General features: G+C 37.2%; 6 protein-coding genes across 13 annotated transcripts; 5 read left to right on the top strand and 1 right to left on the bottom strand.

The window, feature by feature from the left end:
* Positions 1-13,549: 13,549 nt before the first annotated feature.
* Positions 13,550-17,207, top strand: LOC145160371 (protein DA1-related 1-like). 6 transcript variants are annotated; one of them, XM_079079527.1, is made up of 12 exons: positions 13,550-13,616; positions 13,971-14,134; positions 14,345-14,515; positions 14,636-14,894; positions 14,980-15,121; positions 15,201-15,321; positions 15,518-15,601; positions 15,703-16,035; positions 16,134-16,196; positions 16,286-16,401; positions 16,487-16,545; positions 16,640-17,207. In XM_079079527.1, the coding sequence occupies exons 3-12, from the start codon at positions 14,384-14,386 to the stop codon at positions 16,975-16,977; spliced, it is 1,647 nt and encodes a 548-aa protein (XP_078935653.1). In that variant the 5' UTR covers positions 13,550-13,616; positions 13,971-14,134; positions 14,345-14,383; the 3' UTR covers positions 16,978-17,207. The 6 variants fall into 6 exon arrangements, with proteins under 6 accessions (XP_078935653.1, XP_078935652.1, XP_078935655.1 ...); XM_079079526.1 differs by lacking the exon at positions 13,550-13,616 and adding an exon at positions 13,632-13,781; XM_079079529.1 differs by lacking the exon at positions 13,550-13,616 and adding an exon at positions 13,632-13,781 and having other exon boundaries at positions 14,345-14,512.
* A 3,091-nt stretch (positions 17,208-20,298) lies between these two features.
* LOC145160374 (serine/threonine receptor-like kinase NFP) lies at positions 20,299-22,259 on the top strand. The gene has a single exon (XM_079079534.1). The coding sequence runs from the start codon at positions 20,349-20,351 to the stop codon at positions 22,215-22,217; it is 1,869 nt and encodes a 622-aa protein (XP_078935660.1). The 5' UTR covers positions 20,299-20,348; the 3' UTR covers positions 22,218-22,259.
* A 2-nt stretch (positions 22,260-22,261) lies between these two features.
* LYK4 (protein kinase family protein / peptidoglycan-binding LysM domain-containing protein) lies at positions 22,262-24,674 on the bottom strand. The gene has a single exon (XM_079079532.1). The coding sequence runs from the start codon at positions 24,394-24,396 to the stop codon at positions 22,447-22,449; it is 1,950 nt and encodes a 649-aa protein (XP_078935658.1). The 5' UTR covers positions 24,397-24,674; the 3' UTR covers positions 22,262-22,446.
* Positions 24,675-44,016: 19,342 nt separating this feature from the next.
* Positions 44,017-45,954, top strand: LOC145160375 (NAD(P)-binding Rossmann-fold superfamily protein). Of its 2 annotated transcripts, none has more exons than XM_079079535.1 (8): positions 44,017-44,272; positions 44,361-44,453; positions 44,646-44,724; positions 44,805-44,883; positions 44,975-45,014; positions 45,107-45,241; positions 45,337-45,474; positions 45,548-45,954. In XM_079079535.1, the coding sequence occupies exons 1-8, from the start codon at positions 44,043-44,045 to the stop codon at positions 45,798-45,800; spliced, it is 1,047 nt and encodes a 348-aa protein (XP_078935661.1). In that variant the 5' UTR covers positions 44,017-44,042; the 3' UTR covers positions 45,801-45,954. The 2 variants fall into 2 exon arrangements, with proteins under 2 accessions (XP_078935661.1, XP_078935662.1); XM_079079536.1 differs by having other exon boundaries at positions 45,551-45,954.
* Positions 45,955-46,834: 880 nt separating this feature from the next.
* Positions 46,835-49,198, top strand: LOC145156848 (uncharacterized). 2 transcript variants are annotated; one of them, XM_079076071.1, is made up of 3 exons: positions 46,835-47,216; positions 48,117-48,424; positions 48,511-49,198. In XM_079076071.1, the coding sequence occupies exon 3, from the start codon at positions 48,541-48,543 to the stop codon at positions 49,177-49,179; it is 639 nt and encodes a 212-aa protein (XP_078932197.1). In that variant the 5' UTR covers positions 46,835-47,216; positions 48,117-48,424; positions 48,511-48,540; the 3' UTR covers positions 49,180-49,198. The 2 variants fall into 2 exon arrangements, with proteins under 2 accessions (XP_078932197.1, XP_078932198.1); XM_079076072.1 differs by lacking the exon at positions 46,835-47,216 and having other exon boundaries at positions 48,060-48,424.
* Positions 49,199-55,959: 6,761 nt separating this feature from the next.
* Positions 55,960-58,667, top strand: LOC145156849 (vacuolar lysine transporter YPQ1-like). Its single transcript, XM_079076075.1, has 12 exons — positions 55,960-56,413; positions 56,521-56,563; positions 56,659-56,685; positions 56,826-56,933; positions 57,010-57,098; positions 57,188-57,392; positions 57,512-57,610; positions 57,725-57,820; positions 57,912-57,932; positions 58,007-58,065; positions 58,161-58,251; positions 58,341-58,667. The coding sequence occupies exons 1-12, from the start codon at positions 56,142-56,144 to the stop codon at positions 58,404-58,406; spliced, it is 1,176 nt and encodes a 391-aa protein (XP_078932201.1). The 5' UTR covers positions 55,960-56,141; the 3' UTR covers positions 58,407-58,667.
* The last annotated feature ends 12,951 nt before the right edge of the window (positions 58,668-71,618 follow it).

The raw sequence follows: 71,618 nt of genomic DNA on the forward strand, positions 1-71,618 counted from the left end.
TATACACAACTATCACGTTCTCCCTACAAGAGACTCTGGTTATAACTACCAGGAATTTTAACCCGTACTGTAGGAGTACTGATAAGAATGTCTCACAATTTAAGTTAACAAGTTTACGTGTGGTGTGCGTGAGCGTAAAACCTTTTTCTGTGGGAATAAAACCTTCCGAAATGTGTTTGTTGTGTTGATGGAAACATAAACCATACCTATTATAGTTTATCAAAACAAGGGTAGTAGTAGTAATGTATGTAAACTATACTTAACATAGTTTATCCAAATGTTTGTATGTAATGGATGTACTTTGATTATAATAATTTGTTATTTCTATGCTTTATCTAGCAAAATCCATTTGTTAACTGTTGTATGTCCTTATACTAAGACAAAATGTCATATAATGCAATAACATATAATCACATAAAGATATACACCTTGCTCAACATGTTACAAGGTGTAATGAAATTGATAGCATTTTTCTGTTGTTAACAATTTCTATTACTGTTCTTAGAAAATTTGTAGAAAAATCATCAAAGGTCCAAATCAGAATCAGTAAATTCTGAGAGTTTGGGAAATGAGTCTAGTTTGTTGATAAATTTTGTTATGATTTTTAATGACCTCAAACTTGTGTGAAAAAGTCCATAATCACAGACTGGTCCGGATTGATGTTTGAAATGATAGGCAGTTTTGTAAAAATCGCCATAAATTGTAGAAAAATCTTATGGAGATGTGCAAGTAGCCATTTTAAAGCTAAGAACTTGAACTACTTGCAACTTGTACAGTTTTGAAAACAAAAATGTTTAAGTTGACCAAAACAGTCCGTGAATGGAGTCCAACTTTTCTGATGAAAGCTGTTAGAAGAATTTAGTTGTGTTCTTGGTGTTTTAACTTGTATTCCCCCCCTTAAAACATAAGAAAACGTGAAAATATAGGGGTATGAACTCACCTTAAGTGATTTCAGTAGATGAGTGTTGGAGATGAGAAGTGTTCAACTCAAGAACACTTGAAGATGCCTAGAAGATTTTCGAGAATCTAACACCAAAGTGATGGAATTTGTGTAAGAAATCTATGATTGGAGTAGACTGAAGTGTAATTATCACAAAAAGGATGAATTATACTTACCAAGAGTGTAAGAAAGCTTGATGATCAGCCTTGAAATCCCGAAATTGAGGGAGAAAGTTAGAGAGAAAAGTTGAGTTTGATCTTTGGTGAAATGAGAGCAAGTGAGTGAGAATGAGGAGAGAGGATGAGTGTCCAGCTCTAAGAACGTGGGAATAACTTGTGAGAGAGGGAAAAAGTACAAGGAAGTGACAAGGTATGGTGGGGGTGTGGCTGGTCATAGAGTGGGTGTGGGTGGTTGCTTGTGTCATAAACTAAGGAAAAGTCAACACTCCACCTCTTGTACTTCACCCACTAAATCTTGGATAAGATTTATCCCCAAAAACGTGATTAATTAATAAATATGGGGCCTTATATGTTAAAATAAAGTTTTGGGTGAAAATCCCGCGTTAAAATAATTAAAATCGGGCTTAGAACGCAAAACTAGTCGAAAACCGGGAAGAAAATGGCAACCTGCGAGACCTCTCGGTGCTAGGCCGAGGTTCGGTCCCAAGGCTGTTGGGCCCGAATGCGAGATAAGGCGAAAGGAGTAAGAAGCGAAATGGACCGAAAGGCTTACAAGCGAAGGCGAAGGTAAAGTTCGGTCCGAGAGGCTTCGGGTTCGGGTCAGGCGAGGTTCGGGTCCGAGAGGCAGGTTCGGTTCTCAGCAGGCTTCGGTCCGAGAAGGTTCGGTTCCTAAGAGGAGTTTCGGCTCCCTAAGTCCGTTTTTCGCGTAGACTTCCGTTTTTGGGCTGTTTTCGCCAAATTCGAGGGTCGGGATGCCCCGAGTGATTATAAAAAGTTGAGAGAGATTTTGAGAGAGATTTGGGAGAGATTTGAGAGAGATTCTAAATAGAGAGAGATAGAGTGAAAACGATTGAGAGAGGTTTCGTGTGTGACATTTGTGAGTGTCCGGCTTCGCAACGCAAGGTCCGTAAACCCCGTTAAGCCTTGTTTAAGGGTCCTACACACTCCCGATGGGTATGCAACATTGTTTTATCGCTTTGGTTCATTGTTTAGCACTATCAAGGCTAAGGAAAATTAAACACACGAATTTTCCAAATGATGTTTTCTCATTAAAGTAGCGCATTGAATAGCAATTACATAACGTGAACCCTAATATACAAGGGTTAGCTGAGTTGACCGGTTTGACTTGTTGACTTTGTTTGACTTTGGCTTGACCAGGATTTGACGGTTGTCACATACATATTAGGTATACCTTCAACTTAAAGAACTCAGATTGAAGCTTTTTGTTCTACCTAAACAACCCAGTTATGATCACACCTTCATTGTTGCACTGCATTTCATCAACCCAAGCTATAAAACATGAACGAGCATCCTGATTCCAACTATTTGCTTGAATTAGTACATGTTAAAAAAACTAAGGTTCACATCAGAAATTAAACAAATGGTAAATTATCTTTTTGGCACATGCATAAAAGGGCCATCATGGGTTATTGGTAGTACGTGTAAAAGACTATATTACCCCCACTGTGCAAGGCACGTGGGGTCACTAACATCCCCACTTTTTCCTTCTTCTCATTACTATTGCACTTTCAACAGATTTTTTTATGAAAATTAACAAGTAAATACGATTATAAGCAATGAACAAAGCACATCACCCAAGCTTACAAAATGCCTATCATTTAGACAAGTCTTTTATTCATCACTGGATTTCACTTACAAAATGTCTGTCATTTAGACAGGTCTTTTACATATTTCGCCAAAAAAAAACAAATATAAAATTAAAAACACAAAAATCTACATGCTAATAAGCTTCTTAACCACGAACCACCATTGTCTCAAATCCACTCATCATCGAGGCTTAAGAACGAAATGGAGCACAACCACCAACAACAAGAGCATCCCCACCATCATGTCACCCATCGCAATACCAACGACTTTAAACTTCTGATCATGGTCATCCAGCTTATGTTGGAGATTGATGTGGTCGAGCATGCACACGACATAGTCATGTCCGAACTGCTCCTTCAACCGTTGCATTTCAGATTGGTTTACTGAAATCTTCTGACCACAATCACAAAAGATTGAGGGAAGCACATTGTAGTTGATGTCTTCACCAGAATTTAAAGAGTTGGGTGAAGGTGGTGGAGCCGACATTGTTGCTTTTTAAGTCGAATATGATAAACAAGTTTGAGGGTTGTGACATCCCCTAATTTCTCGGCCAGAAAAGACCGATTTAATTTATGCTTTTAAAATAAAATAAGAGAAATCATTTTAAAAGATGTTGCGGAATTGGTCCCCAAAACAAAACATGATAAAAGTTTATCAATACCTTTCTTTAAGAAATATACAATTTCCTTTTATATCAAAACCTCGGGATGTCATGTTCTGATACAGATCAAAAGCATAAACAAGACATTATAAGCCTTACAACAGTTATTTACAACTACTGGCCTATAATCCAAAAATCTCTCATCATCCTCCGACTATGTTCGGGGTCCACTACCTGTAATAACAAAAAGCTGAGTGGGTCAGGCTTGGGAGCCTGGTGAGCATATAGGGTTTTCAACCCACAATAATAATAAACTTATTAAGTTCACCAATCAACAATAACCCTGATTACCCATTCCCGTTATCCTCACTTTACGTCCCTAAACACCTATCACAAGGGACCTAGCCTAAGGAATATCATCGGGATGGACACTACTGCTAAGGGGACTCCTCAGCCATACATGTCCTAAAGACAACCATGAGGGGGATGGAGTAAGCCAATGAACATTTAGTTCACCAACACCTACAAGTTGCGAACCTGCTAGTGTTCCACTGGACTGTCTAGAAAGGTCTGTGGTCGTCATCTATACTCCGCTAGACGACTACAACAATAACAACAACAACAACATCGAGGCCTCTCACCATTTTAACACACATCGACTATTTCGTCTACCCATGTTCTACCCAACATATTTGTAGATAAAATACATATACAGTTTAAAACTTGTATAAAACCTCTATTCAACAGTCACCTCAAATAAACACTTAATATAATTACACATAACACGTATTTTATAGAAAATACTTCATATCTAGGTGTAAGATGAAAGTGACTACACAGTCACTTGATTTAATGATAATCGGGCAGCACTTCGTTTCCTAAAACGATCGTTTCTAATAAAACGGGGAGTTTTATTGAGAAACCGGGCTCTGCGAGGGTTGGACTTCAAAACCGAAAAGATAAATTTATCGGGCTTCTCGGGCACTTCGGGACGTGTTTCGGGTGTTTGGTATGATACCGGGGCTTTGGGGGAAGTTGGAATGAAAAAAATATTGAAAGAGGGGTGAAAATTGACAAATTTCCAAATTATCCCCGGGAGGTCTCGCACCCTTCTATTTATAGGGGCGAGGCTTCTGATCGGACGGCTGAGAGGCTACCAGGTGGCAGCATATCCGAAGAGGAGTCACATGGCTCGCACGTGCGAGGGGTGAGCTGCTGACCTCTGATTTGACCGAGGTCTAGGGTCCGAGGGTTGGAGTCATGGCGCACCTGCGAAGCTCGGACACGTCAGGAGGGCACGCGTCGCTCCGCGGTTGGACCAGCGCTTCGGATGCGAGGAGTCACCTGGACACGCGTCGGACGGAGGCGAGGCGGCTTCGGACGGCTCTCCGGATTCGAACACGCGTCTGCCAGCTGCTCGGATGACTCAACAATTTCGGACACGTGGCACGTTATGAGCGAGGGTGACGTGGCCGAAGTCCACCATGCGAAATTTCTCGGATTTGACATTTTTTCTCGATTTTTGTGCAAAAACTTCTAAAATCCATAACTTTCGCATCCGAGCTCCGTTTTTGACGTTCTTTATATGCACGCGTAGGTAAAATTACGCTCTACAACTTTCATTTAGACTTCGTCGGCTAATTTTGACTTTAATTTTTATATTATTATTTTTAACAGACCAGGACAGGAAATCCGTTAAAAATTCATAACTTCTTCATCCGACGTCCGTTTTCGTCTGTCTTTTTACCGTTGTACTACTATTAACGAGACCTTCGATTCTCGTTTAGGTTGTGTCGGCTAAAAATCACTCGATCTAAAATTCGACTTTTTAGCTGTCTACTGCTAAGCTGAAACTTAGAAAAATCATAACTTCCTCATACGAAGTCAGATTTGGGCGTTCTTTTTATACATACTCTCGGTTTAACGAACACTACGACTTTCGTTTAGATCACTAAGGCTAAAAAGTAGTTTATCAAAAACTCACTTTTTACGTCATTCGGCACCGTGCCGGTTTTGTCGTGAAACTTCGACAGGTCATTACTTCTTCGTTATAACTCGGATTTCGGTATTCTTTATATATCCGTAATCCTTGTCAAGACCACTACAACTTTCTTAATAGATATCGACTTTATCTAATATTTATTTTCGACGCTCATTATTATTCTTAATTAATTAAATCCTAGTAATTAAGCATAAAACACATAATTTTCACATAATTCCTTTTCATTTCTTCAAAATGAGTTACAAAGGTTAACCTAGACTATCACATCAATATTAATGCCTAGCCTAGAAACACAGGCGTTACAATTCTCTCCCCCTTAGGATGATTCCGTCCCTGGAATCACACATCAGCAAACAACTGCGGGTAGCGACTCATCATGTCACTCTTCGTTTCCCAAGTGAGATTTGGCCCATTTGTATGTTTCCAACACACAAACACTAAATCGACCATGTTGCGCCGCAACTTCTTAGTCTTACGGTCAATGATTGTCTCAGGTTCTTCAATTAACCTCTTGTTTTCATCCAACCTTAATTCAGAAATGGGAATTATGTCGGGCACATCTCTCGTGAACTTCCTCAAATAACACACATGAAAGGTATTATGAATACCCTCCAGTTCTTCCGGTAATTCTAGCTTGTAAGCTTGATTCCCAATCCTCTGAAGAACTTTAAATGGTCCAATAAACCTTGGACTCAATTTTCCCCTTTTACCAAATCTTATAAGTCCCTTCCACGACGAGACTTTAAGTAAAACCGAATCTCCAACTTCGAATGATATCGGTTGTCTTTTCTTGTCAGCATAACTCGTTTGTCGATCTTGAGCTGCTAACATCCTTTCCCTAATCACTTTCAACTTTTCAGCAGTCTGATGGACTATTTCAGGTCCCATAAACTGCTTTTCCCCAGCTTCCAGCCAACATGACGGCGTTCGACACTTTTCTCCATACAAAGCGTGATAAGGTGCCATCTTGATGCTTGAGTGGAAACTATTATTATAGGAAAATTCTACTAGAGGTAAGTGTTCATCCCAGTTACCTTGGAATTCTAGGGTACATGCTCTAAGCATATCCTCCAACGTTTGAATTGTTCATTCGCTTTGACCATCAGTTTGCGGATGGTAAGCTGTACTCAAACACAACTTGGTACCCAATTCCTCTTGTAGACTCCTCCAAAACCTTGAGGTAAAACGGCTATCACGATCAGATACAATCGTTAATGGAACACCGTGAAGCCTCATAATTTCCTTCACGTAAGAATTCGCAAGTTTATCCATAGACCATTTCTCGTTGGCGGCTATGAAATGCGCACTCTTAGTGAAGCGATCGACGACCACCCAAATCATGTCGTGACCGTTCCTTGTTCTGGGCAGTTTAGTCACAAAATCCATGGTGATGTTTTCCCATTTTCCCATGGGTACAGGCAAAGGTTCTAAACTCCCATACGGTTTCTGATGTTGTGCCTTAACCCTAGCACATGTTACACACTCGGCCACATACTTAGAAACATCGAGCTTCATCGTCGGCCACCAGTAATAGGGTTTTAGATCCCTATACATTTTTGTACTGCCGGGATAAATCGAGTACATGGTCTTGTGAGCTTCTTCCATCAGAATATCTCTTACTCCTCCCGTCTTAGGTACCCAAATCCTATCTTTGAATACCTTCAGTCCTTGACCGTTTGTATCAAACACCAACGTTTTACCCAAACGTTCCTCCTTTCGGTCATTTTTCTCTAAAGCTTCCTCTTGAGCTTTCTTTATACTTTCCACAATTGTCGAGACAACTTCAATTCTCAACGCTCTTGGCCTTTTCTTTTCAAGATTTACCTTCCGACTGAGAGCATCAGCTACAACATTTGCTTTACCAGGGTGGTAAAGTATCTCACAGTCGTAGTCCTTGAGTAACTCCAACCAGCGTCGTTGCCTCATGTTCAATTCCTTCTGATTAAAGAGATATTGAAGACTCTTATGATCAGTGAAAAGTTTACATTTAGTACCATAAAGATAGTGCCTCCATATCTTTAAGGCGAATACTACCGCTACCAACTCCAGATCATGAGTGGGGTAGTTCTTTTCATGCTCTTTCAATTGCCTCGATGCATACGCTATCACTTTATCCCTTTGGGTCAGAACACAACCTAACCCAACTCTAGAGGCATCACTATAAACTGCGAAGTCATCAACTCCTTCAGGTAACGAAAGAATCGGTGCCTCACACAATCTCTTCTTTAACTTCTCAAAGGCTTCCTTATGCTTCTCATTCCAAGTATAAGTAGCTCCTTTGTGGGTCAAAGCTGTTAATGGAGTAGCAATCAAAGAAAAGCCTTGGATAAATCAGCGATAATATCCGGCTAATCCTAAAAAGCTTCGAATCTCCGTAGGACTTTTTGGTTGTTCCCACTTCATCACAGCTTCAATATTTGCTGGGTCAACCATTATTCCTTCTTGGTTAACCACATGACCTAAAAATTGGACTTCTTGAATCCAAAATTCATATTTGGAGAACTTTATACAACTTATCCTTTTTCAAAACTTCTAGCACTTCACGCAGATGCTTGTCATGCTCCTGCTTTCTTTTCGAATAAATCAAGATATCATCTATGAATACTATCACGGATTTATCAAGGTATGGTTTACAAACCCTGTTCATCAAATCCATGAAAGCTGCTGGAGCATTGGTTAGTCCGAACGACATAACCAAAAATTCATAGTGTCCATATCTTGTTCTGAACGCAGTCTTTTCGATATCTTGCTCTCTCACCTTTAGTTGATGGTATCCTGACCTAAGATCGATCTTCGAAAAATAGCTCGAACCTTGCAACTGATCGAACAGGTCTTCGATCCTCGGCAACGGGTACTTGTTCTTTATTGTTGCTTTATTCAGCTCTCTGTAATCGATGCACATTCTCATGCTCCCGTCTTTCTTCTTTACAAATAACACCGAGGCTCCCCAGGGTGATGAACCAGGTCGAATAAAACCTTTGTCCAATAACTCCTGAAGTTGTGTCATAAGTTCTTTCATCTCTGTTGGTGCTAGTCGATACGGTGCTTTTGCTATTGGCGTCGTTCCTGGTAACAAGTCGATACGGAATTCTACTTGTCGATCAGGGGGCAATCCGGGAAGATCTTCGGGAAAGACTTCCGGATAGTCACACACCACCGGAATATTCTGCACCTCCTTCTTTTCCTTCTTAGCATCGATCACGAACGCTAGGTATGATGTACATCCCTTGGCCAAACACTTTCTGGCTTTCATTAGGGAAATGATTCCAGAGTTTACTCTGCGTTTGTCTCCATACACCATAAACGACTCTTTCCCTGGCGGGTTTACTTTTACTATCTTCTTCCTACACAATATTTCGGCATCATTGGCGCTAAGCCAATCCATTCCTAAAACTATGTCGAAACCATTTAACTCTATAGGCATTAATTCCTCGTGGAACTTATTCCCATTAAAGTCAATGAAGATGTTTTTCATACGATGGCTAACAGGTACAAACTTGCCACTGGCAATCTCGACTATTATAGCATTAACTAGTCTATCTACATGCAAAGCTAGTTTTCTACCAAATTCATGCGAAATAAAGGAGTAATTGGCTCCAGAATCAAACAAAATTTGGGCAGGCAATTCGTTTACGAGAAAGGTACCTGAAGCGACATCGGCTTCTTCTTTCGCAGCTTCAAGTGTCATCTGAAAGGCTCTAGCCTTCGGCTTTAGTGGAAGATTGGGTTTTGCTGCGTCCTTCTTCTTCGGGTAATCCCTCAAAATATGCCCTTCTTCATGGCACCCAAAACAGACGTTCTTATTGAAGGTGCATTCATTGGCATAATACCCTGGCTTTCCACATTTGTAACAAGTGATTTCCACGTTGCATTTCCCAACATGTTTCTTCTTACACTTGTCACACCACTTGGCTTCGGCTCCTCCTCCAAATTTTCTCGAACCAGTCTTCGAGAATTTGTTCTTTTTATTGGAACCTGAAGTTCCTTCAAACTTTCTCTTTTCGCCAACTTCAACCTTGCTGGCGGCTCTCCCCTTAATCATATCTTCAACAGACTTGGCAGCCCAGACAGCTGCCTCCAATGTAAGTGCCTGACGTACTGGCACCGCATACTCCCATGGAAGTCCCTTTGCGTACCTATCAATTTTTGCCAGCTCATCTGGGACAATACGCAAAGCAAACTCCATTTTGTCTGTGAAGTTATTTGTGTATTCATCAACGGTCATACTCCCTTTCTTCAACGTTAGAAATTGGTTTTCTAGCTCAAGCACGTTTTGGGCCGAGCAGTACTTGCGCTTGAAGTGCACCAAGAAAGATGCCCAAGTCAGTTGCAGTGGCTCATTAGGACTTAGGGTTTTCCCCAGAGTGTTCCACCAACGAGCAGCACTACCCCTGAACCGACGCACTGCAAATGTGGTTTGTAACTTGCCTTGGCAACCACAAGTCATGAAAGCCAATTCCATTTCCGAGATCCAATCCATTACTCCGACGGGATCTTCTTTTCCATTTAAGGTCGATGGCTTGCAAGTCATAAAGTCCTTATACTTGCACCCATTTCTCTCCACTCTATCCTCGTGGTTATTTCTCCCAACCAAAAGCGGTTCACTATGACCAACAGATCTACTGTTGTTTCCTTCTTCAGATCGATCGTCATTTAATTCACGTTGTTCAACAGGAACTGAAGGTTCATCCTTGTTGTTCAGCAACATTTGCCTCAATTCCTCCCTTTGTTTAGCCATCATGGTCTGAATCATAGCTCGTACTCCAGCCATGGTGATGGGTTCTGGTGCAGCTCCTACTATAGGCACCTGTTCCACCACTTGGGGTTGAGGTTGTTGGTTTCTGTTTGCATTTCCCGCTCCACTTCGAGTTCTTGCCATTATAATCTATATGCCGAATAAGGCGAATTTAGGTCTTTATCCTTGATAGATATTTCAATTCCCTTATCACTCCGAAACGTTTACATGTTAGTTCTAATCTCGTAATCGTACGCTTAGAATCCTACACACATAAGGTTTCCAGATCCGGTCGGCAACAGACCATAGATCCGAACAAATAATGGCATATATGGCAAACATATAGCATTTAGCACATAAAAGCATTTTAGGCACCTTTCCTAAAATAAACTAGTGCTTGTGTCTAAAATATGGTAGACACTCATCTCACAATAATCACTTAGCATTCTAAGTTTAAGTTTAGAAATCCTACAAATTCCTAGTTCGCTTAAACTAATGCTCTGATACCAACTGTGACATCCCCTAATTTCTCGGCCAGAAAAGACCGATTTAATTTATGTTTTTAAAATAAAATCAGAGAAATCCTTTTAAAAGATGTTGTGGAATTGGTCCACAAAACAAAACATGATAAAAGTTTATCAATACCTTTCTTTAAGAAATATACAATTTCCTTTTATATCAAAACCTCGGGATGTCATGTTCTGATACAGATCAAAAGCATAAACAAGACATTATAAGCCTTACAACAGTTATTTACAACTACTGGCCTATAATCCAAAAATCTCTCATCATCCTCCGACTATGTTCGGGGTCCACTACCTGTAATAACAAAAAGCTGAGTGGGTCAGGCTTGGGAGCCTGGTGAGCATATAGGGTTTTCAACCCACAATAATAATAAACTTATTAAGTTCACCAATCAACAATAACCCTGATTACCCATTCCCGTTATCCTCACTTTACGTCCCTAAACACCTATCACAAGGGACCTAGCCTAAGGAATATCATCGGGATGGACACTACTGCTAAGGGGACTCCTCAGCCATACATGTCCTAAAGACAACCATGAGGGGGATGGAGTAAGCCAATGAACATTTAGTTCACCAACACCTACAAGTTGCGAACCTGCTAGTGTTCCACTGGACTGTCTAGAAAGGTCTGTGGTCGTCATCTATACTCCGCTAGACGACTACAACAATAACAACAACATCAACATCGAGGCCTCTCACCATTTTAACACACATCGACTATTTCGTCTACCCATGTTCTACCCAACATATTTGTAGATAAAATACATATACAGTTTAAAACTTGTATAAAACCTCTATTCAACAGTCACCTCAAATAAACACTTAATATAATTACACATAACACGTATTTTATAGAAAATACTTCATATCTAGGTGTAAGATGAAAGTGACTACACAGTCACTTGATTTAATGATAATCGGGCAGCACTTCGTTTCCTAAAACGATCGTTTCTAATAAAACGGGGAGTTTTATTGAGAAACCGGGCTCTGCGAGGGTTGGACTTCAAAACCGAAAAGATAAATTTATCGGGCTTCTCGGGCACTTCGGGACGTGTTTCGGGTGTTTGGTATGATACCGGGGCTTTGGGGGAAGTTGGAATGAAAAAAATATTGAAAGAGGGGTGAAAATTGACAAATTTCCAAATTATCCCCGGGAGGTCTCGCACCCTTCTATTTATAGGGGCGAGGCTTCTGATCGGACGGCTGAGAGGCTACCAGGTGGCAGCATATCCGAAGAGGAGTCACATGGCTCGCACGTGCGAGGGGTGAGCTGCTGACCTCTGATTGGACCGAGGTCTAGGGTCCGAGGGTTGGAGTCATGGCGCACCTGCGAAGCTCGGACACGTCAGGAGGGCACGCGTCGCTCCGCGGTTGGACCAGCGCTTCGGATGCGAGGAGTCACCTGGACACGCGTCGGACGGAGGCGAGGCGGCTTCAGACGGCTCTCCGGATTCGAACACGCGTCTGCCAGCTGCTCGGATGACTCAACAATTTTGGACACGTGGCACATTATGAGCGAGGGTGACGTGGCCGAAGTCCACCATGCGAAATTTCTCGGATTTGACATTTTTTCTCGATTTTTGTGCAAAAAGTTCTAAAATCCATAACTTTCGCATACGAGCTCCGTTTTTGACGTTCTTTATATGCACGCATAGGTAAAATTACGCTCTACAACTTTCGTTTAGACTTCGTCGGCTAATTTTGACTTTAATTTTTATATTATTATTTTTAACAGACCAGGACAGGAAATCCGTTAAAAATTCATAACTTCTTCATCTGACGTCCGTTTTCGTCTGTCTTTTTACCGTTGTACTACTATTAACGAGACCTTCGATTCTCGTTTAGGTTGTGTCGGCTAAAAATCACTCGATCTAAAATTCGACTTTTTAGCTGTCTACTGCTAAGCTGAATCTTAGAAAAATCATAACTTCCTCATACGAAGTCAGATTTGGGCGTTCTTTTTATACATACTCTCGGTTTAACGAACACTACGACTTTCGTTTAGATCACTAAGGCTAAAAAGTAGTTTATCAAAAACTCACTTTTTACGTCATTCGGCACCGTGCCGGTTTTGTCGTGAAACTTCGACAGGTCATTACTTCTTCGTTATAACTCGGATTTCGGTATTCTTTATATATCCGTAATCCTTGTCAAGACCACTACAACTTTCTTAATAGATATCGACTTTATCTAATATTTATTTTCGACGCTCATTATTATTCTTAATTAATTAAATCCTAGTAATTAAGCATAAAACACATAATTTTCACATAATTCCTTTTCATTTCTTCAAAATGAGTTACAAAGGTTAACCTAGACTATCACATCAATATTAATGTCTAGCCTAGAAACACGGGTGTTACAATGGTTGTTTTACTTCAAACCCCACATGGGTGTGTCCCTTTTTAATTCGAGACGTGTGTCTGGGACTCAATCGAATCGACAGTGTAAGGTTGGTGGGGTGTTGGTGGAAATTAAAGACAGTAATTACTCATTGCATGTGTCATCGAGTCAACTCAATCTTGACTCAACAGGTTAACTCACATGCTTACTTTGCAAGTGACGAGGCAGGTTAACCTGCTAAAATGGATAACATGACTTTTCCAATCGGTAAAACACAAGTATATGCCCTTAAAATGAAACAGATAGTCACGAGAGACCATTTAAACCATATATGTAACTTTGTTGAGTTACAGTAATAATAACCCAAAATGCAAACCACAAAGATTTTTTTGAAAATTCTATGAAAGATAAAATGATATTTTAGTAGTTCACAACTGGATTCAATACAAATTTTGTTGTAACATGTTCAAAACTAATTATAAAAATGTGATTATTTAGTTTTATAAAACTTAATGATGATTTATCGTTCTTTTTTTATTAAATTGTCAAATATCAAAAAATTGATTAACTAAACTTGTAGAGTGCAATGAGTCAAACAAATAGTCCTAATAATTGTAAAAACTCAATCCGAAACACCCCTTTGATTTTGTTGCGCCTCTCTTTCATCGACGAATGGAGGAGGTAAGCAGTTGTTTTCACAGTTTTGACATGTAGCGTACTTTATTGTGGAAAAATTGGAGCAAAAGGCCCCAATTCCCAAATCAAAATGATAACCAAATGCTAAATTTCAACCAACATCCTTTGGGTTGCCTATCTGCTTTCTACTCGCACCTCACCCAACATATGGTTTGAATTTGATGATCCTTTTACTTTTAATGTTACAAAAAATCCAACTTTGTACTGTTCTCCAAGATTTCTTGTACTTGGTCTAGGTTTTAAGTTGCTTTAATAACTCTCTTGTTCTTTATCTGAATTTTCTCCTTTTTCGTAAGAATCTTGTTTAAAGTCGGATTCTCTTCATACTGTTGTCGGCAGGTGGTGAGTAACTGAGTATCATGAAAATGTGGGAACATAATTCATCTTCACCATGGACTTCGATTCTCTTTTGATGATTATGCCCACTAGTGAACTGGGTTCCTTTGATTCTCCGTGGATTCATCAGCTTCATTGGTTTCTGCGGATTCTTTGAATTGCGTAAGGTCAGACTTCCACTCCCAGAAACATTATCTATTAGTCTATTACACTCTGACGTCAAAATTAACAAAGTCTATCTGGAAGATTCCTTATTTATTTCACTTTTTAGATACTTTAGTGGTTGAACCCTTTCAGTATTTGATTGGGTTGTTGGAAGTTGAGATCAATTATAAAATTACCAATCCTAAAGATCGCCCTTTTTTCTCAACATATAGGTTCGCAATTGTTCTAACAAAAAGCGTTAATCGATTGATATGATTAGGGGTATGGGTTGGCTAACTAAAATTTTAAAAGGGTCCAGCTCAAGCCATAGAATCTCAGAAGGTCGATATCATGACAGATACGAAAATGAAGAAGTTTGGGAGGAGCCTCCTTCTACAGAGGTGGTTAGCATTTTCTTTACTTGTTAATTAATATCTATATCTATAACTATATCAATGTATGTGACTATGTGGTATTTATCTAAAATTGCACTGAATTTCTGTACTTTTTTGTCCTAAATTTAGGATGCATTGTCAGACTTTGATCAGGAAGAAATTGACAGAGCTATTGCATTTTCCCTTGTTGAAGAAGATGAGAGAAGTGCACTTTCCCTTGTAGAAGATGACAAAAAAAGTGCACGTTCAAGTGTACATGAAGAAGAAGGCTCAGTTTCTTCTCTAGAAGAAGATCATAATGATGCAGTTTCATCTCCAGAACCAGAAGAACATAACAGAGGATCAAATTCTCCTTCTCAAGAAGATCATAAAGGAAAAAAAGTAATTGGTAGGTTGAAATTGCTATGAATTGAGAAATTCTCCATCATTTCGTTTGTCATATACTTACTTAAGTGATACCCCTATCTTATTAGATGAAGATCCTCATTTGGAGGAAGATGAGCAGCTTGCCATGGCTATTCAAGAAAGCTTGAACATCAACATGAACTCACCACCACGAAATAACCATGGAAGCCTGTTTCCTCGTTTGCCAAGTTTCTTTCCAGGTGTATACAGGTAGTTTTTTTTTTTTTTAACACTTATTTTTTCTTCCAATATTACCCTTTGCAATCCATCTGAAACATGTGGAATGTAGGATATGTGCAGGTTGCAATGGTGAAATTGGTCATGGGAGATTTTTAAGCTGCATGGGAGGCGTTTGGCATCCAGAATGCTTCCGTTGTCATGCTTGCAATATTCCAATATCTGATTATGAGGTCCAACTCTACTCCAATTCTTTAACAAGGTGTTCCTATATTCCTTCTAAATTGACACCATAAGGTTTACATAATTTAAAGAAAAAAAAAAGATGTCAGATTTGGATTCAGAAGTCCATGAAAATCACAACATTTCTTGTTTCTTGAAAGTTTTCATTTCAAAATTTTACCTTTTTACTCTTTATCATCTATGTAGTTTTCCATGTCTGACAACCGTCCGTTCCACAAATCATGCTATAAAGAACATCATCACCCAAAATGCGATGTTTGCAAGAACTTTGTAAGTTTCTTGTTTGTTATGCCCTTTTGAATCTTGAAACTATGGTTGTATGTAGATAAACTGATAAAGATTGTTTTTTTTTCTTTTAAATTTATGGGCAGATACCTACAAATGGGGCTGGTTTAATCGAGTACAGGGCACATCCTTTCTGGCTACAAAAGTATTGTCCTAGCCATGAACATGATGGGACCCCTCGATGTTGTAGCTGTGAAAGAATGGAAACAAGAGACACAAAATATCTGTTGCTAGATGATGGAAGAAAGCTATGTTTGGAGTGTCTTGACTCTTCAATAATGGATACTCATGAATGTCAACCCCTTTATCTTGAAATCCAAGATTTTTATGAAGGGTTAAATATGAAAATTGAGCAACAAGTTCCATTGCTTTTGGTTGAAAGACAAGCACTAAATGAAGCCATGGAAGGAGAAAAACACGTAAGTCTTAAATAACTTAAATGTTTTTATTTTATTTTTTATTTTTTAATACTAGTGAAACTGTTTTTTTGAGTTCAAAAATCTTGCATTGGTAACAGGGTCATCATCATATGCCTGAAACTAGAGGACTTTGTCTTTCAGAAGAACAAACCATCAGCACTGTATGATTCTTAAATCTTAATCTTTTTGCATTAAATAGTAAATATGGTGTTAATGTTTTTATTTTATTTTATTTTACTGAAAATGGCAGATAATAAGGAGGCCAAGGGTAGGGGCAGGTAGGATAATAGACATGTTTACAGAGCCTTATAAACTTGTTCGTAAATGTGAAGTGACAGCTATTCTCATTTTATACAGTCTCCCTAGGTAAGTTTTTATAAATTTTTGGTATAAATTCATAAATCATTCTTCAATATGTGATCATATATAATTAAAAAGTTCATCAATTCAGGTTATTGACGGGTTCAATTCTGGCTCATGAGATGATGCATGCATGGCTCCGGCTTAAAGGTTCTTGCTTTTTCTGTTTTTTTGAGTGGACCATTTTGCCCTCAATCATCTTTCTTAATTCTTCCATTTCTCTCTTGTGTCAATCAATAAACAGGATACTCTAATCTCCCCCCTGATGTTGAAGAAGGGATTTGTCAAGTTCTTGCTCATATGTGGTTGGATTCTGAGATCATGGCTGGATCTAGTGGCACTAATGCTGCAGCTGCTTCATCATCTTCTTCATCATCATCATCATCTGTTCCTGTTTCATCAAAGAAAGGCAAAAGGTCACAGTTTGAGAAGCAACTTGGTGAGTTTTTTAAACACCAGATTGAGTCAGATACATCTGCAGCTTATGGAGATGGATTCAGAGAAGGTAATAAGGCTGTGCTCAAGTATGGGCTTAGAAGCACTCTGGAACATATTAGACTTACTGGAAGATTTCCTTGCTAGTCAACTGGAAAGTCAATGGCTTTTGAGAATTAAAAGAAGAAAAGATGAATAAAGAACTGTTCCCATGAATGGTTCCAACTTCCAAACCCTATTTGGAAAGTGGCATTACAGGATTTTTGGTTTTTACTTTCTACAACTGTTGATATATAGGGTAAAAAATGAAATGTGATGATATAGAATGACATGTGTTTCTATTTATACAAGACCTCAGTTTAGCCCTTTCTACTTTCTATGAAGCAGCCTAAGGTTTTACTGCTTTACTAAATGACCAAAATGTTACGTGGAAGAGGTTGTAGTGCATTTGAAATGAGACTGGACTGATGTTAAAGGGACAAAAACTTGTAATCTTTTGCTCCACCCAAAGTGATAGACAATTGTGTTACTTAAAATCTCAATCATTAATTGATTTCCAAACCATTATGTAAGAAATAGAAGTTAATGTGAAGGAAAAAGAATTGTGGATCACCAACAAAACATTAAAGACAGACACCAAGATTGGAATAGAGATCGTTTGGTACTATTCTGTTCTTTGGGATGAATCTGAAGGGAACAAAAGTGGGAAATTAAAAGGAAATCCAAGGATGGTTATGTTTATTATATTACTTTTATTGATGAATTTTCTCGATTCACATGTAGCTATCCACTAAAATCCAAAGCAAGTGTCTCTGGTGTCATATCGTCTTTCCTGAAATTTATTCAAACTCAATTTTCTTGCAAGACCAAAATTTTCAAAAGTAACGGTGGTGCACAAATTCTCAACCAATATCATTGGGATTCATACATCTTTTTTTGTTTGCAAAAATGGTATGCATCTTGTATCTTTTTTTGTCTATGTTTATGAAATTATTCTTACGAGTAACCATCCACAAACTATTAACAAATTCATCTCTAGTCTCAAGAAGAATTTGCTATCAAAGACTTGGTCGTCTCAATTATTTTCTTGGTCTTGAGGTTGCTATGATGATGGTGGCATATCTTTAGGTCAAGCAAAATATGCCAAAGACATTCTTGTCCGAGCCACTTGCTCGGATCTAAACCTATGACAACCCCTATCTCCACTATGACGCTCTTTCAATTTCTGATACATCATTCACACACCCTACTAGTCGGTGCTCTTCAATATCTTACAATCATACGACAAGATTTATTTTATTTCGTTAATCAAGTAAGCCAATCTTTACATGCTCCAACATTTGATCATTGTCAAACCGTCAAGTGGGTTTTATGCTATGTCAAAGGACTGTTTCATATGGTCTCTCTTTCGACACTCCCCATTCCTTCCATTCTTGGCTATTCTGATGCGGATTGGGCTCGTTGCCTTGATACTAGACAGTCAATCTATGGGTATTTTATCATTCTTGGAGGGAATCTTGATTCTTGAAGTGCAAAGAAGCAACCAACCGTTTCTAGATTGAGTTGTGAATCCGAATACCATGGCATGTTAGAAAAAGGGTAGTGTTTATGGTGGATATTTGGATACCCATTGGATTGTGTAAACACTTTCCGAACTGATATTCCTACCCTATGTCCGGGTTACAAGAAACTCAGCCTAGGATAATCCCAAGGGAATACTTACGAATCTAGGCACATAAAACATAAGCCAAATTGCTAGAAGATTCTGAGTTTGTATGAAAAAAAAAACGAGAGCTAAAAGGGTTATCATTCTCCACAAAAAGAGAGTCGTTTATATAGAAAACGATAAGTAGGGTTTCGTTTTAGGGTTGGCCATCATGGGTTGCTTTGGAAACAAGTCAAGGGAATCCATAATTAATGAGGAAATCAATGGTTTCCAGCCAGGGGCTCTGCCCCTTGAACCCCGCTTAGGGCGCTGCCTCTAGACCCCACCAAAAGGGCGTTGCCCCTTTGGAAACCCCGGACCCAGGGGCGCTGCCCCTGGACCCCCTACTTGTCGTTGAATCGGCTTATAATTCAATCTTATACATGCGTGCACTCCGCACATTCCCAGACATATATTAGAGTACAAATTACGAAGCCACTTAACTCACATGTAAGTTCCAATACACAAAATGACCTGGTGACACTAAAATCACCAACATGACATGGCTAACACGATAGCAAAAATAGTATGGGGCACTCATCTCTTAGGGGAATTTCACGTCTTGCCACCTGATCACCCTACACTCTTTTCTGACAATCATATTGCTCTGTTCACAAGTCGGAATCCTTTCTCACAAACATGCTAAGCACATTGATATTGATTATTATTTTGTGCATGAACTAGTTTCTTCAAGTAAACTTTACACTCAGTTTGTGCCAACCAAGCGTCAACCGACATACATCTTCACCAAAAGTGTCCAACGACCACTCTTCGAGTTGGTTTGCCACACGTACACTTCAGAGAGTGGGTGTGTGTATGTAGGATATATCTACAATCTTGTAGTGATATTATTTTTTGCTCTTTTTGTATGTATTTTTCCATTTCCTAAATTATTGTAATATTTGTCTATATATGGATGATCAAAATGAGATAAAAATAAAAAATACTTTGCTATAAAAACTGAAAAACATAAAGTACATTGTTATAAAAAGTGAACGATTCAGTGTTTATAATTATATTAATATGATAAAAGATTAGGTATCCCAATAATTCAAAATAATTACTTTTTAAATTTTCAATTCCAAACATAATTACATACCATATATTTAATATTATATTATATTAAAAACATTTATTAATATTATTGGTTTGGTTTGGTTTTTAGTGGTTCGGTTTTGGATGAAAACCATAACCAAACCATATGTATTTGGTTAATCAAAAATAGAAACCGCACCACCCTTTTTAGTAACGGTTCGGTTAAAATGATTCAGTTATTTTTGTTAATTTGGTTTTGGTTCGGTTTTTCGGTTAATATACTCACCCGTATCAAATATCTCCTCCACAACAATAGCGCGTTTAAATTTCTTGAAATGGTTTTTAAAATCTCTCTTCAGGGTGAATGTAGCTAGATAGAAAGTCCAGATTTCACCATCAATTCCTTTGCCACTTGAGATTCTTTTTTAAAGTTGCTTTGAAATCTATTAATATTCCTAAGTTGTCCTTTTCTTGTTATCCTCATCTAAGATGTTAGAATTCCATGGTTTTGAAAGTTTCTAACAAGACAACCTTTAGCCAATATGCCACAGCTAACATCATAATCTGCCGTCCCAACTTGGATTCTTTATTTAATTACATGAATATATTACACAATTATTGGAGTCATCTTGGTTAATAAAATCAAGAAACTCATAAAGGTATGACGTATTCTATATAACTCCACTATAATATTAAGGATTGAAAACAACAGGATAGCAACTTCCCTATTCTTGGCACATAATAACAGAGATTTAGTAAGATCAAAATTCACCTGTCAATGAAGCTCATTACCATGGCATTCTCATTTCTTCCATTCCTAGCTTTTTCTGTCTTCTTCATTTTTAATCCATGCATTGTCTCTGCAACATCTACAGACACAAACTTCTCGTGTTCTGCTGACTCACCTCCTACCTGTCAAACCTACCTCACGTATCGCGCCAGGTCACCATACATGGATCTCGGTAACATATCTGATCTCTTTGATGTCAGTCGCCTAAGTATTGCAGAAGCTAGCAATCTCACATCAGAAAATCAAGACATTGTTTTTAATCAGCTTTTGTTAATACCCATCACCTGTTCATGCAATGGGAGTATTTATTTCTCTAAAGTCACGTATTCAATCAAGAAAGGCGATAGCTTTTATGTTGCTGCAACTTCTGTGTTCCAAAATCTGACTGATTATCATTATGTTCAAGACATGAACCCTTCTCTAAATCCAACCAATTTGACAATTGGTGATCAAGTGGTGTTCCCTTTGCTATGTAAGTGTCCTACAAAGTTACAAAAAACTCAAGATAAATATCTTATCACTTACATATGGCAACCAGAAGATAAACTATCACCTGTGAGCTCTATTTTTAACACAAGTTCTTATGATATTGATAAAGAGAACAATTTTCGTAACTTCACTGCTACTGTTTGTCTTCCAGTTCTTATACCAGTCTCTGAATTGCCAATCTTTCCTCCTCCACCTCACCTTGATAATCACCTCTCTGATGTAAAAAGTCAAAAGTCAAAGAAGCTTCGGATAGTGTTTATAGCTTTGGGAACTATCGGATCTTTCTTTCTTTTTATCCTGTTATTGTTTTTGGTTTATAAATATCGTTCGCGTAAGATTAAAAGAATCATAGCACGTAACGGGTCTTCTTTTGAGTTTACTGATCTTTTACATATGAAGAAAGGTTCAAAACTTGAAGGTTTTGAACCCACGAAGAACAATCAAGATAAGTTGCTTCCAGGGGTTTCAGGGTACTTAAGCAAACCGATTATGTATGACAGAAAGGAGATCATGGAAGCAACTATGAACTTCAGTGAAAGGTATAGAATTGGAGGGTCTGTTTACAAGGCTGTAATTCAAGGTCAGATTGTGGCTGTAAAGAAATTTAGAGATGCAACAGAGGAATTGAAGATACTACAGAGAGTAAACCATACAAATCTTGTGAAGTTGATGGGGATTTCATCTGATTTTGATGGGAATTGCTTTTTAGTGTATGAGTATGCTGAAAATGGATCACTTGACAAGTGGTTGTTTCCTTTATCTTCATCTTCTTCTTCGGGTTCTGTTGTTTTTCTTTCATGGTCTCAGAGGTTGAATCTAGCATTAGATATTGCTAATGCTTTGCAATACATGCATGAACATAGTCAACCTAGTATTGCTCATAGAGACCTCAGGACAAGTAATATACTTCTTGATTCCACTTTCAAGGCCAAAATTGGAAACTTCTCTGCAGCTAGACCTGCCATAAGCTCCATCATGTTAAAAGTTGATGTATTTGCTTTCGGGGTTATTCTCATGGAGTTGCTTTCAGGAAAGAAAGCCATGGAAACTAGAGAAGATGGAGAGATTTGTATGTCATGGAAGGAAATAAAGAAGATTCTAGAAGTTGAAGAAGAGAGAAGAGAGGAGAATCTAAGGTTGTGGATGGATCCAAATCTTGGAAGCTTTTACCCTATTGAAGGTGCTTTAAACATGGCAGTATTAGCTAGAGCTTGTACATCAGAAAAGTCTGCAAATAGACCAGGAATGTCAGAGATCGTCTTCAATCTATCTGTTCTTGCTCAATCATCTTCTGATATGTATGAAAGATGTTGGACTTCTCCTGAAACAGAAGATCCTCACCTCATTAGTCCAGTTGTAGCTCGTTGAAACATGCAAAAAAAAAAGTATATCTCACTGTGTGATATGTAATATATCTGTAAAACTCCATTCTCATCGTGTTTCTTGAATATACTTTTCGTCTATTTACATATTACATAGAAGAAGGTTTTGATACAATAAATCTCGAAGCTTTACACCATGAAAATTGATTCATAACATTCTATTGAGAATTTGAGATAATATAAAATAAAGTACATATCTAAGTCATTTTACAAAATCATCTCCCTTGAACTGAAATGGTTACTGAAACATCTACAGCCCGTGAGGTGGTCAAAACCCTAGAAAGAGATTGTGAAACTTCATTCATGTCAGGTCGAGCGGATGGATCTTTATCCAGGCAACCATCGATCAATCGGATTACAGACATGGCGAGTTGCGGAGGATAATCCCCTTGGAGAAAAGGGTCAACGAAATCGGTCAACTTTTGATTTTCGTCTGTATCTTCTTCCTCAAGAATATCATCCAAAACCTCAGACAAATTCTTCTTCACTTTCTCATAAAGCTCATACACATGTTTCCCTGTCACTATTTCAAGCATTAGAACGCCTAGTCCATAAACATCAAGCTTTGTGGAAACCAAACCGTTTTCTAAATACTCTGGAGACATGTAACCTCGAGTACCAACTATGTGTCTAGTCAGTGCGAATTGACCTTCTTGCCCTTCGGCTGATCTTGCGAGATCAAAATTTATAATCTTGGCTCTGAATTCATCATCGAGAAGGATGTTGCTGCTCTCTAGATTCTTGTAGACGTATGGAGGAGTGGTATAGCTATGAAGATAATCAAGCGCGTTTGCTACATCCAAAGCGATTTGTATTCTCTGAATCCAATTCAAGGATTTGTTGGTGGTTTGTTCATGTTCATCTTGATAGATCCAGGCACTTAAGGGTCCGTTGACAGCAAACTCAAAAACAAGGTACCAATGGCTGTCATTAAAACAAACACCTGATAGGCGAATGAGATTATGATGGTGAATAGTGTTAAGCAACTGAATCTCCTTCGAGACGTCTCCATGCATTTTCTTGATGGCAGCAAGGTCTCCATTGATGGTGCCTTTGTAAACAGATCCCTTGATTAAACAATTGGGGCTAAAATCTTGTGTGGCTGACTTAAGTTCTTCAAATTTGTATACTTTGAGGGATTGAGCTATGCTGTTCAAACTTTCCATGAAGTCCGAGTCTTCATCAACATCCAACTTCTTATCCCCTGGTTTCACGATTGCTTCAAAGCTCTGAGAAGCAGAAGAAACCATAGGTGGAGGAATCTGCTTTCTCTTCTGAAGAAAGCAAAACCAAAAAACAGCGAACCCAATTGAAGATGTGAGAGCAACCCCTCCAAGGACTCCCACGAGCATGTATATCCATTTATTATCACCGGAGGAAGTGGGTGGTGGTGGTGATGATGGTGGTGGCGATGTTGTTGGTGGGGGTGGTGGTGCTATGGTTTGAGATCTTGAAGGTTGGTCGGAGAGGGGAACTAAAAGGGTGGTGAAGGGATAAATGGTAAAATCTTGTTCTGATAATTGATTGGCTGCAAGAGTCACCCCAGTATCAACCCCAAAGATCGCACTTATGGATGAAACACTTTGTCCCCAAGTGATCAAGTAAGATAACAAATACCTGATACCATCAGCAGCTTGCTTTTCGGTTGGACAAGCACATCTTAAAGGCACAGTGAGTCTTGAACCAGGATATATATCAATGGTAAGATTGCTCTTTTCAACCTGAACAGCATGACAAGTCGATAGCCCTTCAAAAGTATTGTTTGCGATTGTGAAAGGGGTGTCTCCGGCTTGGATAACATACGTTGCATTGGCTTGATAGAACTCACCAAGACACGAACACCTGGTGGGCACGAGAACTGTCTCACCGGTTCCAAAAGTAGCGGTTTCAGAAACGGAATTGAGTTGAGATAGCTGAGTGGCGTTTGCATTCAATAGATTGGAGATGGAAGTAACAGTGTTATACGGGGGTCGGGATCGAAAGGTGAGATAAGCTTCGCAGGTACGATTAACGCCATTACAGGCATAACCAAGAACAGAAGTTGAGGCATTTCTGACCCTGCAGTTTGTGCTCAGCTTCTTGATGTATGGCTGCTGGGCTTTGATTGAAACCAGTGGAAAAATCAAAAGGAGAGAGAAAATTAAGAAAAGACGCACGGACGCCATGCTTCAGCTCAAATTAAGCAGAATTAAGCTCAGAAAACAGAAGAAGTTGATTAAATGGGAAGAAAAAGGTGGATTTGAGTCACATATATATGGAGTTGACGAATAGCTGGATGAAGAACGCGTAGGCATGATAGTAAAGATTTTAAAAGATATTGTCTGGAGTTTTTTTTTATCGAGGCAAACTGTTGAATTGAAAGAGTCGTATGGAAGGGAAGTAGATAGATTATAGAATGAATGGATAAAGTGACTGGAGTGAGTAAAAAATGGATATGAAATGGTGGTGGTGATCCATGATTGGATGTTGGTTGGGTCAACGAGAGCGGAACCATCCACACCAAACCAAACTATTGTACTACTTATGTAATAATTTCAAAGATGGTGACACTGTGTTATTTAATACTTTTTTAACAATTTTTTTTATTATTTATAATTATTAAATAGGTTTTATATCATTTCTATTTTTTTTTTATATAAACAATGGATGATTTAGAAAACAAAGACAAACGATTGTGTGGTAGGTTTTTATTGGAGCACATGATTTGATTTTAGTGGGTGATGGTAAATAAATTAATATCAGTAGGGTAGGGGTGTTGAAAATAAGGTAAAGTTGTTAAAATTACAATTTTGATTGTGCAGTTCTACAATCTTATTTAGGTAAATCGATTTTAATTGTATTTGGAATGTTTTACGGTAAGATTGAGGTATGATCGTAAGATTGAATTGTAGAAGCTTTACCATTTGCATATATATATATATATATATATATATATATATATATATATATATATATATATATATATATATAAGTAAATCGAATGTGAACACTATAAAACCTTTTTTGAATTGTTTATTGTAAAATGATGCATTGAAAATGCATTTTCATATTTTAAACTAGTTATTCTTATTTGAATAGTTAATTGGTTGATCAAAATGTATTTTTTAAGTTTTAAACTGTTTTTTTTTAGGATGTTACGATCTTGATCTTGTCAAGCGATCTTGTCAAGCGAAAAACAAATCTATATAGAATTTCGATATTGACAACCTTGGGATGAGGGCTCATTGTCCTTTAAAAACAAACAAAGATGGTCTGAAAATTGAGAATTATTGACACTATATATTTTAATTTATACGGAGACCTAGAATTAGGCATATATTTGACTTGAAATTGTCAACTATTGATTGAATGGATTAAGGTATAAACAATTTTATTTATTTAATATCCCTTGTTTGCATAGATTATTTATGAACAATCATGATTCATGTTTAATATTCACTAAAAGATCTCATTTAAAACTCATATATTTCACGAAGACAATTATTTTTCAAATAAAAAAAAGAGAAACTTATATAGATAATTTAATTGGGCTCACTAAATTGTGAAAAGATGTGGCCCACAGTTAACTTTATTTTTCTTTTTACTTTTTTCTGATACTATTACAATATATCACGAATCCTCATTGATAAATAAACATTTTTTTGACACATGTCATATTCTCATTTATTTTGTCACATGTAATTTTGTAGTTATTTTAAATTAATTTTTATTTCACATGTTATTTTATGGTTTTTTCATTTTATTAAATTTTAGATAATGTTTAAATTCAAATAAATGCATATCAATTTTATTAATGAACTTTCCTTCTAATTTCAAAATTACTAAATTAAATATTCATTAATTTTTTTATTATTTATTTAAATTTAAAAAAGAAAAAAAAACACTTTAATTTTTATAATTCAATATTTTCTTATTTTTCTTATAAATTTATACTTCTCAAATGCTTAGAGTTTTGTATTTAGTTTTTCTTTTAAATAAACTCATGTAATACATGGGTCTCACACCTAGTTTATTAATATTCGTTTGAGCTACATTTTTTTTGAACAGATCAATTACATCAACTGGGTAAGATGCTTGCACTTTATAATGAAAAGTATGGGTTCGCACCCCGCTATACCTCGTTTTTATTATTAGAAAATTGAAAAGGAAATTTTGCAAAAAAAAAAAAAAAAAAACACATGGTATAGAATTGTTAGCGAATACATCCTGATTAGCGAGCACTATATATTTGTCATGAGTAAAAGCGAAAAACATGAATTTGAAAAAAAAAACATGAGCATATTCAAAAACTCAATTTTTTTATTTATAAATTTAAAAATAAGATAAATTTGCTAAAAAACGAATATAAAAGATCTTATGGCTGAAATTATTAAGTCCTGTGTTTTATAATTTATAGGTGATAGGTTCATAACCCAACAAAGAAAATAATGTCATTTTTTACTTTTCAAATTCTTAATTTCTTAAATTAGGTCTTTTTTACCAAAAACTCTACTTGGAAAGACATGCATTACTTAGAAACATGAAGAAATACTTAACATGTTACATGTTGCTTGTAATCTTGCTGGGAGGGGGTGTATATATGGATTCTTTCCTATGTCGACTCTGTCTAAAGGAAGATGAAAATACCAATCACGTTTTCTTTAGATGTGGTTATGCTATTGTGGTGTGGGACTGGTTTGGTGTTTGGTTAGGTACAAGCAATATGGCCCCTCAAAATTTCTCCTCCTTGATTTCGGCTTTTAAGTCTACAGACGTTGATAAGAAGAAATTTAAGTTGATTATTGCCCTTTCATACACGTTGTGGTCTCTCTGAAAAGCCAGAAACGATAGAATTTTCAAGAAGGGGAAGGGCAGCCCTATGATAACGGCGGATGATATTTAGATCTCTTCATTATGTTGATTCGATTGGTGTAGCTCTCCTATATGTATTTGTACTACCATATGTAATTTTTCTAGCATCTTGTTAGCTCATTTAATATATTTCCACTCATTAGAAAAAAAAAAAAAAAAAAAAAAAAACTTAGAAAGAAAAAGAGACATGCATGCAAATAGAGCTTATATTTGTTTATGTTTTAAAAAATATATATTTTTATTATAATTTTAAATTTCAAGTTTTTAAGTTTTATTCATGATTTTTTTTCTTCTAATTTATGTTTTCATTTTTACTCCTGAAAATATATATAATGCTCGTGAACGGTTCGCTAACTTGGGTAGAGATGTACACAAATCAATTTGTGTCCAATTTTGAACAATCCATTTTTTGAACAAAAATAGAATAATTTTTATGATTGCACAGGCTCGATCAATTTTTTGTTTTTTGTTTTTTTTTTTTTTTCATTTTCTGTAAGCTTTAAGTTTTCTGAGGACGGTTAATCCAGTTTAAGGCCAGTTTTTTTATCACGTCAAATATTTTTGTACCAAAAAATATATAATTTTTTGTAAACAACTTCTACACAATATTTGGTAATTACTATCACTGCTAGCAACTAGCAAGTAACAAAAATAAAAATAAAAACTTTATGTAATATATATGTTTTATGAGAAAATAATGATGAAATACTATTTTAAATTAATCAGTTGTAACTATATGGTGCAAAAAAGAGAGTCCAAAGTCAAGGCCCTCCATTTCTAAATTTTCCCTAAAAGTTAAGCCGCCTTAAATTTCTACAAGAATCGAGAGCTTCCATGTCGATGAGAAGGCCGTTTTTCGTCCTCTAGTCTGCGACTAAGACCAACGATCACCACCACCCGACGACCAAGCTAAATCACCAACACCTAATCAAGAAGCAGCAGATAAGTGTTAATGTATTTTTCTAACCCTACTTCTTTCTTTAGGTTATTTCCATAAAAAACCTTATATTTTGATTTTTTTTCTTTTTAGACCTAAAACTTTTTTCTTTTCCGAAAAAGTCCCAACGTTTACCTATTACTTGTTATTTTAGACCCTAGCAGGTTACCAAAAGAGAAATTAAGTATTTTCATTTAAAAAAAAACCCTAAATTTTGTACTTTTTTTCAGTTTAGACCTAAAATGTTTTTTTTTTAATTTCAAAATAAACTCAACTTTAAAATTGGTTACAACCTTTAACACTAGTTGTATAAGGTACTTAACTACACCGATTTAATGAAGCTTAACTTCGTTCATGCATAAAAACGTGATTATATCCTTTCAAATTAAAATAAAATCCTAAATTTTATTTTGGTAATTATTATGATTATCCTTAAGTATCAATAACAGTGATATACAAACACCATGTATTGATCTAAACACAATGTATACATAAGATAGATTAATAAAATGAGGTAGTAGGCCAACTATTCAATTTTCTTTTCTCTACAACAAAATTCATAGTTTTGTCCGTTTTGCTCATTCACTACGTTCCAACCATTGTTAATAATGTCAACCATTGTATTTTGATATTTAAATGTGCGGTATCATTCTTGTTATTTGGATTTCAACTTATGTTCAAATGGTTTCATTCTCAAAATATAGTTTTATGTATTCATATGTGATGTTAACATTTTTTAAGGAAGTCTTAAACTTGAATCTCATATATCTAAACAAAACTAATACGAATGTTTATGATTAATATTTTTATGTATTTATTTGATATAATTATAACATATTATTTAATAATGGGCTAATGCTACAAAATATTCTATGGGTTTAGTTTAGGAGTATGATAGTAAGTGTGTTTGTTAACTGTTCTAAAAAAATTAATTAAAAAATTCGGCCAAAAAAATAATATAGAAAAGTGAGAGAGGGAAATATGTCCAAACTCACCAAATAAGTATAATAGACAAACTAAAAAAATTATTTTGTATACAGTTTGTTAAATGATATGGTATTTTTTTTTCTACAAATAAAAAAAATTATTATTATGTTAAAAGATTATTCTTAGCCATATATTATCCATGTTACCAAAAAATATCAAATTAACATCAAACTTTTTATTAGCGGTAATAATAACATTTTCTATAAACAAAATATCAAGTTTAATGATATAATATATATCCAAGATAAAATTTAATTATATCTTTTAGACAAAAATAAAATTTTGCATTTCTTTTAGGTTATATTCGCTCAAAATATAATAGATTAGATAACATTTTTTAGTGTATGCATGTATACTTTCTTTTTCGGTGTAGTCAAGAAGTAGCTTATATATTTGGTCTTGAAGATTATAATCAATTTTAAAGTTGAGTTTATTTTGAAAAAAAAAACATTTTAGGTCTAAAATGGAAACAACTAAAAAATATAGGGTCTTTTATGAAACAAAAGTACCTAATTTACCTATTGGTGACCTGCTAAGGTCTGAAATAACAAGTAACACATAAAAGTTGAGTCTTTTTTGGAAAAAAAAAATTTAGTTCTAAAAAGAAAAAAAATCAAAATATAGGGTCTTTTATGGAAATAACCCTTCTTTCTTTCACAACAAAATTTTACACTAATTTAATTTCTATTGACAATTCAACGCCCTTCTGTAGTGGATTAAATCCTAGACCTTCGATAGACATTATTTTAATTTCTATAGACAAAATTCCAAATCCTAGTTCTTTAACAGACAAGGTCGTACCCTAAGTATTTTGTCTACGGTATATATATGAAATACTAACATTTGTATTTGTACATAAACACAGTTTCTTTATTAGTTTTTTTTTATATAGATATAGAATGAATGATTTAGAAAACAAAGTTAAAATTGATTATGTGGTAGGTTTTGATTGGACTAAATGGAATATAGACATATAGTACGAATAATTGACTTTAAAAACAGACAAAGACTTCAGAGTTATTGACAATTCGACTTCAACTATTTCGATCTATGCGTCGACCAGAATTAAGCACAATTTGATCTCAACTTGGTTCTAATTTAACAAAAAAAACTTGTTTTGGGTTTTATTTGATAATAAAAAATAGGAAAAATGACAAAGTAGTCATATGATGTTTTGCACATTTGTGCATGCAGCCTCTTAAATTATTTTTGTGTCTTTTAAAGGAACAAAGTTATTACTGACCCGTTTTTTAGGCACTCTACCTTTAGTAGTCAGTTTCATGTTTCAGGTGGCTTTTAATTAATTAAAAAAAATCTTCTCTCTCTCTCTCTCTCTCTCTCTCTCTCTCTCAAGATGCAGATGTGTAACCCACATCTTCCATCTCCAGTGAATGCATATCTAAACCCTAATATACCCCCTCCACTGACGGCCAATCAGTATATGCGGCAATTTATAGGTTAGCAATTGCATCAGAGTAGTTGGTGATCATCGGATCCGGGATCGAAGACATTAAAACCGCAAAGAAAGCATGAGTACCAAGAAACTCCTCTTCATTCTCCTCGTCGTATTCACCATTGGTCCCCGAATTGAAGGCGTATTCGCCATTTGAACGACCTCATCATGGGTATCATGATGTTCCTGCTAATCGAGCCAAGATCGATGTTTCTGAAGTAAAAACGAATGTGATTGTGTAACATCCCAAAATTATGGGGTAAAAAATTCATTTTTAATTCAACCAAAACATTAATTATATTTTAAGTCAACATGTAACATCCGTTTAATGGATGCATCGAATTAGGGTTTCAGAGGGTCAAAGGTTGTATTTTTGGAGAAAAAGAGGTCCTCGCGACGTGAGGCAGGGAGGCTCACGATTTGAGGAGGGGCGCATGAAGATTTCATCCGGGACTGAGCTTACGACGTGAGGGTGGCTGCAGCCCAAGCCCACGAAGTTTTAGGGTTTCCCACATATTTAAGCTCCCTTAACTAGGTTTTAGGGTTCATTTCTGAGCCTCCACCTTCCCCTAACTCAGAAAAACCCTAACCTAATCCACCTTGGTGATTTTGGATCCATTTTAGTGTTTTGGTGGCTAGAAGAAGAAGAAGAAGAAGAGGTTTTAGAGTGTTGGCTCAACAAGGAGGCTTCATCATCATCATCTTGTGCACATTTTGGATCATTGCAAGTGTTCAAGATCCAATATTTATGAGCTAAAATTGCTAGATGTTCTAAGCTCCTTTTTGCATGTTTATGATGGATTGCATGCTTGGGATCTGTCACACCCCCAAACCTGAACTGCGGAAACATTCGGGGGCGGAGGACGTCATGTACAGTATCATAACAATTGAATAGTAAAGAAAGTACACACCACCATAATATATATTTGAAAAGTTTACATGATTGTTGTATTACATGTTTCAAAAGTCAAATACAATGTGATGTTCCAAAAGATGTTACTAACGCCAGAGCATTAGTCCCCAAAAGCAGTTGCTAACCTGGTTTAGCGATTCCCTGAGAATACAAGTTATTTCAAAGAAAAAGTGTCAACATTTAAGTTGGTGAGCTCATAAGTAGTTATTTGAATAAATGCATGCCATTCGAAAGTTCGCGTTTATTTTCCAGAAAATCCGATATTTTCTTATAAAATGAGTTATGAATCGATGTTGTATAAAATGGATGTATTTGAACCAGGAAAATCCTATATTTTCCTATAAGTGAGAAGTAGTCTTAAATCTCCAAGACCGTAATTTGTAAGTAACTATGACATACTTATACTGAAAATGTATAGTTTTATTAGTGAACAAAACTATAGGAAGCCTGTATTTTTACGTAAAATAACTGTAATATTACTTTTCCCGTAAAACATAATACTATAATAATTGTCTATCCAGTGAGTTTTCATAACCGTACTATGATGGATTTTCCAGTAGCGACGTTCTTCAGGCGTCGAAATGTTATGACACTTGTCACCCTTAACTTGCCGGTCCGGCTGTAGCTAACAGCCAGGGTGCGGGATCATCAGTCCCGTATAGATCTATACATACTTATCACGTTCTCCGGACGGAGGCTCTGGTTATAAAACAGGGCTTTCTTGTATACCTTGATAGGTACGATGAAGACGAATGACTCACATATTCTCAATTAAGTCACGTATTTTTGAAATGAATGTGTTTATGTCCGAAATGATTACCCTTTTTACTATGTTGATAAAGGCATAATAATGATATGTATTTTCTTATCTATACGTAATGTTAGTTGAAAATGGTTACGCTTGTCATGATATGTTATGCAAACATATAGATAAAGCATGTTATTATTTATAAACACATTTCATCTCGAGAGGGTAAAATGGTATCGTAAGATGTTTTGCATGCTAACATTTTCGTATGATAGTTATAACAACAGCAAGAAGTTTATAGTAAAAGATTGATGTTTTCACACGATTTTAATCGTGTGTTTACTTGTATTCCCCCCTAAAAGTGTTTAAAAGCATTTGAAAGTGTAGTGATAGGGGTATGAACTCACTTGGTAAAAGTGACAGTTTGATGAAGACGATGTTTAACTCGGGCAACACTTCGCCTAGAAAGAAACAAGTTTCTCGGGAACTTAGGGACTTCGGGCTTTCTTCGGGGCTTGGACACGTAACCGGGGCGTCGGGGTGGTCTCGGGATGCTTAACACAGAGTAAAATTAGGAGAGAGGATAGAAATGAGCAGCCAAAACCGAAGCCATCGGTTTCTATTTATAGGGTGCATTTTTGGGATTCACGTCGTGAACATGGGATGGTTCATGTCGTGAGTTTGGTTCTTATCCCTTCCATAGAACCGACGTCCGATAGCCCGTCTCTGGCACACATCAGTCACAAGCTCACGTCGTGAGTTCCCTGACAGTGTGGGGTTTCGTGTCCCGGACTTTAGAAATTCATATCTCTTGCATACGAGTTCCGATTTTGACTTTCTTTATATCCACGCGTAGGTGAGATTATGCTCTACAACTTTCGTTTAGACTCCGTCGGCTAATTTTGACTTTATTTTTAATAATATATTTTTAAACAGGCCGGGACAGGAAAAGTCCGTTAAAATTTCATAACTTCTTCATCCGACATCCGTTTTCGTCTGTCTTTTTACCGTTGTATTACCATTGTCGAGATCTTCGATTCTCGTTTAGGTTATGTCGGCTAAAAGTCGCTCGATCTCTATTTCGAGTTTTTAGCCGTCTACTGCTATATCCGAAACTTAGAAAAATCATAACTTCCTCATACGAAGTCAGATTTGGACGTTCTTTTTATGTACGCTTACGGTTTAATGATATCTACGACTTTCATTTAGATACCTAAGGCTAAAAAGTATTTTATTGAAATTTCGCGTTTTACGCTTAACAGTGTTTTACTGGTTTTGTTGCGGATCTTTGATTGGTCATAACTTCTTCGTTATAACTCGGATTTTAGTGCTCTTTATATTTCTGAAAACCTTGTTACGATATCTATCAATTCATACTTACAAATTGAGATTTTTGAATATTTCATTTTTGACGCTATTATTATTATTTCAAAATAGGTTACACTACTTGACTTTAGATCATTACATTGACTTGAAATATCGGGTTGTTACATCATCCCCCCGTTAGAGGGAATGTTGTCCCGAAATTATTTAGAAAGTAAGTGTTTATAGACTAGGGAAGAGATGCAGGTACTTTTGTTGCATCTGATCTTCTCGCTCCCAAGTGAATTCAGGTCCCCGCTTAGCGTTCCAGCGAACCTTCACTATTGGTATGCGACTTTGCTTTGTTCGTTTGACTTCCCTATCCATGATTTCGACGGGTTCTTCCACAAAGTTAAGATTTTCGTTCAGTTCGATCTCCTCGAGTGGAATTACAAGAGTTTCATCAGATAGACACTTCTTCAGATTAGACACGTGAAACACAGGATGTACGTTGTTAAGTTCGAGTGGTAGTTGGAGTCTATAAGCTACTGGACCAATCCTTGCGGTAACTTCGAAGGGTCCAATGTATCTTGGGTTTAATTTTCCACGCCTCCCAAAGATTATCATGCCCTTCCAGGGAGAGACCTTTAGTAGAACGCGACCACCAACCTGAAATTCCAAGGGTTTTCGTCTCTTGTCGGCATAGCTCTTTTTCCTGTCTCGTGAGGCTTTCAGTCGTTCACAGATTTGAACGATCTTCTCAGTCGTCTCTCTAATGATTTCCGGACCAGTGAGAGTGCTTTCAGGGACTAGGCCTCTTACCAACTGCGTATCGCCCACTTCCGCCCAACACAGAGGTGATCTGCACTTGCGGCCGTAAAGGGCTTCAAATGGAGCAGTCTTGATGCTAGTGTGATAACTGTTGTTATACGAGAATTCAACTAACGGTAAGTGGGTGTCCCATGCTTTATCGAAGTCTATTACACAAACCCGCAACATGTCTTCTAAGGTTTGAATAGTTCTCTCACTCTGCCCGTCAGTTTGAGGGTGGTAGGCTGTACTCATGTCTAGCCTAGTTCCCAAGGATTTCTGTAGCGATTGCCAGAACCGTGAAGTGAATCTGCTATCTCTGTCCGAGATAATAGATATCGGCACTCCATGAAGTCGCATAATTTCCCGGATATAAGTTCTTGTCAGTTTCTCCATCTTATCGGTCTCCTTGATTGGCAAGAAGTGGGCAAACTTGGTTAATCTGTCAACGATCACCCAAATGGTATCGTGACCACCTTGTGTCTCGGGTAGTTTGGTTATGAAATCCATGACAATCTGCTCCCACTTCCACTCAGGTATTTCGGGCTGCTGGAGTAGACCTGAGGGTTTTTGGTGTTCTACATTGATCTTGGCACAAGTTAAGCACTTGCCAACGTAGGTAGCAATCTCTGCTTTCATGTTTGGCCACCAATAGAGTTGTTTGAGATCCAGATACATCTTATCTGAACCTGGGTGTACGGAGTATCGAGTCTTGTGTGCTTCATTCATGAGCACCTCTCTGAATCCACCAAATTTCGGCGTCCAGATTCGATTCATGAGATAACGAACTTCGTGACTCTTGATTTCCAGATTCTTGTCCATTCCTCTAAGTGCTTCACCTGTCATGTTTTCTGGTTCCAGGGCTTCTAGTTGGGCTTCCTTGATTTGCGTTGACAGGTGTGAATGGATTGTCATGGTTAGCACTTTCACTCTTCGACCAAAGTACTCCTTTCGACTTAGGGCATCCGCCACTACATTGGCTTTACCCGGATGATAACGAATTTCACATTCGTAGTCGTTGAGTAGTTCGACCTAACGTCTTTGTCTCATGATTAGCTCTTTCTGGTCGAATATGTGTTGAAGGCTCTTGTGGTCCGTGAAGATGGTGCACTTTGTTCCGTATAGGTAGTGCCTCCAAATCTTCAGAGCGAACACTACTGCTCCAAGCTCTAGTTCATGAGTGGTGTAGTTGACCTCGTGTGTTTTTAGTTGTTGTGAGGCGTAAGCAATAACTTTTCCTCGTTGTATCAGCACACAACCCAGCCCTTGATTGGATGCATCGCAGTATACTACGAAGTCTTCTGTCCCTTCTGGAAGAGACAAAATGGGTGCGTTGCATAGGGCTTGTTTCAGAGTTTGAAATGCAGCATCTTGCTTTTCTCCCCAGTTGAAAGCTACTCCCTTTTGCGTCAGAGTGGTAAGGGGTTTCGCGATGCTGGAGAAGTTCTGTATGAACCTGTGGTAATAGCCAGCAAGTCCTAGGGATTGGCGAATTTCGGTTGGCGTCTTCGGTGCTGACCAATTCTTGATTGCCTTGATTTTGGAAGGGTCCACGTGGATTCCCTCTTCACTAACCACATGACCTAGGAAGTCCACCTTCCTAATCCAAAACTCGCACTTCGAGAACTTTGCGTAAAGCTTCTCTGCTCGTAGTGTCTCCAAGACTTGCCTCAGGTGCTGACCATGCTCTTCTTTACTCCTTGAATAAATGAGTATGTAATATATGAATACGATCACAAATTTGTCCAGGAACGAACGACATACCCTATTCATTAAGTCCATGAACATGGCGGGTGCATTGGTTAGTCCGAAAGGCATCACTACAAATTCGTAGTGATCGTATCTTGTTCGGAAAGCCGTCTTAGGAATATCACTTTCCAGGACTCGTAGCTGGTGATATCCCGATCTTAGATCGATCTTCGAAAAGTAATTTGCTCTTTGGAGTTGATCGAACAGATCATCTATTCGTGGCAGGGGATACCAATTCTTAATGGTGAGTTTGTTTAGCTCTTGGTAGTCGATGCACATTCTGAACGATCCGTCTTTCTTCTTCACGAACAACACTGGTGCTCACCAAGGTAAGAAGCTTGGTCTGATGAATCCTTTGCTGAGCGGTTCGTTCAGTTGATTGGATAATTCTTGGATCTCTGTTGGGGCTAAACGATACGATGCTTTGGCTATAGGGGTGGCTCCAGGAATCAAGTCGATTCTGAATTCGACTTGTCTTGCAGGAGGTACTCCTGGAAGATCTTCGGGAAAGACATCGGGAAAATCACAGACGTCAGGCACGCTCTTGATGTCTTCTATCCCTCGCTTCACATCTACGACGTGTGCCAAGAACGCATGGCATTCCTTGCGTAAATATTTTTGAGCTTTAACGCAGGAGATGATACGAAGAGTGGTACTAGGTTTATCGCCATAAATAACGAGGGTTTCGCCATTTGGCAGATTAAGGCGAACGGCCTTTTCGTAACATAAAATGTCCGCACGATGAGAACTCAGCCAGTCCATGCCTATGATAACGTCGAAACTTTTTATTGAAACTGGCATGTGGTTTATTGGAAAAGAATTGTTGTTTAGTGCGAGGGCAGTTTAAGTATATTTCTTTAGCGCCTTCTGTCTTTCCGTTAGCCATTTTTACTATGAATGTTTCGCTTAATGACTGGGGTGGTTGTTTGAGTAGATTTTTAAAATTATGGCTCACGAAACTCCCCTCCGCTCCACTGTCAAATAGAATGCATGCATAACAGTTATCGAGTAGAAACGTACCCGTAACCACCGTGGGATCGGAAATGGCTTCCTCTTGGCCCATTGCGAATACTCTGCCCCCTCCACCAGCATTCCTGTTGTTTGCTTTCGGACAGTCCCTTCGGAAGTGCCCTGTTGCTCCACACTCGTAACAAGTACGGCCTACTCCGATATTTGTGGCTGGAGCGGCCGGTTAGGTCGGTTCCTTGCAGAAGCGGACAGTGTGTCCCTTCCTGTTGCACTTAGTGCAATGCATCTCACGGCAGGGTCTGTGATGATGGAAGTTGCATCTATTGCACTTCGGCAGGTTGCCGATGTACGGCTTTGTTGGTGCTGGGGTGGTCGGGACAGTAACAGCGTGGGCTGTCACTATTTATTGTTTCTTAGGGTTTTCCTGTGTTGTTTGCCCCTTTCTCTTGTTCCAGGGTTTCCTTCGGCCCTCTATCTCCTTCGGTGGCTCAGAAGCAGCGGTAATAGTACCCTGCTTAACACCATGATCAATCAATCGTTGAGCCAAGCACTTCGCGCTGTCAAATGTGATTGGGTTAGAAGCCAGGACATGCCCTTGGATCTGGGGTGACAATCCCCAAATGTACCTTTCCACCTTCTTCGGTTTCGGGTTTACCATACTTGGGCACAAGGCTGACAAATCACTAAACCTGGCCGTGTAAGTGGCTAGGTCCGATCCAGTCATCCTTAGGTTCCATAACTCCTGCTCTAACTTTTGGATTTCGCCCCTCGGGCAGTATTCTTCCAGCATCAAGATTTTGAGATCTTCCCAGCTCATGGCATTAGCAACTGGGAGAGATAGGGATTTCACATGGCCCTTCCACCAGGTGAGGGCTCAATCCGAGAAAGTGCAAGCATCGAACTTGACTTTGCTTGTTTCCTGGCATGCATAGATCTTGAAGACCGTTTCGGTCTTCTCGAACCATTGCATAAGTGCAATGACTCCTCCTACCCCGTTGAAAGTCTTTGGCTTCACATTTGAAAATTCTTTGTATGTGCATTCCTTGGTATGACCATGGCCAGTGCCATGATTCAAGTGGTTGGTACTGCTTCCAGCTCTGCCAGCGCCGTTAGTGTTTATTTGCGTAAGAGCAGTTGATACTGCTGCAGTGATAGCAGCCTGTACCATGACAGGATCATATTCTGGAGGTGGTGGCGGGGGTGTTGGTGTTGCATTGTTGACGCGTCTGCCAGATCTGCGAGGAGGTATCTTGCTGCCAAAGAATTAACAATGAAAGACAATAAGTCTTTGATGATTGAAAGTCGAGTGTTAAAAAGTTAACTATTTTAGATTCTTCATGTATTAAGATTCGACTTAAACAGTGATTTGTGTTCGATTCATAATGGTAGTTTATATAATAACAGATAAACATATGAATTTGAGTGATATCCAAGGAATTAACACGCAAAGTAAATACTTTAATATATATATATATATATATATATATATATATATAGGGGATACATCGGAATGTTGGGAAAATTTGACCTTATCTACAGGTCTACAGTAGCGAAAGTTAATAAAAGTAAAACATTTAGCCGTGGTCCTAGTCTATAACAAAATTTGGAGTTGTGCAAGCACTACTTGCGACGCGTACTATGCTTAGTACTAGACTCTACGTCCGAGTGTTTGGCTCCCATTAGCCGCCTCTCAAGGATGGCTTGTTGCTCCCTCATTTCCCCTATTTCAGCGAGGGTTGCATCCATTTGGCCCTGGAGTGCCCCGGTGTGGATTCGGGTCTCATCATGTAGTTCGTCCAGGCGACATATATCGGCAGTGTTGCTTTGTGCCGTTGCATTGACTTCCCGGATTTGGGTTGTCGAAATCCTCGCCTGATCGATTTGGTTAGCTATCTTGTCCACGATGATAGGGAGTGCCCTGTCAGCTGAACCTCCATTGCTAACATTGTATAAGTCTCGACACATCCCGTATGGAGGGCGCACTCCTTGTTGTCGGCTCCAGTGGTGAATGAGGTTTCCCCAAAAGTCACAAAGACAGTTAACACCCACATGACATTCAATGAGCCTAGACCTTCCTGATCCATGGGCCTAGCCCAACATACAAATGGGCCTAACCTGTCATACAATGGGCCTAGCCCGACATACCATCCAAGAGTCATAAAAACATCTAACATAACATAACCTAGTGGGCCGGCATTGGTGCCTTCGACCCACGAGTACAGTGAGGACACTTACCTCCATCCGTTGATAATCAAATAACTGCTCGGGTCGTTGAACCGGATAACCTCGCACCAATTGACAATAAATACAACCTTAATTAATAATTAACCCGACAATCCAAAATCCGAGGCCCACTCTATAATACAACTTCCTAAAGGGTAAAGGACCATTTTACCTTTTTCTTACTTGGCCCAAAACCAAGGCCCAACCCATTTTCACAAAAAGCCTAAATCCCTAAATGACATCCTAAAGCCCAATATGGCCCATCTTCCTAATTGGGCCCAAAAATCATCATGAACCTAATTCCAAGAAAACCCTTAGTCTAACCTTGACACAAAGTCAGAAGTCCAATGGCCCAACAAGGCCCAAACGTTAAAAGGCCCACAATTGACATACTGGGGAGTACGCCCCGCGTACACACCCCCGAAGCACAAAGTACAAGCTGCTAATGCACAAACCACGCATTACGTTGAGCGTACACCTATGTACGTCCATCGTACTCAACAGAAGGCCAAAAATCCCACAAAAGCTCTTAATGGTTAAGACAAGGACTTCCAAACTCAGATATGACCCTAAGGAGATGTCTTAACACATAAAGTTGGCAACTTTACTCCTTTGTATGGCTTAATGGGACCAAATCCTCAATAAGATCCATAATAAACACACAAAACACATGCATGGTCCAAAATAACTCATCAAGATGACATTTTTATGAACAGGGGACCTCTCAAATGCCAAGATCCAGCATTCTAAGCTCTTGGAGTAGCTCATAATCACAAGGATGACTCTAAGGACCAAAATGAACCCAAAAACATTCCTTAGACTAGATCTAACACATAGATTCATCAAGTTAGAGACTTTATACCTCCAGAAGGTAGATCAATATGCACAAAGCCTAGATCCAAAAGCTTCAAGCAATCCCACACTTCTCCAAGAAACTCCTTCTTTTTCAATGAGCACCAAAATGCATGAAAACACTCCAAAAGCTCAAGAACCACATCAATGGAGACTACGGGTTCGTTTCTAGGGCTTAAAGGGATGGAAGCTGAAGATAATAAGGTTTAGTGTTGAGTTAAGGAGCTTAAATAAGGTCCAAGACCCTAAATTAGGGTTTGGATCTGACTGGAGTACGCCATGCGTAATTCTGGTACGCCCATCATACTCCGAAGAGCACCCACGACTTCTCTGCCTAGTATTCCCAACGTACTTCCGAAGAACGCCCAACGTACTAGGCTTGGCCCTTAAACCTTCAAACTTCTGAATGCCATATCTTCTTCGTTATAAGTCTGATTCTGACGATCCTTATATCCACGGAAAGGTAACGAGAAGCTCTACACTTCTATCAACCCATCCTTGCCTTAAAACTTCCCGAAAAAAAATTCAAAATTCCTAAAAGGTCCGAACTGCCAATTTACGGTTGCACTCTTTGGGCTCCAAATCACAAACCGGACTCCCAGATCAACTAACTTACATTACCCACACCCAAATGGGTCTAAATCTCTCATTTCCCAAAGGACCTAAGCCTTATGATGAACGATCTTCGAGTCACAGCCCCAAATTAGGAAACGATTCGGAACAGGGTGTTACACGATGATGTTGCAGACCAAAAATAAAATATAATAAGAAGTTATACCCACCTATATAGGGCGTGTTCGACACTGAGCGTTTGAGAGCTTCTAGCTTCTAACGTTTGACAAAACATTTCATTTTGAAAAGAAAGTTTTGTTTGGCATTGTAAGCTTTTAGCGTTTAGTTTAAACAAAATGCTCCGAATCCAAATGCTACTTCATATAACGTTTAACAAAACACTACAAGTTACAAACTACCCGCTAACTACCAATTTTACTGAACACGCCCAAAATATAAAAAGTCTATTATTCATGTCCTTGCATAATATAATATCTAGGTCTCTGCATAACCAAGTATTTTACATATAAGTATTTATATCATAAAATAAAAATTATATTATTTCTAGTGTAAGTACTCAAACTATGAAAGACTATTTCCGATTAAATAAAATAGTCTTCGAAAATAGACATCCAATAAATGCATACTTCTTCTTTTAATTCTTCTCTGGAACTGAAATAAACTTCAACTGAACCTATAATATAATTTTCTATGTACCTTACAAACCATTTTTGTAATTTATTATATGAGTATCATTAACATAAATGACAATCTAAATAGTTGTGTATTAAGTGTCAACCGCAAATATTTACTTATAACATACGGGAATAAACTACACGTAAAAGAAAAATATTTCATTTGTTTTTAATTTCAAAAAGACAAAATCAAGTAACTTCTTGCGGGAGAGATGACTAATTTGTTTTTAATTTCAAAAAGACAATATTTACTTATAACATGCCAAGCTCCATAATTTCTGAACCTCCCCTTGTAGCAGACTTTGTATTTGGTTGCATCAAATCCTTCCCTAAAGGAACTTCTTGAGGGAGAGATGGCTTGAGGGCTCAACACTTACTAGATGCCCTTTGTGGAGAAGGGTCTGCTATTGCCACAGATCTCATACATGCTATCACTTCAGTGGTTAATTTATGGTTAGCGGGAAGATGTCCAACCATTTTGGCAGAGTTTGTTGCGTCCGCTCCTCTCACGCCTCTACTTAAACCTGACAACGAGATCCGTCCGATTGCAGTAGGCGCTATATGGAGACGTCTGATTTCCAAGGTTGCCAAGAAAGGTGTGGGTAAAGAAATGGCCAAGTACCTTAATGATTTTCAGTTCGGGGTTGGTGTATCCGGCGGTGCTGAGGCTGTGTTATACAATGCCAATAGGGTGTTGAGTGAACACCATGCTGATGGGTCTCTTGTAATGCCGACTGTGGATTTATCGAATGCCTTTAACCTGGTGGATCGATCAGCATTGCTCCACGAGGTTAAGAAGATGTGCCATTCCATTTCTTTGTGGGTGAATTTCTTGTACGGACAAGCAACGAGACTTTATATCGGAGACCAACATATATGGTCTGCCACTGGGGTGCAGCAAGGTGACCCCTTGGGCCCTCTTCTTTTTGCACTCGTTTTGCACCCGCTTGTGCACAAGATTAGAGACAATTGTAAGCTCCTTCTCCATGCTTGGTATCTAGATGATGGGACTGTCATTGGGGATTCAGAGGAGGTGGCTAGAGTGTTGAACATTATTCGGTTGCATGGTCCAGGCTTGGGTCTTGAGTTGAACATCAAGAAAACGGAGATTTTTTGGCCCTCCTGTGATGGTAGGAAGCTTCGTGCCGATTTATTCCCAACGGATATAGGGAGACCGTCTTTGGGGGTGAAGCTCCTTGGGGGGGGGGGGGGCTGTTAGCAGAGACGCAGAGTTTATTAGTGGGTTGGCCATGAAGAGAGCGGTCAATGTTGTTGACTTGATGGGCCTGCTTCCACAACTATGTGACCCGCAGAGTGAGCTCTTTTTGCTTCAATCATGTATGTGCATTGCAAAACTTTTCTTTGGTTTAAGGACATGCCAGCCGGTACACATAAAAAGGCAACTTTGTTCTTTGACAAAGAATTGTGCAGGTCTATCGAGGATATAATGGTATGTGGAGGCCCCTTCTTTGGAGACATTTAGTGGCGCTTGGCTTCCTTACCTATTCGTTTCGGTGGTTTGGGTTTGTACTCGGCATACGAGGTTTCCTCCTACACATTTGTAGCTTCGAGGGCCCAATCTTGGGCATTACAAGACCACATCTTACGTGACAGTGGCGTATGTGGTATGGACTCGGATTACCTATGTGCTATGACTCATCTTCGCGATACGATTCCGAGATTTGGTTGTAGCAGTTTCACTAATAAGGAAACCGCCCCCACTTAAATCCCAAAAAGCTTTGGCGTGTGCCCTTTTTAGCAAAATCGTCTAAGATATGGAAGTCGACTTCGACATGACTGTTAGACAGAAAGCAGTCTTTGAGTGTCTGCGGGCACCTTATGCTCAGGATTTTCTGCTAACTATCCCTATTGATGGTCTTGGCCAGCATATGTCTCCTGTGGAGTACCGAACTATCCTTCGTTACCGCCTCATGATTCCCATATTCCCAGTTGACGAGATATGTCCAGTTTGCCGCAAGGCATGTTTGGATACCTTTGGGGAACACGCGGTTCATTGTAGAGAGCTCCCTAGTTTCAAGTACAGACATGATGTGGTTCGGGATGTTCTCTTTGATGCTTGTCGGCGTGCTGGTATTTCTGTGAAGAAAGAAGCGCCAGTGAACTTTTTGACGGACCCGCAGGATGGAAGGTCCACACTTAGACCGACTGACATTTTGGTCTTTGGATGGATAGGAGGGAAGCATGCGTGTGTGGATCTTACTGGGGTCTCTCCTCTTGTTGGTTTGGGGAGCGGGGGTTTCACAGCTGGGCATGCCGCTTTGAAAGCCGCTGCGTGCAAAGTGATAAAGCACGAGAATGCATATATAGAAAATCAACATGTGTTTGTACCTTTTGCATTCGATACATTTGGTTTTCTCGCACCAGAGGCGGTGGAGCTCCTCAATAGAGTCCAACGGGTCATGCATTTTAATGTCATATCTCCTAGATCCACAAATGTTGTTTTCAAAAGAATTGTTTTTTGCCATCCAGAAAGGACTAGCGGCGCAACTTGTTGCCCGTTTGCCTTCAATCGATATGTATTGAACTATATTAGTATTTTAAAAAAAAAATCAAATGTGATATTCTTAAAGTAACCTTAAATATAATCGAATAAACTTATTTGTATCCGAACTAATCATATATTTATCTTGCAAATCATTTAACTTTGAAAAATATGTTATGAAAGAAATTATATATGGGCCGGCCCAATATCTAATCTGATCATACGAATTTTAGATCTAAAAAACAAACCGGAGATTGGACATTGGACATGGAGGCGTGTCGTTTTCCGGCCGCGGGTCCTCTCCGGTTCCCATTCGATCTTGTCTCTGAAAAATGGTCAATCGGACGACCTTCAAATTTGCGATTTTGTTCTTCAGCATCTGCAGAACTGCGTCTCTTCGGGAATGGAGATAATCAGGGAACTCAGAATCGGATGTTTATACTCGGCCTGGGTTTCGTTGGGGAGTTTGTAGCTCAGGACCTCGTGAGTCAAGGATGGTAAATTAAGCATGATTTACAGAGTTTTTCCATTACTTTTAGTTGAAATGTTGTAATTTACTGATGATATGTTCGTTCAACTGAGCAGGATTGTATCTGGAACTTGTACAAACGTTTCCAAGAAGGCAAGACTGGAGAAATTGGGATTCAACGTCCATCTTTTTGATGCTACTGAGCCTAAGTTAGTTTTCTTCTTCCTATATTCTCTTGCTTATTCATATATATTTTTTTTCCAAATATAGATTCAAATCTGAAGTAAAAGAGTTCCCAAACCCAAACCATTGTCATAATCCCCTCAAACATGAAACAAATGCTATCTATTTAATTGTCTGGTTTGAAACAATCTTTGAACCAGAGTTTATATATTGTTCAGGCTTGAAGTCATAAACATCTTGAATCAACATACTCACCTCCTTATTTCCATACCTCCTATGAAAGATACTGGTGACCCGGTAAGTTTCATTTGTGTTGAAATCAACATTTTTACCACATGATTTGAGTAATGGTTGACTGTTTCTCTAATCTTATGCAGATGCTACAACATGCTGAACTTTTGAGAAAGAAGCTAAACAACCAACACCTTCAATGGCTGTGTTATCTTTCCACAACAAGTCTGTCTTTTTGATACTGTTTTTGAGCATTTCATAACCAAGAACAAGATGATGTGTATCTTATGGAATGTTTTTGAGTTTTGACATGTAGGTGTTTATGGTGATTGTGGTGGTGCATGGGTGGATGAAAAGTAAACTCATTTCAACACATACATACCACTTTTAAATTTTTTACTGTTACTACAAATTCTGATTTAGAATCTCATTATCTTGTTTGTTTCAGCTATGAACCTAACCCTCAAAGTAAGTTAGCTAAACTAAGGTTAGCTGCTGAGGAAGGATGGTTAAGTTTAGGACATGATGTTGGGGTTGCATCACATATATTTCGACTTGGAGGCATCTATGGTCCTGGCAGAAGGTTAATTACTTCTGAATTCTGATAGATGTATTATTTTATAAATTCCTATTATTATTTAATTTATTATCTTTTGATTTAATGGGGTCTGTTTACAGTGCTATAGATACGATTATTAAACAGGGGAGTTTATCAGATGTTCAGAGAGGAAGATCATTGAAGAAATACACAGCACGTATTCATGTTTCTGATATCTGTAATGCTTTGAATGAAAGCATCTGCAAACCGAATCCAGGGTATGTTTATTTCAACTTAAAACATGCTTATAATTGTCTGTCTTACTATAAATTAAAAATTATGTTATTTTAGAAGAATTTACAACATTGTGGACGACGATCCTGCCCCACGGACACAAGTGTTTTCATTTGCTCATAAACTAATCAATGAGAAATGGGGTTTTGAAGTCAAGAAAACGGATGAAAATGAATCATTTAGTTTAAAGTTAAAGGGAGAGAAACGAGTAGTGAATACGCGTATGAAGAATGAACTTGGAGTGAGGTTGATTCATCCCAGTTATAAGTCTGGATTGCAGACCATTTGTGACCAGATGCATCATTTCTAACTATCTACTTATTTTCTTAATATTTTTGTATAGTTTATTTTTTATACTATTGAGTTTCTTGTCTTTTTGTTCTTAACAAGTTGTCATGTATAAGCAGGACTTCCCATTCAATTGTAAAAATGATTGTATAAAGCAACAAAAGCATTTTGTTAAATGTCTCTTGTAGCTTTTTTTTTTTTTTCAGAGTGTGATCTAAGTTGGACTGACTTAGGGGCCGTTTGATAGTTGCTGACTGAGAAAGTGCTGATTGGGAAATGTCTGTCTAAGTAATAAATTCTGACTGAGTAAGAAATCATGATGTTGATTGTACATCTGACTGAATATGCTGACTGATACAAAATGACCATTTTACCCTCGTGCTTTTTATAATAATAATAATAATAATAATAATAATAATAATAATAGTAATAATAATAATATTAATATTAACAATATTAATAACAATGTATACAAAAACTTCCAGCAAAATAGACATTAAATATACTATTTTAGAAATTAAAACACAAAAAACCATCTAGCTTGGTGGTAAACACCTTTGTTTGTATATGGGAGACTTGAGTTCAATTAATGTAACCTCCCATTTCACTTGTTGAGCTCGGTCAAACATTTCTTACCGAGTCAGATGGCCAAAATTGGATTATCAAACAGATTTTGCTGACCGAGTCAGCCAAAAACGTCTGACTTGACTCGGTTAGACGCGTATCAAACGGAGCCTTAGTTTGCGAATAGTATTTAAAAAAAAAAAATAAGTCAATGACATAAAGTTTAGTCATGCAAATAAAATCTCTGTTTCTTCAAGAAAAAAAAAGAGTTAACCTCTCAAAAAGACTTTAAATAGTATAATGAAAGACATCCTCAAAGTCTTGCCTGTAGTTAATTAGTTTATGTTGGATGTTATCTTTAAAAAAAACATATTATTAATTGAAAAACAAAATGATTGTATTATTGCATATAATGATATAACTCTTCTTTAAAAGAGAATCCGGAGAAAATTACTAAACTAAGAGGGTGTTTGTTTTTTCTCTGCAGATCTGCGGGAGGTTTTCTGTCTGCGCGGCGCAGACCACACGCAGACTTATAGGTTTGAAGTGCGTTTGTTTTTCTGAAGTGCGCAGACATAAAAACGTCTGCGCGAGGTCTTCCCCACACAGATATGGGCCAACCTCTTCTAAAGTCTGCCAAGTTCCTTTGACCTAAAAAAACACGCGTTTCTTTTTGTTTCCGCCTCCATTCGTCCAAACCTCCCGTCTTCGTACACAGATAGCTCAACAACTCCATCTTCACTCCAGCAACCTTCGTCGACCGACCATCACCTCCGATCTGTCGCCGCACCGCCCGTCGCTACCCTCCTCTCCGGTCGCATCTCCGGTCGTCGCCTCCGAACAGCAAGCTTCACTTCTCGATTGCAGCGAACAGGTATGTCGTCGCCTCCTGTCTCTTTCAATTCAATTTCAATTCAACTTCTTGTTTGATTTGTTAAGCGGATTTATCATAAAGGGTGCGTGTGTTTTTCCTTGCACACTCCAGTATAGTTTTGTCAGCAGTGATAAAGTATGCAGCAATGGATGTTGTTTCAATAATCAAATCAAAATCAAATCACATCTACAAGAATCTTTATAAAATCATACTATATCTATATAAAATCAGTTGAAAAGTTAAAATTTTGGAGCATACCAGCAGATATAATGAGTGCTTGAGCAGTATAATTTAGGTTTGCTTTTGCCCAGGGGATTGTACGCACAGCAATTAACTGAAAATTACAAATATTTCAGTGGCTATAAATATAATAACATAACTTCATCAAATTCAAAGCTAAATCTGATGTTCCCTTTGTTGCAATTTATCTGATAGAAAGGATTTTAAAATGCAAAGGTTTAAGTGAAAGCATAAAAATATCAAGCTTTTTCTTGATGAAAATTCTTATTTGCTGAATATGATAGTGTATATGTTTATGATTGTTGATTTGTGGATCCTGAAAATTTGCCTAGAATGTGTTGAAATCAAGCTTTTTCTTGAAATAATGTTGTGAAATAATGATGTTAGTTGTTGAAATCAAGTTTTGTCTTGATGAAAATTCTTATTTGTTGAAATTGTTGTTTGATTGTTTTTTTTTTGCTAAAATTGCTGTTAGATTGTGCTGAATATGCTAAAAATTGTTTCAAATTGTTGAAATAAGAGGCTAAATTATTATTTTTTTGTTGAAATAGGAGGTTGAAAAATACTTATTATTGTTTCAAATTGTTGTTGAATGTGCTAAAAGTTGTTGAAAATCGTTAGTTGTTGATTGTTTATTGTGAATGCTATATTGGTTATTAGAAATGGGAGATAAACATCAATGGACCAATGAGCAATTAAAATGCTTAGTGGATACTTGTATTGAAGAAGTAGAGAGTGTTGGTAGAAAAGGATTGAGTTTGCAGAAAGATTCATGGATAAGGCTTGGAAGAGTTCTTAAGGAAAAATTTGGCATTGACTTGAGTAAAAAACAAATGAAAAATGCATATGACAATCTGAAAGCCAAATACATAGGATGAGTATATTTAAAAAACAAAACTGGTAATATATACAATTCCCAAACAAACACTTTTAACTTAACAGCCGAGGAGTGGGATGATTTTAAGAAGGTACAATCTCAAACAAACACTTTTAAACATTTACGTTTGAAGTTGCCAAATATTCTTACACTATTTTTTGTTATATTTGGGTTTAGGGGCATCCGAAGGCTGCTTCGTTGAAAACAATGCCACTGCCTTTTCCAGATCTTTGTGCTCGTCTTTTTGATGGAAATAGTGCCACCGGTAATTTTAGGAGTTACTCAACCCAATCATCTTCAGTAGCTGGAGCATCCCCTTGTCGTCTTCCACCACTTCAGATTACCGCCACCCCTTTTCTTGCATTAGATGATGATGGTGATGACACTTCTCATCATGCTAGTGAGACTTTTCATGAGCCACCACCTTCTGCTGCTTCACCATCTGATGCTTCACCTTCTGCTGCTTCACCTTCTGCTGCTTCACCATCCGGTTACCCCAACAAAAGGGCTAAACCCTCAACTCCTAAAGCTCCTAGTACCTCACCGTCTGCTTCTTCACCTGATGGAACTTCTATTACTGCTGACGATTTAGCATTTGAAATGAAAAAAGCTCTACAAAGTTTGACTAAAGGGTATACAATTCCTCAATGTTTAGAGAAATTAGAGGTGCTACAGTTAGGCCCTACAGATCATTTACGCTTTGTTGCATATCATATTTTTGGAGGGACTATGAACATGAGAGAGATGTGGATGCATTTGCCCGATGTTCCCGAGATATTACGAGGATGGCTTGAGATGACTGGTACAAGTTTAGGAGTTTTGAAGGACGAAAAGATTGTCCGATGATTTTTATTGTGTTGAAACTATTTATTAGGTCCTTTTGCTTCTATTTGAACTATTTTGTTAGGTCTTTTTGCCTTTGTTGAAACTATTTTTTGTTATTTTGCTACTTGGAATATGTTTTATCTAATGTGTTTTTGCTACATGTAATATGTTTTATCTAATGTGTTTTTGCTACTTGAAATATGATTTATATAACGTTTTTTTTTGCTACTTGAAATATGATTAATGTAATGTTTTTTAAAGTTCTACTTTGTTGATTTTAGGTTCATAATGGATCACGATCAAAAGTTACTTCTCGTAATTCTTATGTACCTGTACATCCGTTATTTTTGGAAGAGGGGTGTGAAACGATTGCGGGATAATGATTCGGAAATGACGGGACCTGAATACACATTGGAGTTATTACATCGTAATCGTTTACAATGTGTTGAAGTGTTACGCATGTCCCGCGACTCATTTGTACGACTATGTGCTCATTTTAGAGCACATTACTCATTAAAGGACAGCAAACATGTATCGGTTGAGAAAAAGATGACTATGTTTTTGATGATGATCGGCCATAATCAACGTTACGTGATTATCAAGCGGAGATTTCAACACTCGAAGCAAACAATTCATAAATTTTTTTATGAAGTGTTGGAAAAAATGATGCTTTTCGCACAAGATGTTATAGTACTAACTTCTTTTAATCCGAATCTAAACATTCCAGGACATAATAGGAGGCTACGACGGGTTTTCAAAGGAGCGGTTGGTGCACTTGATGGCACTTTGATACATGCTGTTGTCCCTGCTAAGAAACAAGACTTATATAGAAGTAGGGGAAAGGGAGATTGCTACCAAAATGTATTGGCAATTTGTGACTTCAATATGATTTTTACATTTGTTGTGGCCGGGTGGGAAGGGGTAGCGCATGACTCTAGAATTTTATCAGAAACAGTAGCTGATCCACAAGCTTCATTCCCGTTTCCACCACCAGGTAATTTTTTGTTTTTTTATAAATTTTTTTTATCTTAGTTTCAAAATTGATTAGTGTTTTGCATTTTTTACAGACAAATATTATCTTTGTGATGCCGCGTATGCACACACTCGAGGATTTATGGCCCCTTATCGTAATGTGAGGTATTGGCTTGGAGATTTTCGTAAAAGACGTGCATTGACCAATAAAGAAAAATTTAACCATGGACATGCAAAACTTCGTAGTGTCATTGAGTGTGCTTTTGGTGTTTTGAAAGCACGTTTCCCTATATTGAAGAGGATGGCACCATTCCCGTTTGTGACACAAAGAAACATTGCCATGACATGTTTCGCGCTTCATAATTTTATAAGGAGAGAAGGACTGAGTGATGAGTATTTCGCACGATACGATGAATCCAATGTCTCGTTTCGAAATAACAATGTGACCTTTAATGATGATGAAGATGAGATTCCAACAAATGGTACTGCAGCAGACCGTGAATATATGACACGGTTACGAGATGAAATTGCTGATCAGTTGATGCACAATATAGATTGAATTGTTTTAAATGAAATTGTTATTGCAAAACCAAATTTTTACAATTGTGTGACTAATTTTATTGCATGAATTTTATTTCCAATGTTATATGACTATTTTTATTAACATTTTGGTGTTGAGAAATCTTTTTAAGTTTGTAAAATCATTTTATTTAAAATTCAGTTTATTTCAGCAGCCTGCAGACGTTAAAAAACAAACAGTCTTCTTATTGCAGACTGCAGACGTTTGGTCCACCTCTTCTGCTGCAGAGGCTTGCAGATGTGGTCCGCAGACTGCAGACGTTTTGGCTTCAGAAAAACAAACAACACCTAACTAAAAACACAAATTACTTATCTATTTTTAGTCAAAAAATACGAATTATTTTATGTTAGCCATTAATACCGTAGGTTTCTTAGAGAATAAGAAACCTACGGTCAAATGTAGTTGACTATGGCCAAAAAAAAAATAAAAAAAATTGACTACTCTTTCGGGCAATGGGCTACTGTTTCGAGGATCGTCTATTCTTTCAGGACCCGTCGGCCCGTCGGCCCATAGTATATAAAGTGTTAGTTTTCAGTTTAGGTCTTCAAGCAATTGCACTACTATTTTATCTCTCAATGGAGCCTTCAAAGAACAAATAGGTATGTTCCGATGTAATTTTAGTGTATTCTTGATTAGGACTAGAGTTTATACCTATAGTGTTTTTATTTATTTATTATTTTATTATTTTTTATAAAAAACCGAAAAAAAAATTATGAAACGTAGGCTTCATATGAAGCCTAAGGTGTACAAGTAAACAATGCACAAATTGTGCATCGAATGTTTGTACACCGTAGGTATCGTATGAACCTACTGTTTTCGTTTTATTTTATTTTATTTTTTTTGTTTTTCCGATTTTTTTTGCTTCTACCTTGTATATAATTGTATTATGATAGACATATGATGATTTTTTTTCAAAGAAATAAAAGAAACAGTAGATTTCATAAGATAAGAATCTATGGTGTACAAGCAGTTAATGCACAATTTGTGCATTGACAACTTGTACACTGTAGGTTTCTTGGCGAAAGAGTAGGTTTCGAGTAAAATACTCTTTGGGAAACCATATGTCGTTGAGAGCAAACCGTAGGTATCTTAAAACCTACGGGTTTGATTTCAAAAATGATTTTTTTTATACTAAAACCGAAAGAGTAGGTTTCAACCCGAAAGAATAGCTGAATTAACAAACTTACGTTTTAATGGCTAAAAATGGATAACTCCTAGTTTTGATTAAAAATATATAGGTAATTGGTGTTTTTGGCTAGTTTAGTAATTTTCTCATATATACGACTCAAGGAGCAAAATTCAGTTTTAAATTGTTTCCATCCTACATCCATCATTATCAGTTTATCATGATCATTATCATTATTAATTTATCCTCATCAGTATCATTATCATCAAACAGTTGGCTTTTGTATGAAATGTTTGACACGTTTGCGATTAACTTGTTTTTGTAGTGTGAGATTGTGAATCGCTCAGGGTGTCTAAATGGATTAATCTTTCGTTTCCATTAATTTAGAGTATGGAAGATTTGTTTAATAGGGAGGACAATGTCTCTTTGTCTCTAATGAAAAGGAAAGCTTTGGAAGTTATTGTCATGAAGATTATATGGGTGTTGTGGTGTTGTTACTTCTAAATTCCCGAAAAGTTAATATTGTTTGGACTTTGTGGATGTAAAAATCGATTATGAAAGTTTTCTTGTAATTTTGTTTATTTGCTAGTTACTTTCTAGACCTTCAATAATACGTTGACATAGAAAAAAAAAAGTAAAAAAGGAATGCATGAACATGGATGGCTTTCATGCCATTATTCCTAACCCAAGTTTCTTTCCACCTTTTTCTCTTTGATAAACATGATATCTAAGTTTTACTTGACAAAAAGTTTTTATTTTTTGTATTTATGAGTTAGAGTACTTCATTGTGTATATTTTGTCCAACTTTTTTACTTATAAAATCGACATGATTTACAGCGAAAGATATGATTTGATTTGTTCTTTTTCTTTCTTGTTTCGACTGTTCGTGTTATCGTGTATAGACATACATACATATGTGTGTGAATATAAGAACACTAGGTTATAACCCGTGGAAACCACGGTCAGTATATTTAAAATTTATATATAAATAAAAATAATAATAAATGTAAAAAAACCAATATATTGTCGATTGTAAGTAATTATGAATTAATTTGTTAAGCAAAATAAAATAATAATGTTATTAGGATAAAATTTTGTATTTTCAAAATTTGGATTGAATTTGATTTGTTATAAAAAAAAAGGAAATAATAAAAATCATAAAAAAATGTCACGTGTCAAAGAGGCATTCTAAAAAACTGACACGTGTCATTTTTAGGTTTCATTTATTAGAAGAGGTAGATATAAACATAACTAATTAAAAATCAACTATTGAAAACATATATGTTTGTTTTTTAAAACTTTCAAAATACAAAAGAATATTTCCTTCATCTGTGAAAACATTTACAAATGATTCTAATAGATAATTATTCATTTATATAAGGACATCCACAATACGAATCGAATGAAAAGGATTGAATGAAGTGTCAACTAGAAGAGAATATGTATATTCTATTTATTCATGAAAAAGTCACCATTTTACACTCAATTTGCTTATAATGCTTTCAATCCCTATTCAATTTCACCCTTTCTCTTTTATATTATATTCAATTAAATTTTATTGAACTCATATTATGGATGCTTTAAACTTCAATTAAAACTATTATGTTTATCGTTAACAGTCAACTTAGTCATATTTTCATTCTATAGAAATTTTGTTTTATAAATATTTATAGCAAACTAAATAAAACATTAAATTTATTTAAAATTCAAGAAAATAGTTTCACTTTTTTGAACCTGGGCGTCATAATGGCCACCTACATGGATGCATTGGTCACATACATACCACATCATGGTGTCATTTTGTGATTTTGTCCTTACTCATTCACCTTTTTTTTTTTCATTAAAATTATTTTGTTGATCATATTTTATTATTTTAGTCTTATATCATATTTTATTATTTTAACATAGAAGATCAGAGTCGATAGGTCAAGATCAGATCATAGGTTTATGGTTATGTTTAAATTTTAAAAATGTATAAATATGTGGGTTTTTTTTATACATTCTTGTGTTTTTCTATCATATTTAACCATTTGACTATTTTTAATAAAGACTAATTCATTAAAAAAAAAACCTAAAAACTTTTTACTATTACTTTGGTTAACATAAAAGCAAATTATATAAAAAACATACAGATCTACTATTTATTATATTTAACCATTTAACTCTTAATTTAAGATATTCTTATTATATTAAAATTAGTCTTATGATTTTCATTATTATCATGATTACTATGATATATTACTTATTATTATTGTTAATATTGTTACTATAACTACTATTAGTATAATCATGATGCTCCTTAGTTAAGATTATTATGATTTTATTTGAGTTATTTGTTATAATTGTTTTAGATTTATTTTTGATATTATCATAAGAAAAATCTTAACAAATTTAATATATTTATAATATTTAATACATTTCTCAAGAGTTTATCACATAGATTGTCATGCAAATGACACAATAGTGATTGTTCATAAGTTACACACTTATACTCCTTTCAAAGATTACTGTACGCTATACCATGCATATACCAAACAAATGCGTAAATATAATGTATTATTTTTTCACACAAATGAATCTTTACAAGTGTTCTATATTTCTATAGTTATGTGTTGAAAATTAATAAAAACTACACTGATGAGTATAAAAATATAAAGATCACTTCATACTTTGAAATTATATGTATAAAAATAATAACAGAAAGATTGAAAAGAGTTCACATTTAAAAGTAAGGGTATTAAAAACTTTAAAAGAATAAATCTAACCAACTTCTCTATCCTTAATAGTATATAAATATAGGTAATTTGTCCATATTTATAAATGCAAAATTTTAGTTAGTAATTTTTAAATTTTAATTATAATAATAATAATAATATAATAATAATAATTTAGATATATAATAATAATAATAATAACAATAGCCAATAGTTATTATTAACACTAATAATCATAAAATTTAATATAAATAATATAAAATTTAAATTATGAATTATAATTATAAGTAAATAATAATATTTTAAGTGGTTAAATAATATATTATTATTATTATTTTGTTATCAAAACAAAATAATTACAAATGATAGTTTTCTAAATGCTGAAAGAAGTTATAACAGGTTGGTTATAATTATACATTATAATCAAACTAGTATTTTGTAACCTCGCACTTTGCGGTGGAGAACACCTTTGTAAAGTGAACCACAAAAGCATAAGATAAAATTTCAATCGAAACAATTATGTATGGGGGATGCGAGTAACAATAAATTTTAACATTGTATCTTGATTGTTACACTTCATAAACGACAATTATTTAAGATATTATAATGATAAAAAGCAAGATTCTAAAAAGCTCGTCATGACCCGCCATGAGTCCAAGGCTTGTAGTTGTTGCCGAGTTTTGACAAATTGTCGCTTTAAGTCATATATGTATATAAAAATGAATAATAGTAGAAAATATATATAAAATTATTAACTATATACAAATTTTCCGCCTTATGTCACGCCTTACAAACGACGTGTCTCGCCATAGCTCGAAAAATTTTGAGGTTTGACATTGCCGCCAAGTCACGCCTTACATTATTTAGAACCTTGATAAAAAGTAATATTTATAAAAACAAAAACTATAAAAACAAATTATGCAAGAGACCAAAAGCGTAACTTAAAAATATAGTAAGGGACTAAATTTATAACTTACAAAATACCAAAAATTTACTTTAAAATTATAAGGATAAAAACTATTAGATAAAAATTAGTTTAGGTTAAAGAATGTAAAAGCAAATGAAACCTAAGGGCTGCAAATGAAAAAACAAATGAAAGTGAAAATAGGAAAAAGTGAGTAAAAGAAACCTCTCTCAACTCTCTCAACCAACCGCACAAAATTAGTTTTGGGTAAAAAATGTAAAACCAAATAAAGCTTAGGGGAGAAAAATAAAAAAACACAAACAAAATGAGGAAACAAAAAAACGAATCGCCTCACATACCTATTTTGGTAATTAATATATATATATATATATATATATATATATATATATATATATATATATATATATAATAGTTAAATAAATATCAATATTATTATTATTTTCTTTTGTATTTTACTCTTAAAATAAATCAAGGGGCTGGATCGTAAACCCAGGTGTCATCATGGCATCATCCCTGCTACTACTACAAAGTCCAAAGAAGCCAGATGCCAGACACCACCGCTGCATCAATCGCTAGTATTCAGCCAAATATTTGATCAGGTTTCCATCTGGATCTGAATGCTGCTTTAATTACAGCACCTCACAACCCAACAACACTGATACAGACATGAAGTTTTTGTTGTGGAATGGTAGCAGTAGGACTAGGAGTACTAATTCATTATCATACTGTGTTAAAGAGAACAAGCAATGTATTGGGTGGTGGGTTGACAAGTATTTCAAAGATTGTCTATGCAATGTCAATGACGAAATTTCATTCGGATTGGGAATCATAAGCCTTGTCTGTTGGGGGGTGGCGGAAATCCCTCAGATCATCACCAACTTCCGTACTAAATCCAGCCATGGCGTCTCGCTCATCTTCCTCCTAACGTGGATCGCCGGGTAAGTGTTTGTGGTTATGTCTGTGAGAGTAGATTTCGTACTTCCCCATTTTTCATTTCCAACATTCAATTAAGCCATTAAACTCGTTTTTCATTTTAATGGCGCAGGGATATCTTTAATCTTGTGGGTTGTCTTCTTGAACCTGCAACAGTGAGTCTCTTCATCTATTTATAGATTCAGATTGCAGACATCTCTTTTCATTTCATCTTATCTTAATTTCTCGTATCTTCCTTGTGGTGATGCAGTTGCCTACACAGTACTACACTGCAATTGTACGTAATATGGCACTCTTTTGATTTTTTTTCCCCCTTCTTCTCTAATGCTTCTAGTTTAGTTCTTGGAAAAATATTTCACAATGTTGAATTAGCATATCATGTTTAATTTGACCTAATTGTCTAAAACCGGAGCACAGCTTTACACAACAAGCACAGTGATCTTGGTGTTGCAAAGCTTGTACTATGATCACATCTATACATTGTTAAAGTCCCGGAAAGCTGATTCCAGTGCTGCTAGTCCAGAGGTAAACCTTCTCTGCTAGATGTAAGATATTGATTCTGCAATTAGGTCAAATTTTCAATATTGATGATGATTTTCAGGTGGAAGAAGCCAAGAAACCTTTAATTACAAATTCTCAAAGTCATGCCATCAGAGCATCCCCATCTCAGCGACGTGACTACTATTACATGTCTGTCTTTATGCTTTATTTTATTACTACCAAAATTCTCCGGTGCTCTTTGTTTAATCTGATGAAACTAGTGTGAAATCTGTTTGCAGGTCAGCAAGATCATTGGCTGGAAGTTCAACTCCACCAAATAGAGGTTATTTGTGGACAACAAGAAGTGGTCCAGCCTCAGCTATGGCTATGGCGGCTGCTGCTGCTGCTGATGATGATGATGATGATGATCGTTCTTCAGAAGATGAGTCATCTCTTGAGATACCTGCAAAGACTACTTCCCAGCCTAGGCCGATACCCCGCTCTGTAAGTCTTTCTTAAAGCTTGATTGTCTGATTGATTTCTAGTATCTGTCGATTGATTACTTGTTGCTAAAAAGCCTATATCGATCCATGATATATGAGCTGATCAGCTGTTTATGTCAGGTTGGTTATGGAGCATTTTTGGCCACTTCACTCAACTTTCCTTCACGCACAAAGGGTTTGATGCAAGTGTATGCTCACAGACACAGGAAGCTTCTACAAGTATGACCACTGCTTATTTTACTTATAAGCAATTTTGGTGGATGAAAACTTATGATTCTATATATTTATATAAGCAATTTTGGTGGTGATGAAATTAGTGTTTGACACTGACAGGATGGTTGTGGAAGTCAGGCTGTGTATGGGCAATTGCTAGGCTGGATGATGGCTGCTATATACATGGGTGGAAGGATCCCTCAAATCGCCTTAAATGTAACTACTCATGCTTCTTCACCCAAATCATATTTTCATTGCAATATATCATCAAACTTCTAACACAATTGGTGTAATTAATTGTCCCCAGATCAAAAGACGCAGTGTTGAGGTAAGTCTGTCATGATATTTTTAATTTTAAAAAAGATAGCATCATGCAATATCTTGAAAAAAATCTGAATACAGGGTTTGAATCCTCTCATGTTCATCTTTGCTCTCATTGCCAATGCAACTTATGTTGGAAGGTGTCGATTTCTGTCTATATTAATATTATGCACACATACATTATACATACACTGTCAGAAGTTTTGTTGATGTATAATTTATGATTTGAATGCAGCATTCTTGCAAGAAGTACAGAGTGGGAGAAAATCAAAGCAAATATGCCTTGGCTGCTAGATGCTGCAGTCTGTGTGGCACTTGATGCTTTTGTATCCTTTAATTTTATATTTTCATATTTTTTAGTTATTTAATTCTTGTGTTTGATTACCTTGACAAAGTTGATTGTTTGTTACAACAGATCATAATGCAGTATGTGTACTACAGATACTTCATGAAGCCAGATCTAAACACTGATGATGAATGAATAGTGTCTACTGATCTACTCTACTTAGCTTGCTAGGAAGCAAGCAAGAATTATTCGTATGAGGACATGATTGTTGAGAGGTTTCTTGTTCACTGTAAAAACAAAGAATGCTTGTGTTGTCCGTTTTAGATGATTGTATGTTTGGATATGTTGTATGTAAAAATCCCTGAATAGGTGGATTATGTGGAGTATATTTGCGACAGACTTTCTTGGATGTCACTAATTGGGTGTTATGGAGAAATACTAGGTTTTATTTTGTCATTTGTGGACATTTACATTTAACCGTTTTGTTGATATAATGTGTTTCTTGTGTGAAAAAAATCGAAACAAATTCCTGTATATCATTAAGGATTTTGGGACCAAATTGCTGTTTGAGTGGAAAAAAAAGATTGTTATTCACATGGAACTATGACTAAGTAGCATCCAACTTTGGGACGTTATTAACAAACATATAAACCATAAAACTTAATAAAAAATATTAACAATAATTCATGTCACTTACAAACCCTTTTTTAGTTTGACTTATTAAGGACTTTTTAGATTGACTTATTAAGGACATGTAACCTAAAATTTTGTCCCATGTTTTTACCTTAATAAATAAAAATCTTTTTGCTACATGTCTTCTTCTCATTCATTTTGCTACATGACTTTTTCTGTTTTTTTTTTCATTTATTTATTTTTCACTTTTCATTAATTTGTGTTTTTCAACTATTTATACAAATGCCACATGTTTAATATTGTTATACAATAAAAAAATGAGAAATTAAATATCCTCCTACCCATTTAAATGATGACATGTGCCATATTAATATATTAAAATATCATTAAATGTTACACATGTCACTATTTATTTGGATAAGAGAATTTGATTGACAAAAAATACCACTTTTTAGAATGCATTTTAATTTGACAGTTAATTCATTGAATTCGATTAACTATGAGTATAAAATATATAGAGTGTTTACTCTTATATTGATTTACTAGTTTATAACTCGTGGTAACCACGGTTATAAAATTAATTAAACTTTTAAAATAAAAATTTATAATTATTAATCAATTATTTTAAATAAGTCATTTTAAATAAGTCATTTTAAATAAATTATTAATTACGATATATATCAAAATTTTAAAATTATTATAACTTCAAATTAACATATAATTAGAAAATGTAAATTTAAATTTTGAAATTAGTTGTCTAATATATCTACATGATACATGATATAATATTAATGAGGAGTTGTATTAGAGTGACACTTGGCAAAAGGAGATTAAAACTATTCATTTATTAGAATAGGATTTTTAATATCTCATCTAACATTAAATTTCGTCATTATTTCAATCATGTAATTTATAATCTGTTTCGATTATATGAGATTTCCTCCATAATCCTCACTTAGAAAAGGTTATTTTTATATAAAATTTCATACATAATCGTCTCATATGAGATTTCATTGAATTTCGTTTTTCTTTCAATCATTGTTAAGATCAACCTCTCTAAAATTGGAATTAAGATACCAAGAACCACAAAAGGTCGGTAATTACAATCATTGTTATCTCCTTTCAATCATTTTTTTAATTTTTTTTTATAATTTACACATTGCTGTGACATATCTGTAAACTTCGATTTATATGAACGTAACAAAAGAGAAATGAAGTTTATGTTACTTTTAAACCAAACGTGATTGTTGTGATGAAACAAAAACAAAAACTTTATATCAGTTAATACGAATTACATGATGAACTCAATAATTAGTCATACTCAAAGCATGAGAGGTACTGTGAAATCATATTTCATGAAATCGAGTCTGATTTATTGTATTTACATTTTATGATTTTACTTTCTTTTTCTTCCTTTATTATTTTTTCTTGATAACATGATGAACTCATTCATAGTTATTGATTTTAAAGTTAGGACAGTAATGAACTATTTATGATATGTTGGTGGTGATGTTATATCTATCCATGATATGGTCTAAAACGGTACATAAATAAACCATTTTAGTTAGCAATTAGTTAAACTAACGTAGAGCATTCATAATCTTTACTTCATAGATAAGAAAGAGAATTCTTGTTGGAAACGAAGTTCGACATCAGCAGCGTATGGATCAAAGTTTTCTTCAAACGGGAAGTTCAGAATTGGTGGAACAGGTTGAACATGTGGGGCATGTTGAGTAGGTGGAACAGGTTGATCAGGTGGACCAACTTTGAATGGATCCGAAACAATAGGGTTTGGAAGAAATGGGTTGACAGAACTGATGAGAGCAAGAGGACCGCCAGAGAGTTCTCTTAAGGGTTGAGCAACATTGGACTGATGACCTTGCAGTTCGTCAAACAACTGATAGAGATCGAGTTTCTTCAGAGATCCATTACTCTGAAAACATGACTTGATGTTTCCCCATCCTTTTCCGAGACTACTGATGAACTTTAGATTGTACTCAAGAGGAGTTCGGACAACTCCATGTGCAGTCATGTTATTCACCACGATTATGTACCGATCAGACGTCGAGGCAACAGATTCACCAGCATTTGTAGTGAATGTATCAAAGTCATTCACCACAGAGGTCAAGCGCTTATCCTTCATGTTTTACGAACCTTCAAACAAGTCTTGAAGTGTGTCCCATATCTCTTTGGATCATTTGCACAACTTGATGTGTTCAAAGAGAGATGGTGGTGGTTCTCGAGGCTAACAAAAATAAATACCCTCAATATTAAACACTACTATAACGACCCAATTTTTCAAAGAAAATTTTCATTTTTGAATAGTCAAATACATTTCCATGATTTAAGAAATTCAATCATAATTGTTTTCAAAACATATGTCAAATACAACTTTTATTCCAAACATCAGAGTGTCCATAAAAACGCATGGGAGAGGGTGCACGTCGCGTCATCACGCCTTGCCTTTTCCCTTGGGATCTGAAGTACCTGAAACAAATCCACAACCTGTAAGCTAAATGCTTAGTGAGTTTCCCAGAGCATACCACACACAATACACATATTACATATCTTGTTAGCTATAAAAGCTACATATAACACATAAGCCATGCATACATAAACCTGTAAGGATGTTGTGGGTTCCCCCCAGGGTCTTACACTTTCATGCCATGGGCTACCCCACATGGTCTTACATCCAATGCCATGGGCTACCCCACATGGTCTTTACCTAGGAATACCATGGGCTACCCAACATGGTCTTACATGCAATGCCACGAGCTCCCTCCGGGGTCTTCCATGCAATAACACACAATCACATAGCATATCAAATTACTGAAATGATTAACACATAAACATAATCACATAATGGGCCGGCCTTGGTGGCTTAGACCCATTGGTATGGTGAGAAGACTCACCTCTCGGATGCTGAACTGACAAGCTAGAATTAGATACGTCCCACGTGCTGCTCCCACTCAGCTGCCTATAATTATTATGTGATTAACTTGTCATAATCCCATAATTACCCTTAAGGTCAACTATTGTCAACCCTGGTCAAAGTCAAGGTCACCGGTCAAGGTCAACAGTCCATGTTGACCTCAACTCCTCGAGTGCATCCAGCAACTCGTCGAGTTTCTGAGTAATCCATCTACTCGCCGAGTTACCTGTGTAACTCGCCGAGTCCCTCCTTGTCCACAACCGAAAACTCATGACAAACGGAAACTCTTTACAACCAAAAACTGTTTACAGCCGAACACTCTTTACAACCGAAAACGGGTAAACCCCATTCGACTCGTCGAGTCCACTAAGGGACTCGACGAGTTCCTTCAGTCTTCTTCAAGTTCAGCCCTTTTTAGTGGGATCTAGGGTCCCAAACTCCATATCCAAGTTCTCCTAATGAAGATACCACGTAAAGTTGCAAACTTTACGTGCATGCAAGGTCCTTCAAGGCTATAACTTCAAAACTAGGCTTCTTACAAGGTTTTTGTGCATGGGAAGAGACCAATCTACATAAAGGAAGCAACTTTATGGTATTTGGGACCTAAAGAGGTCCAGATCTGGAACCCTATCCTTGTGATAAGTCCAGATCCACGTTTGACTCCATTTGCACCAATAATGGCCATTTACTTCCAAGAAGAGAGATCTAAACAACTAGAGGTCAAGGTCACGACTTTATACCTTAGGATGATGGCCAATATGAAGTAGATGATGGATCTACTATTCCTCTCCTGTCTCCTTCTTCTTCAAGCTCCAAATCCCTTCACAATTACTCCAAGATTGCTCACAAAGGCTATTTCTCTCACTCAAGAGGGGTTTTCGGCCGCAAACTCTCTTCTCTGGGTGATAAGGTGCTAAGGGAGGCCATAAGGGCAGGTTATGTTCTTTATATACGGTGCAAACCCTTAAAAATTAGGGTTTCTCTTTACAGCTCCTACTCGTCAAGTCGACCTTCCGACTCGTCGAGTAGGTCTCGATCCCGTGTCAACCCATAAGGCTCCTACTCGACGAGTTGAACTCCCAACTCGCCGAGTCCATGCACAAAACCTTAAACTTAAATAAATAATTTAAGTAATGTTTGGAACAGGCGTTATAAATCTCTCCCACTTGAACTAGACTTCGTACTCGAAGTCTGCTGACCCAAACAGATCCGGGTAGTGGTCTCGCATCTCGTCCTCCGCCTCCCAAGTCCATTCGGAGCCCCTTCAGTGCTGCCATTGCACCTTTACCAACTTCACTTCCTTGTTCCGAAGAACCTTAATCTTCCTATCTAAGATTGCAACCGGTCTCTCGATGTAGTTCAGGCCTCATCCACCTGGATATCGTCCAACGAAACGAATGCGGCCTCGTCAGTGACGCACTTCCGAAGCTGTGACACATGGAAGGTGTTGTGAATCTGGCTAAGCTCATCCGGTAGCTCCAAGCGATAAGCTACCTTGCCCACCCGGGCCGTAATCCGGAAAGGGCCTATATATCGAGGCCCTAGCTTGCCCCTCTTCCTAAACCTGATGACTCCCTTCCATGGCGACACCTTTAGTAGCATAAAGTCCCCCACATGGAACTCAAGATCTGATCTCCGCCGGTCGGCATAACTTTTCTGACGGCTCTGCACGACCCGCAGCTGGCCGCACACCTGCTGAATCAACCTGGTAGTCTTGAGCACTACCTCAATGCTCCCCATGACCCGGTGCCCAACCTCGTCCCAACAAACCGAAGTCCTGCACCTCCAACCATATAACATTTCGAATGGAGCTCGGTCGAAACTGGCATGATAATTGTTATTGTACGAAAACTCTTCAAATGGGAGGTATGTGTCCCAACTGCCTCCAAAACCCAACACGCATGGCCGAAGCATGTCCTCCAGCGTTTGGATCGTCCTCTCGCTCTGGCCATCAGTCTGGGGGTGATACGCCGTGCTAAAATGCAGTTGAGTGCCCAGTTCCTCGTGGAACTTCTTCCAGAATCTGGATGTAAACCAAACATCCCTGTCCGAGACTACCGACACTGGCACCCCGTGTCTAGCCACCACCTCTCGCACATAAATATCTGCCAACTTCTCGGCGGATATGCTCTCATGGATCAGAATAAAGTGGGCACTCTTCGTTAGTCTGTCTATGATAACCCATATGGCGTCCACACCCATTTTCGTCCTAGGTAACTTCGTAATGAAGTCCATAGTGATCTCTTCCCACTTCCACATGGGAATGGGTAGCGGATGAACCTTACCATGAGGCCGCTGATGCTCGGTCTTGACCTTCCTGTAGGTTAAACACCGCTCCACAAACCAGGCGATCTCCCGCTTCATGCAGGGCCACCAATAACTTAGTCTCAAGTCTCTATACATTTTCGTAGCGCCTGGATGTATAGAGAACTTGGACTTGTGTGCATCCTCCAATATTTTCTGCCTCATTCCCCCAGTCACCGGTACCCATACCCAGCCATACTGTGTCAAAAGGCCACGACTATCCTTAATAAACAAAGGATACTGCCCTCCGTTCTATTTTCCAATTCTCCTTCTTCACCCCCTCGACCTGAGCCTCCTTGATCATATCCAACAATGGAGAGATGAAAGTAATTCTCAAACACACGTCCCCAATCGGGGAACCCACCGCCTTGCGGCTCAAAGCGTCGGCCACCATGTTGGCCTTCCCGGGATGGTATAGGATCTCACAATCGTAGTCCTTCAGTACATCCAACCACCTCCTCTGTCTCATGTTGAGGTTCTGCTGATCCATAAAATACTTCAGACTCTTGTGATCAGTGTAGATGGTACACCTCACCCCGTACAAGTAGTGCCTCCAAATTTTGAGGGAAACACCACTGCCCCCAATTCCAGGTCGTGAGTGGGGTAATTCTCCTCATGAGGCTTCAACTGCCTCGAGGCGTAAGCTATCACATGCCCTCTCTGCATCAGTACCGAACCTAACCCTGAAATCGATGCGTCACAGTAAACCACCAAATCATCTAACCCCTCGTGTAGCACTAGTATCGGAGCCTCGCATAACCTCCGTCTCAGGGTCTCAAAAGCCAACTGCTGATCCGTACCCCAACGAAATCTCACATTCTTCTTGGTTAAGCGGGTCAAGGGCACAACAATCTTGGAGAAATCCCGGATAAATCTCCGATAATAGCCCGCTAAACCCAAGAAGCTACGGATCTCGGAAGCATTCTTCGGTACTTCCCACTTCATCACTGCCTCAACCTTCGCTGGATCAACCGAAATACCCTACCGGTTGATGATGTGCCCCAAAAACTGCACCTCCCGCAGCCAGAAATCATACTTGGAGAACTTTGCATAAAGCTTCTCCGCCCTCAGGGTCTCCATTACCTCCCTCAAATGCTGCTCATGCTGCTCCCTGGTCTTAGAATAGACCACGATATCATCAATAAAAACGATCACCGACCGATCCAGCATCGGTCTACACACCCGGTTCATGATATCCATGAACGATGTTGGGGCATTGGTGACCCCAAAAGGCATCACCACAAACTCATAATGCCCATACCGAGTCCTGAAAGCCATCTTCGGTATATCCTCATCCCGAATCCTCATCTGATGGTATCTCGACCGAAGATCAATCTTGGAAAACCAAGACGCACCCTGCAGCTGATCAAACAAATCATCGATCCTTAGTAACGGATAACAGTTCTTCACCGTCAGTTTGTTCAACTCTCGATAATCAATGCACATCCTATGCGATCCATCCTTCTTTTTCACAAACATGATCGGAGCTCCCCACGGGGAACTGCTCGGACGGATGAACCCTCGGTCTAGCAGCTCCTGAAGCTGCGTAGATAACTCCTGCATCTCGGGCGGTGCTAGCCAGTATGGTGCCTTCGCTATCGGAGAGGCACCCGATACCAACTCAATGCGAAACTCCACCTGCCTCTCCGGAGGCACTCCTGGTAACTCTTCCAGAAAAAACATCCTGAAATTCCTGCACCACCAGCATACTAGCATATCTCAAATCCTAGGTTGTCCTAAGATTTTCTCTACTCACGTCAATCAGACCAATCATAACAGGTTGCCTTTATGCATGCAAATTATACACAGAAAAGGATCAAATAGACTTTCGAATAAAAGATTCTACCCTAGGACCACAACCAGACAAGGAACAGGAAATAAGGCCAAATCATTCTGAGGCTATAAGCTCCTAACCGTATACAATTTAAAAGCATACACATAGCAAGTTCCATATGATTATCACAGCTCAAATATCAGTATAACATGGCTAACATATTGGGGAACTACTTACTTGGCTCGGTTGATCACGCGCGTTGCACTCTCCTCTTTTCCAGTCTCAAAAGTTTTTAACTTTTATTTTTGAAAACAATTTTACCATTTCCTTAGTTTGAGTCCTGAAACACTCGAGAGTGTGCCCGAATCCCTCAAACCAAGGCTCTGATACCAACTTGTAACGACACAATTTTTCAAAGAAAATTTTCATTTTTGAATGGTCAAATACATTTCCATGATTTAAGAAATTCAATCATAATTGTTTTCAAAACATATGTCAAATACACCTTCGTGCCATGGGCTACCCCACATGGTCTTTACCTAGGAATGTCATGGGCTACCCCACATGGTATTACATCCAATGCCATGGGCTACCCCACATGGTCTTTACCTAGGAATGCCATGGGCTACCCCACATGGCCTTACATCCAATGCCACGAGCACCCTCCGGGGTCTTCCACGCAATAACACACAATCACATAGCATATCAAATCACTGAAATGACTAACACATAAACATAATCACATAATGGGCCGGCCTTGGTGCCTTAGACCCATTGGTATGGTGAGAAGACTCACCTCTCGGATGCTGAACTGACAAGCTAGAATTAGATAAGTCCCACGTGCTGCTCCCACTCAGCTGCCTATAATCATTATGTGATTAACTTGTCATAATCCCATAATTACCCTTAAGGTCAACTATTGTCAACCCTGGTCAAAGTCAATGTCACCGGTCAAGGTCAACAGTCCATGTTGACCTCAACTCCTCGAGTGCATCCAGCAACTCGTCGAGTTTTTGAGTAATCCATCTACTCGTCGAGTTACCTGTGTAACTCATCGAGTCCCTCCTTTTCCACAACCGAAAACTCATGACAACCGGAAACTCTTTACAAACAAAAACTGTTTACAGCCGAACACTCTTTACAACCGAAAACGGGTAAACCCCATTCGACTCGTCGAGTCCACTAAGGGACTCGACGAGTTCCTTCAGTCTTCTTCAAGTTCAGCCCTTTTTAGTGGGATCTAGGGTCCCAAACTCCAGATCCAAGTTCTCCTAATGTAGATACCACGTAAAGTTGCAAACTTTACGTGCATGCAAGGTCCTTCAAGGCTATAACTTCAAAACTAGGCTTCTTACAAGGTTTTTGTGCATGGGAAGAGACCAAACTGCATAAATGAAGCAACTTTATGGTATTTGGGACCTAAAGAGGTCCAGATCTGGAACCCTATCCTTATGATAAGTCCAGATCCAAGTTTGACTCCATTTGCACCAATAATGGCCATTTACTTCCAAGAAGAGAGATCTAAACAACTAGAGGTCAAGGTCACGACTTTATACCTTAGGATGATGGCCAATATGAAGTAGATGTTGGATCTACTATTCCTATCCTGTCTCCTTCTTCTTCAAGCTCCAAATCCCTTCACAATTACTCCAAGATTGCTCACAAAGGCTATTTCTTTCACTCAAGAGGGTTTTCGGCCGCAAAGTCTCTTCTCTGGGTGATAAGGTGCTAAGGGAGGCCATAAGGGCAGGTTATTTTCTTTATATAGGATGTAAACCCTTAAAAATTAGGGTTTCTCTTTACAGCTCCTACTCGTCGAGTCGACCTTCCGACTCGTCGAATAAGTCTCGATCCCGTGTCAACCCATAAGGCTCCTACTCAACGAGTTGAACTCCCAACTCGCCGAGTCCATGCACAAAACCTTAAAGTTAAATAAATAATTTAAGTAATGCTTGGAACAGTCGTTACAACTACAATGGTGTATAGTGGTAAGGGAATCGAATCCACAAGAATTTGTTCAATTAATAACTCTATGTAAATTTTTTTTGTAAAAATACTTATGAAACTAAAATAAAATAAAAATGGGGGATTTTGGTCCTTTGAGATATTTAAAAGAAAACTAGAGTTAAACTAATATTTAAAAACATAATTCAATAAAAGCAAGGTTTGATATAAAATCAATGAGGGAAAGATGGTTGACTTAAAGTTTCACCACTTGAACACTTAGTAATACATCACTAGAATCCAAAGTGCTATACTTGTCTTAAATATATAATTTGGCTATAGTAATCGAAAAAGTTTGAGATAACCTAGACTTTTCTTAGTTATTAAAATAGCTAGAGAAGCTCATAACATATTTCCTTAGAAGGTGTTTGACAAAGCTTATAAAAGTGACTTTTTAACTTATTACCGATTCCACACCGGTATAAATCAAAAACAGTGTTTGGGTAAAAGATTTTTTAAAAACAAATTATAACTGTTGGAAACCTCTAATAAATCATTTTTTGATAAGTCACTTACGCCTTACTTATCAAAAATCGTTGTTATTTTACCATTCAAAAAAATTAACAAATATACCCTTACCCTAAACCTTACATCGGACTCAAATAATCGTACGCTTCCTACATATGTTGCTCTTGATTTGCCTCCTCAAGCCGTCCCCTGTGAAGCACCGCCGTTATCCATCTCCTCCCCACCGACTGGAGATCGTCACAACCCACAGCAGCTCCGACGACCTTCGACCCCACAGAGGTTCGTGTTTCTGCATTCGTTTGTTTACCCTTGTTGTCGATTTTTTGTTTTTGTCGATATTTCTTCTTTTCCCTTTGTTTTCTGCTGTATGATAGAATTGGAAGTCAAAAAATCGTGGCTTGTTTTTGCTGATGTTGATTTTTTTATGTGATTTCACTTCCTTTTGTGCAACTTCCTTTTGTTCTCCAGCACATACAATGTTATCAATCTTTTGACTTTTGAGTTAAAGGACAGAAGATGTATATCAATGGATTAAATCATTTTACAAAAAAAAAAAATTATTGGAAACCTTCTGTTAGAATCTGATGTATATTAAATGACATATTTTTTGATTTGTGTATGTGTTTGTGCTTCAATTATCAAAGAATTGGAACCGAAAAAATCATGATTTTTTTTGTTGATGTTGATTTTTTTTCTATGATGTTAGTGTTTTATTTTTGTGCTGCATTGATACTAATTTGAGTTGGAGCTCAAAAAAATGAGCTGAATTTTGTGTTGCTGTCAATTTTTTTAATTTGTAAATGTGTTTGTGCTTTAATTATCAAGGAATCCTTTTTTGATAATTTTACACTTACGGGGTGTTTGACAAAGCTTAAAAATAGAGTTTTTTTTACTTATTACCGGTTCCACACCGGTATAAGCTAAAAAAAGTGTTTGTATAAAAATAGCTTATATTGGTGTCATATCGGTAATAAGTAAAAATCAATAAATAAGAGGCCCCTGACTTATCAACTTATAAGCTATAAGCTGAAAAGTACTTATGATTTTTCATAAGCTTAGCCAAACACCTTCTTATAAGCTTTTTTTTTTGCCAAACACTAAAAATAACGTATCAGTTTATAGCGTTTTGACACCGGATAAGCTTAGCCAAACATTTTTTTTAAAATTCCGTTTTGACACCACTATAAGTTAATAAGTTATAAGTCAAAAAGTTATAAGCCTTTTTAAATAAGCTTTGCCAAACACCTTCTTAGTTTAAAGTCATAATTTCCATTAAGCATGTAATTAGTGAAAATTAACTAGTATTAAGGTTATGTTTGGCATACTAGCTGAAAAACTAGTTGATAGCTGAAAAGCTAGGTGTTAAATAAAAGTCTAATTGGTAGCTGAAAAGCTAGCTGATAAAAATATACGTTTGGTAAAACTAGCTGAAAAGCTAGCTAAAAGATATAAAATAACATTAAAAAACATTTAAAAGAATGTGTTTCTATAATTAATTAAGGGGTATATTTGAAAAAAGCTCCTAAAAGCTCCTAAAAAGCTAGTTAAGTAGCTTCTTAAAAAGCTAGCTTATATATAAGCTACTTTTTGGCTTGCCAAACATGACAATTTAAAAAAGCTCGAAATGTAAGCTAGCTTATCAGTTAGCTGTGGCGGCCAAACACAGCATAAGAATCAAAAAGTCACCAAATCCAAGAGGAGTCAAAAGCTTCCACTACCATGTTGGAGAAAATGTTTTTGTGATTGTGTGAAGTGAAAACTAACACAAGAATCACTTATTTCTTGTTAATTTGAAGACGCATTACTTAATCAATAAATTAGCCAACTAATTACTACATATACATTTAAACACATGAATAAAAATATAAAGTAACAATAAGATGTTAAAATATAAAACACTTTCATAAATACTCAAGAACAAGTTCATGGAGTTCTTCAAGATTCAACCAAACGTTCAAGTAATTCCACCAAAGTCAACTAAAATAAGCTTAGCCTAACATAGCTAAGTTTAATCAAAATAAAAAGAGTTTAGAAATACCAAACATTCAACAAGAATCTAGATGAAAATCTGTATGATCTCCTTTCTCTACCTGAATTAGACAAAACTCACTCAAATCCAATACTCGATCCCGCAAATTACCTAACGACCGAATAATCCCATTCGAAGGCCCCGTACAAGTCACAAATGGAACCAAGTAATTACACCTGCCACCGGGACCATACAAAGCCTTTATAATCCTCACCCACATAGACTTTAAATAACGAAAGAAACTCCACCTCTACTTGAAGAGAATATCCCTAATGAAGGCGAATAAACTGCCAATTCCCACACCGACATCCTCCCGACTCGCCAACACCGTATCCCATCTAACCTAATGAACCTTTCTTTCACCAAATTTGATCCCCAAAAGAACTGAACCTGTAAAGATTCCAAAAGATTTAACACTACAACCGGAACGGAGAAAGACGACATGAGATAATTCCTCAACCTACCAAAGATCAGCTTAAGCAAAGTAAGACGACGTCTATTAGATAAAGTCTTGGCCTTCCAATCAGACAATTTTGATTTAAATCGATCAATTAAAGGTGACCATGTCCCTACCCTGGCCAAGTTTTGCCTAACTAGAACACCCAAGTGCAAACAGGAACAACCACTTCAATCAAAGATGCCACAGTCTCAACCTGCAGGAAAGGAACACCCACTCCAATCAATTTTCTTTTGAGAAAAATGAAAAAACTCAATTGCTTATGAATTGTAGTTTTTTTAAAATGAAAAAAAAAACCCTAAAACCTCATGTTTCTTTCTTCCTTCACGCTTATTTGTTTTCTTCTTCGTGTGCCTGTCGTTGTGAATGCAAATACATTTCGACATGATTGCTAGACAAAAAAGCAGTTTTTGAGTGTCTACGAGCACCACATGCTTAAAGTTTTCTACTGGTTATCCCAATAGATGGTATAGGCCAACATATGTCACCAATGAAGTATCTTACCATCTTTAAGTATAGCCTCATCATTACACTATTTCTGGTTGATGAGATATGTCATATTTATATGTTTGGACTCCTTTGGGGAACATGCAATACATTATAGAGATCTTCTGGGTTTCAAACACTCACATGGCATTGTGTGGGACATTTTTTAAATGTTTTTAAAGGTGATGAGTTTATGCTAAGAAAAAAGCACATGTTAATTTCTTGACTAACCGTTGGAAGGAAGATCCACCTTCATATCGGCTGATATTTTGGTTTTCAGATGGATATGAGGGAAACATGCTAGTGTGAATTTAATGGGA

The sequence above is a fragment of the Lactuca virosa genome, chromosome 2, assembly GCF_052849685.1.
Source record: "Lactuca virosa cultivar CGN04683 chromosome 2, Lactuca_virosa_CGN04683_v6, whole genome shotgun sequence".
Classification (NCBI taxonomy): domain Eukaryota; kingdom Viridiplantae; phylum Streptophyta; class Magnoliopsida; order Asterales; family Asteraceae; genus Lactuca; species Lactuca virosa.

Bases quoted from the DNA above. Each gene is read 5' to 3' on its own strand.
- LOC145160371 (XM_079079527.1), top strand. From the start codon at position 14,384: ATGATTAGGGGTATGGGTTGGCTAACTAAAATTTTAAAAGGGTCCAGC. The intron at 15,122-15,200 runs GTAGTTTTTTTT...TGTGGAATGTAG, and splicing joins TTCTTTCCAGGTGTATACAG to GATATGTGCAGGTTGCAATG. The intron at 16,546-16,639 runs GTTCTTGCTTTT...ATCAATAAACAG, and splicing joins TGCATGGCTCCGGCTTAAAG to GATACTCTAATCTCCCCCCT.
- LOC145160374 (XM_079079534.1), top strand. From the start codon at position 20,349: ATGAAGCTCATTACCATGGCATTCTCATTTCTTCCATTCCTAGCTTTT.
- LYK4 (XM_079079532.1), bottom strand. From the start codon at position 24,396: ATGGCGTCCGTGCGTCTTTTCTTAATTTTCTCTCTCCTTTTGATTTTT.
- LOC145160375 (XM_079079535.1), top strand. From the start codon at position 44,043: ATGGAGGCGTGTCGTTTTCCGGCCGCGGGTCCTCTCCGGTTCCCATTC. The intron at 44,884-44,974 runs GTCTGTCTTTTT...TTTGACATGTAG, and splicing joins GTGTTATCTTTCCACAACAA to GTGTTTATGGTGATTGTGGT. The intron at 45,242-45,336 runs GTTAATTACTTC...GTCTGTTTACAG, and splicing joins ATCTATGGTCCTGGCAGAAG to TGCTATAGATACGATTATTA.
- LOC145156848 (XM_079076071.1), top strand. From the start codon at position 48,541: ATGCCACTGCCTTTTCCAGATCTTTGTGCTCGTCTTTTTGATGGAAAT.
- LOC145156849 (XM_079076075.1), top strand. From the start codon at position 56,142: ATGAAGTTTTTGTTGTGGAATGGTAGCAGTAGGACTAGGAGTACTAAT. The intron at 57,393-57,511 runs GTAAGTCTTTCT...TGTTTATGTCAG, and splicing joins CTAGGCCGATACCCCGCTCT to GTTGGTTATGGAGCATTTTT. The intron at 57,933-58,006 runs GTAAGTCTGTCA...ATCTGAATACAG, and splicing joins TCAAAAGACGCAGTGTTGAG to GGTTTGAATCCTCTCATGTT.